This window comes from Tasmannia lanceolata, unplaced genomic scaffold (genome assembly GCF_043159265.1).
Source record: "Tasmannia lanceolata isolate RefF3 unplaced genomic scaffold, GAP_Taslan_0.1 ptg000023l, whole genome shotgun sequence".
Taxonomy (NCBI): domain Eukaryota; kingdom Viridiplantae; phylum Streptophyta; class Magnoliopsida; order Canellales; family Winteraceae; genus Tasmannia; species Tasmannia lanceolata.
Genome location: NW_027518700.1, coordinates 12794517 through 12866605, shown reverse-complemented (window position 1 = coordinate 12866605; position 72089 = coordinate 12794517). Strand labels below are relative to the sequence as shown.

The window sequence follows — 72089 nt, the reverse complement described above, 5'->3', positions numbered from 1 at the left end:
ATCTTATCGGCCTTACATTGGATCTCCAACAACAAATCATGCCAATGGGCCTTCTTTTGTATTAAATAATATGTATTTTTTGGTCATTAAATGTAGACCTCATCCTATGTACAAGCTCTTCAAAATGCCCTTTAGAACACCTTGATGAGATGATACAAGGTCCTTGATTGATTCATTCAAGCACGTGTGTATGGATTGCCGGAATTAGGCATTAGAAATGGGATATGATTCCAATTCCACCTTATTATGGTGTTTGGATCACATAAAAAAATAACGGAATTAAGGGGAGCATAATGGACCCCGGGGTGAAAGGAGAAAATGTCGGAATCTGTTTTCCATACCAAGAGTTTTTTTTTGTTTTTTGTTTTATTTTTTATGGGTAAGCTGAGGTTAGGTAGACCCCTACCAATATTAAATAAAGAAAGATGATACAAGAGCAAGAACAAGACAATCTGCCCAATATTTAGAACAATGTCTAGGGAAAAGGCTGAACAACTAGCAGGGTCATAGTACCCTTGAAGACAAACTCAAAACAAGCAAAACAAGCAAGAGAAAGGAAATACACAAGCCAGGTTTGCAGTTGATGGGTCTTTGTAACGACATGGATTTTGAAGTCCCAAAGCCCGGCATGTTAATTGACATATAGAAATTATGTGGAAAAAAAATCAATCATTAAATCAAACTCAACCATTAAATAAATAACTAATGTCTCAACATCTCGTCAGGAACACATAAAATAAGATAATCTCCAAGTCTTAACTAATACATAACTAAAAGGGCTAAAACAATTACATAAAGGAAACTAGTCTTAAAATTTCTAAGGCGTTGCTCCTTCTCTAATTCCCATCCTCGGCATGGTCCTCCTGAATGTAAATCGTGTCCACATCTTAAAATATTATTGGTGTGAGCTTCAACCATAAAAATTCTGAAGGAAAAAGAAACTTTTATACCATCTAAAAGCATAAAAAAATTATTAATATTCCATCTAACATTTGCTACCACCATTCAAATGTAGAACAACACTGGGACCACTACATCTTATAATAGATATTCTTTTATTAGTTTCTCTTAGAACGTGACAATAAAACATATTCCTTTTTTTCTGTAAGAAAATTTATGCAAAATGCATCATATGAATATCCCATCCCAATGTAACAATATGCACATAGCCAGTCGAAAAGGTACAAATGCCAATACCCACCTCTCGTATAACACACGCCTATAGCTCATCCCAATAGTCAGGGGCGGAGACACATATAGCATGAGGGGGGCCATGACCCCCCCCCCCCCCCCCCCCCACACACACACACACACACACACCCACCCAATGACTAGCAAAATCTCTTTTATGGTACATGGCATGCACATGCATGCTTGGATAGTTTAATTGCCATGCCCCCGCCCACCCACCCAATGACCAATGCAAGCCGGTCCAATCCCCCCCCCCCCCGACAATGTCATAACATACCCAGTCCATCCGATTTACCGGTGTGCGAAAGGAGTGCCTAGTCCAACCAATTTACCGGAAGTGACTTAGGTAAACTCTACACAAACCCTAATCCTTAGTTTGCGGGTTAAACCCACCCTTTTCATAGATAGATGTACGGCGTGCTATGCAATGCATGAGTCCTTAAATCATTTCATTCTTGTTTTGCAAAGAGATGCAAATAGATTAAACACTTAGGATCTTGGTTTGCAAAACTATGCATGGAGATTCTTGAAGGCCCATGATGCATAACCCCCCCATTTCATAGCCGTCTTATCATTCTTTTAATTACAAGTTTCAACATGCTAAAAGACAAACAAATGTGGGTACATTATTTAGTATGGCCGTATGAGTGTACATTTCGTAAGATATCAAGAAAAGCAAGAATAATTGTATAAACATGTACTTCCTCTATTTCATACATTAGGAAAAATAAAGAATTCATGTAGCTCATATTATCAGATTTAATCTATCAATTCGGAGAATGATTTTCTAGTATAAACACACATAAAGAAGAGTCTACTTGAAGTCTAATGTGAAAATTGCGCATTTCCACCATAATGCAGCGGGCCGTTTTTAAACAATATTTCTGGACCTCTATATGGTAGAATCTTGAAAAATAGTAAACTAGAAAGTTGTAGATCTTTTCGAGGTCTTTCCAACAAGTATAAGTAAGTAATCACCGATCAGACAAGTGGTTGAAAAGTTATGTCTGTTTTAGCAGACTATTTTTGTTAGTCCTAACTACTTATGTTTGTGACACGTTTCACCATATTCTTTATGATATAACCACTGTTGTTTCTCTAAAAAAAAAAATTAAATGATAAAAGAAAGAAAACGAATAGCTCTCATGTCCAGGATAATGCTAGCACTTGAGTCGAGTAAGGCATTACTTCTGTGGTTTCTTGTTGAATTGCTTAGGAGAACTATAGTGGGTTGATAACCACGAATCTGACTCGGTCAATTGACCAAATCATATACAAAGAGTGTATGAAAGAATTTTAGAAGTGGGACTAGACAGTAAGAACTGAAAATTGGTGCTCATTGTGGTAGTGTAGAGTTCACCACAGACACAATCATGTGAGTAGCTAGCCCTTGTCCGTTAATGAGGATATGTTTCCAAACTGTAGTATTAGGTCTTTTGCAGCCACCTAATCCCCAACATGTGATTCTTAGTATGTATTTTAGTCAATCATTCTTAGACAACTTATAGAATGTCAATATATATATATATATATATATATATATATATATATATATATATATATATATATATATATATTCTAAACATGATATGCGCATGAAATCTTAAAACATATTATACTTTATCAAATGCACTGTACTGATCAAAGATTAGGCCTAGCACTGAGTAGCTTTAGTTAGGCTTAATTGGGCCTATAGTTCCATGAGTATGGTCTCACATTCCATATATGTTTCAAGTGTATGGCAGTATAGAATTTCAAAGGAGGGTGGTACTGCCTTAAACATAAGTCTTATGGACATAGAAAAAACAAGTTCAAATATCAGGAAGCTTTTTTCTTTCACATAAACTTAAATATGAGAGATTAGTATTAGTAATAGCATACATGCATTTAAATGACACAAAAGCATAATTTTCACCTACATATTGTGTTTCTTCTTCCCGTCTCTCCCTCTTCTCTCTTTTCTACTAAATCTTCAAACAAACCACAGCACACAAATAATGGATCTTTGCACCCTCCATAGTATTTATAAAGAAAAACATAGGGCAAAGTCCCTTTGCAATTCTCTTTCTAAATCAATTAAAAGGAATATCCTATAGACAACCATCGAACTACTCTCATAAAAGATAGCTTATCTAAAGTCTTGATAGTTAGACTTTGCCAGGGATGGTTGAAGAGATAAGCCTGATCACTAAAATAATTTGTTGTTGCCCATTTCTTAATGAATTGTTGCTGAAAATAATGCCGAAGTGGATGATAAATGGGACCTCTAAAACCAACATAAGTCTGTTGCATCTTCAATACAAAGGCATTAAACCATTTTGATACATTTCAAAATATAATGAAACCGATATATGCACCTCTATCTTTATTGCAAACTTCTCTTAGTAGCTTTTATAATTCCAAACAAGCTATCAACATTCAATCAGAGAGTTAAAATTAAAGAGGGGCGCAATATCAAAACAAGGGTATGGGAAATTAGTTTCCAAGAAAAGAACATGCTCTTTTTTCCACCTACGAATTGGTGCCCAGTTAAGATTAATGTGATTGAGAATACAATATAGGAACTTAATTTTATCAGCTGGTGGGTCGTAAAGACCTTCATGCAAAATCTCAGCAAAAACTTGGGGATAGAATTAACTAACCCTACAGAATGTCATGGTTAACCATAGGGTTTTAGTTGGCTGACATCTATGAGTAATTGGGATTTAGCAAACCCTCAACAAAAATTATCTCATCTAACACAAAATGGGAGCCCCACTTGGACATACACATCTATAAATCTCTCTCTCTCTCTCTCTCTCTCTCTCTCTCTCTCTCTCTCTATATATATATATATATATATATATATATATATATATATATATATATATATATATATATATATATATATACACGATACAAAAATGTAGGCCGATAATAAATTGATATATCATTTGATATAAATGAGTTAAGTTACTTGGAATCTCAATACAAAAGATAAAGCAAACAACACTGCTTTATAATCTAGATAACAAAATGCCCTTTCCTCCAAAAGGGGTCCTCATGCGAGTTGGTTGTATTACAATGGGCAAGCCACCACGATTAATTCCTGAAGAAATGAAGCACTAACCCTAACTCAGGAGATTGGCATGATGATCCTAGTTGAAATAGTTGCTGGAGTCTAATTTAGGAGGAATCATGAAAGAGGCATTGATAAAATAAGCAAAAGAAATTGAGGAACATTTATGGGGTGGAAGAGTAAATTTTCTTGCCAAGAAGCTAGTGACTCAGAGTACTTCATATTCACAATTTATAGTCCAAAATCATGATCTAACTATACAAAGAGCCATAAGAAGAATAACGTTGACCCAACTTAAAGAACTCCCATATGTAGAGTGTGAAGAAGAGACGGTACGATGCACAGGGGCGAAGAAAATGAAAAAATATATGAGAGATTGAGAGAGCAAGGGAGAGGCGAAACAACTTAAATAAACAGTGAGAAAGATACACTTGATTGATGTTAAATTTCATTTAAAATGATAACAACAGTTTATAGAATAGAGAGAGTACATAGAAAATCTTGAAAATCGCATCATCAGTTGAAAGAGTTGCATCGATGGCCATCTGAAATGGTGCCGGGACTTGCCAGTAAGATTTTCAGATCGAGAATCAGCATAACTTCGACTCATATATTGGACAACGAGAACTTATATGATGAAATGTTGTACAAACACGTAAAGGTGGTATGATGCATGTACCACCCTTGATATATTATCCCACAACCGCTTCTCAAAAAGTGAGCTGTTGTTGGATCAAATATCAAGGACGGATGATGAGTACATGTTTGTACGCCATTTCATCATATAAATTCTCTTGGACAAGATATCATGTATTTTGAAATGGGTTCTCAGCTTCACCCACTAATCGACCTTTAGCTTCTTGTGAATGCTATAGAATGAAACAACCTGTCTACATAATGAGGTGCCCGAAATCATGCTTATGCCATGGTTGTTGCGGACAGTCGAAACCCAACATCTATCCCGATTCACTTTGATTCAAACCTCAAAAAATGATAACAATAAAAATAAAAATAGCATATTTCTACAATTGATGAATCAAAATAATAATTTCATATTGATCCAGGGTCAAGGATTATCCTGTTATAGCACCATTTACTTAGAGAACCCTTCAATTTATGATAGGGAAATGATAACTTCATGGGACAGTGAGCTCCAGTGTACGTGGCACAATCTGGCCTGCTGAATCCTTCTCAGATCAAGTTAATCAGCCCCCTGCGGACATATATACATTGGAGCTGGTTGTCCCAAGTAAAAACGGCACCGATATATCACTTCCCTATGATAATATTATCTCAACCAAAAAGGAAATTAGGGTTGAGTTTAGGCTACAATCCACGCCAAGGAAGGAAATTTCCATTCCGGTAAGGGAGGAAATTTCTAATCCGAAGGAAAGAATCTAAATTTTAGTTTTTTTCCTAAAATTTTAGTTTTTTTCCCGTTTAGGGTGCCACTTCCTAAAATTTTAGTTTTTCCCCGTTTAGGGTGCCACGTAGACCTCACGCTGGATGGAGGGGCTATATATATATAGGTTAACGCCCCTAAAGTCTAGTACTTTTCAAAAATTGTTGTACGGCTTGCACCATATGATGATCCAACCGTCCAATTGATGGGCCAATTTGAAAATAGGTTGTGCCTAATAAACATTTCCATAGGATAATCCTAGAACAAGGGTTGCTAATAAGGCTCACTAGATCCCTGGGGTAGATTTGATCCCAAAACTGATTATTGGCTAAAAAATAAGGATCTAATTCGTTTTTTTTTTTTTTTTTTGAGAATTTATGTTGTATCCGAAACTGATTATTAGATTAAAAAATTAAGCCTACAAAATAGAATTGTAGCCTGTTATGTTAAAGGCACCCTATTGGAAAAAAGAAAATTACTCATACTTTAGTTTTGGTAATGACACCCCATCTCTACCAATAAATAAATAAATAAATAAATAAATAAATCCTAATATGTGTGCGCGGGGCCAGGTGTTACAGTCTTGGGAAACACATGAATCCTAGAGCAGGATCCCATATTCAGGTGAAGCCTTGTTTCCTGTGATCCAAGAGACCTATCATTTTTTGGCCGTACTTATTATCTGGCTTTTCCTCAACTTCTAAACCAATGGGGGTTGATTCGTTAATTTCATTGGGATGGTGTTGGTGAAGATAGGAATAAGATGGAAGTAAGTTTTCCTTCCAACTTTTTCCCGAGCCGTCTCCGGGATTGGATTCCAATTGGAAGGATGTTCCTTCCATATTCTTGTTTCCTTCAGAAGAGGTTGATTAGCTTTAAATTGGATGCACGTCTTGCGCCCTAGCTGGAATGGAATGTTTATTAGATGTTTTTAATTAAAATTTTAATTTGAAGAAATCAAGTCCTTCCAAATGCCCTTGAAAATACCCTGATCAGATATGATCAAAGGTCCTCGATTGAATCATTCGAGCATGTTGCTAGAATCAGGCGTTGATTCTGGAATCAGGATATGATTCGAATTCTGCCCTATTCCAACATCTGGTTCGAAAAAAAGAACATATTTAAGAGAGCAGGGACACCGGGGCGGAGGGGAACAATGTCAGAATCTGTTTCCCATACCAAGCAATGGTATTCTGATTACGCCTTGGTCAGAATGGAATTTTTATTAGATTTTTTGAATTAAATTTTTAATTTTTTCTCATCCTAAGAATTGGAATAGAAATTGTAATCATGTCTGATTCCTGATTCCTGATTCCTGATTCCTGATTCTGGAAATCCAAATGCAATCTTACGCATGGACCGGGAATCGAGGATCATATGAATCGCCTCGGGATGCTATACAAGAATCAATAGTATTGATTTCACCCGCACATTCGACCCGAGAATTGAGAGTAGTGACATATTCGTCCCCTTTTAGTGTATTTATGACCACCCTTTTACACTACAAGGGAGTGGTCCAAGGAAGAAAAGGGGCCAAATATACCATTTCCCTAAAATTGATCATCAGGATTGCAAGAATGGTGATGATAAATTCACACCCCGTTTAGGATGATTCGCACCCTTGTCATGTGAATTGGCGTCAAAAAGCGTTGAGTCTGATGCTTTTTGGTTTTTTTTCACGCTTTTTGACGTCAGTTCAACGTGAAGAGGGTGCGGATCATCCTAGAGGGTGTGCGTATTTATCATCTCCCTTGCAAGAAATTATATGATGAAGAGCTAAACCCGAATTTTTTAAAAAGTAAGGTATGGCCCACTCATAGGATGATCCAAACGTCCATTTGTTGGGCCAAACTGTAAAATGGTCGTGCTCCAAAAAAATTATTTCGATAGGGCGATCCTAGCCCTCTGATCTATAGAAGTTTCCATAATGTACATTACCTCTATAGATCAGAAGGCTAAGATCATCCTATGGAAATGATTTTTTGGGCACAACTTATTTATATTGTGGCTCATCAAATGGACGGTTTGGATCATCCAGTCATATGGCCCGTATAGTCAAGTATTTCTCAAAAAGTACTGTACGGCTTACACCATAGGATGATCGAAACCGTCGCTGTAGGTTGTGTTCAAAAAATCATTTGCATAGAATAATCCTAGCCCTACGATCTATTGAGGAACTGACCTCTATAGTTCTAAGGGTCGGGATCATCATATGGAAATTATTTTTTGGGCGCAAAATGGACGGTTTGGATCATCCCGGGGTAACCCATACAATACTTTTTAAAAAGGAAAAATTGCCAACGGGGGATATCAAAATACGAGAATTGCCAATTGGGGACATACTTTTGAAAAATTGTTAAAGAGGGTTGATAACCCCTTTTGAGAGTTTGATAGCCCCATTTAGAGGGTTGATAATGTTAATGATTTTGCATTTTCAAAATCATGTATATTACATGTTTTAGTGTTTTGGAAAATGTTTTATCAAAAGCGTTTGGGAAAAAGAAAAAGTTTTCTTGGAAATATTTGCTTTTACAAAAGGATGTAGAAGTGTAGTTGAAAAAGATAGTTCCACATCGGATGAGAGAAAAGAAAGAGAAGGGCTTATAAAGTACTACCTTTTCTAACTCTTGTTGATTGCACATTGGGTTGAACCCATGGTTGGACCCGCGGGACGGTGCAACGCACCGTTCGCACACGCGCACGCGCACGCGCGCGCGCGGCGTGGGCAATGGGCTATAGGGCGCATAGTGGCGCTTTATTGGCGCTTTTTTAGGCGCACTTTGCACTTCGCACGTACGCAACGTCGCGAGGAGCGATTGGAGCCTTTAATTTTTCCAGATTTGATCTGCACCGTTGGATCAAGATGAAGGTGGACCGGTCGGATGGGTGGGTCAAATGGTTCGCAGGCCCATCAAGCCGAATGGTTCAGTTGGGTTGGGCTTCGGTTCGGGCCTAACGGTGGGCCCGTTTCGGTTCGGGCCTAACGGTCGGCCCAACGGGCCCATGACTCCAACGGTCAAAGGGTGTGATCAAATGGGTTGTGTCCCTTTCCCCAACGGTCATGTGCCAAGGGGGTGCGATCCACACCATAGATGATTGATCTAACGATGACTGGGTTGGAAAGAGGATTTTACTCAAGCCAACAGTCACATCTAGGATCGATCAGGACCGTTCAATATCAATTGGTGCGATCTAACGGTCAGATTTCAAACATTCTGGAAAGGTGCCCTGTAGAGGTGTTTTTCACACTGAAAAGACACCAGATGGTCTATAAAAATGTGCAAACTTCAGTCATTTCATATAGAAATCGAATTGACAATTCTGACTGATTTTACACTCTCTTCTACACTCCTACTAAAATCCCCAAGTATTTCTACATACTGTTTTTCTTTTGTTTACTGTTCTAGATACTGTTTTTCTGCAGAAACAGAATCTAGAGATTTCTCTAAGGCTTGAAATTTCGGAAGGGCATTTCGGGTTTGATTCCGCTAGTGCTACGCGTCATCAAACATTAGTAGGGCTTCCCTACTAGGCTTCATTGTATCTTGGAGGCAATTCGCGGATCCCCTTTGCACACTACTAGTGGGGGCGAATCTTGTCTTAAGGAAAGTGATATCACGCCTTGAAGCAACAAGTTTCTGTTTTCTATCATCAACAGTACCCTCAACAAATTTTTCAACAATCTTAAGACAAGATTTTCTACTGTTGTTTCAATGGCACTTTATTCAGTTCGTCAAATGACCCAAGACTTTGTCAAACTCGAACGTTTCGACAAAGGAAATTTCAAGCGCTGGCAGAAGAAGCTGCACTTCATTTTGACATCACTCAAAGTGGTCCATGTTCTCACCACTCTAAAGCCGTCAGCAAATGAAAATGAAACTTTGGCGGAGGCTCGTGCAAGGATGAAGTGGGAACAGGATGACTACATTTGCAAAGGGCACATCCTAAATGCTATGTCAGATACACTATTTGACATATATCAAGGCATGGGATCAGCAAGTGAAATCTGGAATGCACTTGAAGCCAAATACTTGGCGGAAGACGCCAGTAGCAAGAAATTCACTGTGAGTCAATTTTTAAATTTTAAAATGGTAGATGATAAGTCTGTTATTGATCAATTACATGAAATACAACATGTAATTAATCAAATTCATTTGCAAGGCATCCTTCTTGATGATTCCTTCATTGTCCCGTCAATTATTGACAAACTTCCACCAAATTGGAAAGACTTTAGAAAAAGTCTAAAACACAAGAAAGAGGAAATGTCTATTGAAGACTTGGCTCATGTAGACACCCCATTTTGACCGTGCCCTAAACCCTTCCAATTTTATGCAAAACCCCATCAAACCAATGCTTTAGGACTCCAAATTTCTCCCCAAGGTAAGTTAGGGTCCCAGCTAGGTCCCCGCAAAATTTCGTCAAAATCCGAGTACGTTTGCCTAGCGAACGAGCAGAGAAAGGACCGTAGTGTAAACCAGAAAAGGGGGGTGAATTATCCTGGAACGGTGCAGAGCAGATTTTGAATAAGACACGATTGGATGGTGCGCCCATCAATTTTTCCGCCAATAGTGCGCCCATCAATATTGGTAGTGCCAATATCACCACCCTGTTTTTATAAAATAAAAAAATAATAATAAAAAAATAAAAATCGATTTTACAGAGAGAGAGAGGAGAATCGTCGGTTTCTTTTACATATATAAATATATATATAATATAAAATAAAAACCCATCATGATTGTCCCCCTTTTTTTTCTTTTCTTGAGCCCGCACCTCCCATTTGACGAAAAAAAAAAAAAAAAAAAAAACCATCATCACTGTCCCCCCTCCCTTTCCTTTTTTTCTTCATTTCCCCCTCGTTTTCTTCACCTACCACCCCTCTTTCGTCAAACCAGAATAATATAAAAAAAAAAAAAACCATTGGAGGAGTTCTTCTGGTCGCCAACCCTCTGCAGACAAAAAAAAAGAAAAGAAAAGAAGAAACGACAGTAGAAGAAAAACCAGAGGGGAGAGAGAGAGAGAGATCTGCAGAGGGGAGGGGGAGAGAGAGAGAGATCACCAGAGGGGAGAGAGAGAGAGAGAGAGAGGAGAGATCTGTAGAGAGAGAGAGAGGGAGAGAAAGAGAGAGAGAGAGAGTCTTCTCCTCCGGCAACCCAGCCGGAATCCGGCGAGGCCAAACCCATTTCCGACCGACCATCCACCGATCACCACCACCATCATCCGACCCTCCATCCACCACAGACCACCACCTCTTCTCCTCCGGCAACCCAACCGGATTCCGGCCACCTTCTCCGGCATCCTCCCAACCAACCACCGGAGCTCCACCGGCATCCACATCTCCTCCACCCCACCTCCAGCGGGCCCCACCTCCAGCGGGTCCCACATCAGCGGGTCCTACATCAGCGGGTCCCACATCAGCGGGCCCCACACAAGCACGACTCTGTCAATACCTTCCTGGATCTCTTGTTCCTCCTATAGCTGGCGTAAGTTCAATTTTTTTATTTTATAATTATTCATTCTTTGCACTACACGGGTCCCACATCAGCGGGTCCCACAGCGGGTCCCACATCAGTAGGTCCCACAGCGGGTCCCACATCAGCGGGTCCCACATCAGCGGGTCCCACAGCGGGTCCCACATCAGTGGGTCCCACAACGGGTCCCACAGCGGGTCCCACATCAGTAGGTCCCACAGCAGGTCCCACATCCGTGGGTCCCACAGCGGGTCCCACAAGCGGGTCCCACAGCGGGTCCCACATCAGCGGGTCCCACAGCGGGTCCCACAACAGCGGGTCCCACAGCGGGTCCCACATCAGCGGGTCCCACAGCGGGTCCCACATCAATGGGTCCCACATCGGCGGGTCCTACTATGAATAGTAGTTTTGAATAGTACTTATAAATAGTAATTATGAATAGTAGTTTTGAATAGTACTTATAAATAGTAATTATGAATAGTAGTTTTGAATAGTACCTATAAATAGTAATTATGAATAGTATTTTTGAATAGTAATCTTGTATAGTAATTATAAATAGTAATTATAACAGTCTTCAGCACAGGAGTCAGTCCTTCAGTCAGTCCAGGAATTTTTCCTGTCATCATAGGGGTTAGGATTCTGTCCATCCTCCCATCAAGTTGTGATCTTTACCCGCTCCTGCAAGGTATAGGATGCTGTCCAACCCTTGCCGAGTTATTTTCCTGTTCGTTCCCCCGCAAAGTATAGGATGATGTCCAACCTTTGCGGGATTCCAGAAGTCTCCCTACCCTTATGATGATAGGATTTTATTCTCTGGTGTCAAAAAACAATAAAAACATTTCAAAAATACTTGAAAACAACAAAAACATTCCAAAAAACACTTGAAAATTCAAAAACATCTCAAAAACAATTCAAAATCCAAAAACATTTTAAAAATCAAAATTTCAAAAAAAAATCTTGAGTCATGTGCAGAGTAGTTAGGAATTCTGGTCCGAACTACGTTGGCTTGATCCCTTTCAACAGGGTACGTAGTGCAGCTTGGGGTCCACATCCCAGGTCCAGCCAAACCTTTAAAAATAAACATTTCAAATATTCCAAAAAAATACAAAAAAACTTCAAAACCTTTTCAAAAAAGATCTTCCCCTAGAGTTAGGAGTCTGTCCTAGATATTTAGGGTGTTTTAGAGTTAGGAGTCGGTCCTGATTTGTATTGATATGGTGTGTCCTGTCGTGTGAGTGTCCCTAGAGTTAGGAGGCCTCAAGTCGATCGGTTAGACATTTAGTCGAACCGATGGCTAGACTAGGAAGCATATAGTCAACCCATGGTTTTCCTTAGAATGCACAGCCTAGATACACATAGGATATAGGGCCCACCTGCATTAGCTTAAGGCTAATCAACTTGCATTAGTTAGGGCATATAGAGTCCTAAAAATTACAATCCACTTGAATTTAAGCAATCGCACAAAAAACTTTAAACATCAGTCGAGTCTAGTGGATCGAGTCTAGGATAGCGGTCCTAGAGTTTTAGGCATCGTAGTTTAGAATAGGGCACCGAACTACGTTGGCTCTGATTCTTCCCGAGGCCGGGATACGTAGTGCAGCTAGGATGGATGGCCATCCTGGTCCGAGTCAAGTATTGCATTAGAGTCTAGGGTTTGTCGTGTCGGGTCGTGTGTCGAGTCGTGTTGTGTTGTGTGTTTTGCTGTGTTTTCTTATTTTTATGTACAGATCCTATACCTTTAGCTGTAGCATGCATGTGCTTGTCCACCAGAACTTAGACACCAATTAGGCATGGCACTCATAACCTAGCTATTCTTAGGCGACATATCTTTCATTTCTTTTGTGTGTGCTTCTTATTCATCTCCGAGACATGCATGATTAACTAGACGTTATCTCGGAGATATTCGTTCTCATTTCGCATGATTTTCGCCCAAAACTCTTCAAAATTAATAATAAATGGAATAAGAGACCAGGTGCTAGCACTTGGGCGAATTGGGGGCGCCTAATCCCTTCCCCATTCGTCATCAGGCACGAACCCTATTTTATATCTCTGGTTATCCGTTGCAACAGAGCACAGCATGGGATCCAGGGCCCACTTCCTTGGATGGCGACTCTTCTTTGTTTAAGGTACGCCTCGAATCTGGGCTAGTCCCCGAATCGAGAGGTATCTCACTTTACATCGCCGCTCATGCTGTGAGGGGCACTCTTTCGAGAGTTCCTTGGTGGGGCTCTCCTTCACGTGGACGATCTCCTGAGACTCGCGCGGGGGCCATCGCCGCTCATGCTGTGAGGGGCACTCTTTCGAGAGTTCCTTGGTGGGGCTCTCCTTCACGTGGACGATCTCCTGAGACTCGCGCGGGAGCCCGTCCCTCCACGCCCGTCCCGGATCGGGGTCCACAGGCTGGCGACTCTGCTGGGGATTTCTTGGAACATTGCCTAACTCTGTAAAAATGCCATTTTTATTAATTTTGAAGAAATTTGGGTCAAAACCAAGTTAAATGGGAACTTTATCGTTAGAAATCCAGGGGCACCAATTAGGTGCGTAAATAAAACAAGGGATTCACACACTGCACATCATGCATTGTCATATTCTTTATTTCTTTCATTATTTTCATTATTGGCCTCAGGGAATAGATATGACGCGTACCAGATGGGAACCGTTGTATCTATTTCCGAGCTATGCGCCGGAGCTGCAGCCGTAGACACTGGGTGTGCTGGTGTTCTACAGCAGCCGATGAGCAATGAACATACTTTGTATAATGCTGGGTGTGCTGGCGTTATACATCAAGGGTATGGTCATAAGCATAGTACCCTGCAGAAATGCCCGGGCCCTACTTTTATTTCATTATATTATGTATATATATTAGTTGCTCCCTTTAGAACCAAAATTAGGGAACCCTTGCTAGGACACTATATATATGTACTCATATAGGACGAACATATGTTGCTTACACATGTGAAGCCTAGAGTTAGGAGCCTTGTCCAATTTGTAGACTAGGGTAGCTCACCTTGCGTGGCTACAGCGCGGTCCTAGTACACTCATCAGTCTGTCACGAGTCGAGACCTCCTTGGCTCCGCTAGATTAGACTAGGGTTGGTGCCCCTGGTTAGGATGTATATATATATATATACATATTTGTTATTAGATTAGGGTTTACTTCCTAGTTAAGTTTTCCTTCATAATCATATCAATTATTCTTCTCTATCCATTCTGTGGATTATCATCAGATGCTTGGCTCTCTTAGCCATGATCTATCTCCCATGAGTCTGATCCTTTGATTGATCCTGATCAGACCGTGTTCCACATGTCGATTGTGAGTCTATCTTGCCATTATCATTATCGGAGTGTGTGTTCTTGCTGAGAACCCTGCTTTATCTTGACCATGACGGCATACTCTTCATGTTTAGTTGCTGAGACCCTCCTAGTATAGCCGTCATGCTGCTGATTCTTTTCAGAACCCTTGAACGTAATCATTATCCTTTTGGGTTCATTGACAAACTATGTGCTTACCTTACCACATCTCCTACTATAGCCGTTATGCTGTCGAATTTTCTCCAAATACCTTGAGTGTGATCATCATCCTTTTTGGCTTGTTGACAAACCATGTACTTGCCGTACCACATCTTTATGTACAGTTGTTATGCTGTCGGATTTTACCCAACGGAAGGATGTATTGGTGCTACCTTTTGTCTCAACTTGCGCATTGCATTGCCATGTGATTAATTCTCATTGAGCTTAGTGTTTGTGGTGTCCATGAAAGGAGTCTTAGTCACTCGTCTGCCATCAACCCCAAAAGAGCTTTCATTTCTAAACTCGCTTGGTCTAGCCAGTCTGCTGTACCTTTTTCCTCTCACATTGCCCAGATGGCCGAGTACACTGAAAATCTCATCTTGACAGAAATGAGAGAGACGATGATGACATTCAAGACCTGATAGACAGGGATCCCCTCATTCTTCTTGAACTCAAGTGCTTCCAAGAACCCTACACCTAACCGTGTTGCACCTCCTACACCCACCATGGGAACCATTTCACCCATTCAACCCTTCATATATCTTACCACCTTTACCTGTACCACCTCTGGGCTGGAAAATGATTGGGAAGAGAAAAGAAAAATATCATACCAGAGAAAGCCTTGCCATTGTCAGGTGCCAAAGAACAATTTGAGCTGGGTCAACAGAAACCGAAGAGACCCTCCCTTCTGAGATTCTAACTCTAGGATTACTCTTTCCGATCATTATCGCCATTAATGAAGGCACGTTGTCCTTGAACTTTCAGCGCCAATCCGTTGCCTCCGATAAAGTGTCTCATCTTTGAAATTTGTTTTGAAGTGTGTATACCAACCCTCCTGTCAAAGTTGGTAAGTCTAACCATGTCAGTATCAATTCTAAGTATGTTGTGTTTACCGGTCTCTCTCATTGTGAGCCAATGTCCAATCTTTTGCTGAATTTGATGGAGAGCCTATCGTGGCGCATCAAAAATCATTGTATGTACTTCAAACATTCAATGAAAAGAACATTTGATTCCAGTGTCGTCAATATTCTTGTATATGTTCACTCTTGGATCTAATGTTAATAAACAAATTAAGACACCCTCCTCGAATGAGGATGCCGATGAAATTCTCCTCGAGATTTGAAAGATAATCAAACGAGAGGAAGAGCGTCGAGCAAAGCCACTTGAAGATGAAATTGATACCGTGGATAGTGGTATCGAAATCCGAAACTCGGGAAATAAGGATTGGCAAAATCTCCCGAAGAGTGCAAAGAGTCGATAAACCTATTTAGAGGGTTCAAGGAAGTGTTGCTTGGTCCTATGAGGATAAATCAGAAGCGTGCCTTGGCACTGTTCAACGTGAGTCACCCTCAGCTTCAGACATCAGGTCGAAAGAAAAAAAAATTCAAATGAAGAATATCAGACATCAAATGCAATGAATGAAAAATTGAGAGAAGACTTTCAGACAACAAAGTCATGAGCATAAAACATGAACCCCAAGAAGAATGCTTGGGCTATAAATTGTGATGGAATTTCCAGTTAAAACATTCCAGGTGTAGGGGCATTCCCCACATCCAAGCAAAAAAATAAAAATCAGAATGAACAAAGAAAAATAAGATAGAATCCAGAGAAGAAAGGAGAAGGGAGCATGCCCCACGTCAACTCCTCAAGAACGTCAGAATCGCAGGAAGCAGAGTCGATAAATGGATTGAAAATTTCAAAATCATCTTCAGCATTCATAGAAGACCCAGAGCCGTAGAATCCCGAATATCAGTGCGAGATCCCAAAGAAAAAGTGGGAATTCAATCAGTCTAGCTTGCACAGTGCAGATGAAGTCTTGCCAGGAAATGCCGCCAGACTCCTCAAAAAAAAAGAGAAAGGAAAAAAGTTCAAAGCCATTGAACCTTAGCCATTCAAGAAGCTTGTATGCCAAAACATCAGAAGGCCATCCTTGGACGCCTGAGCCTTAAACGCCAAAAATCCCAAGTTCAAAAAAAAAAAATCCTTTTGCGAACACCTTCGAGCCTCAACAAAATCAAACATTCTTTTCAAACACCCGCAAATTAGGGGCATTTCGGCCCGAACTACGTCTGACCTGATCCCCAACTCTTCGGGGGTACGTAGGCAACCTGATCAATTCAGGTTCGGTCAACCTTTGGGATAAAAATCAAATTATTCCCTTTCAACCTTTGGGATAAAAGTCAAATTATTCCCTTTCAACCTTTGGGATAAAAGTCAAATTATTCCCTTTCAACCTTTGGGATAAAAGTCAAATTATTCCCTTTCAACCTTTGAGCTTAAAAGCCAAATCATTCTGTTCCAAACCTCAGCGAACCACTCGAACCTGATCCTCCATTGTTGGGGTACTTAGGCAACCTGGCCAATCCAAGTCTAGTCGAAACTTTGAAATCCAAAAGAAATATCCAACCGTTTTGAACCCCGGCCCACTTAGAAAGTCCTTCTGGTGAACAAGCAGAGGTTCAAAGTCAAGAACAAAAAACGATGGAATCTGAAGACCCGCTAGGCTGAAAACCCGGGAGGGCGGTCTAGGCAAAATTTAGGGTCATTCACCCGCTAAGTTGACAACTGAAAAGTCAGCTTAGGCAAAAGTTAGGGTATCGAGCCCGCTGGATTGAAAACCCGAAAGGGCGAACCAGGCAAAAGTTAGGGCAAGCGGTCCGTCAGATTGAAAACCTGAAAAGGCAATCTGGTCAATGGCAATGACTTCCAGCAAAAAGTGAATCATTGAGGTGGAGAAACAGTCTTCAACCAGGGTAAAATCTCGGAGTCCAAGTAGTGCCAGCAAGCTTACTTTAACATTCCTCTAAACTGAGGGCATCGAAACCGAGCAATCCAAAAGGGATAATAACCATGACATAAACACCGAAAAAGGAGAGTTGTGCATCTTGACACGGTCTTCGAAATACTCTAAGAGTGGCTAAGCCATACCCTTAAAAAATGACACATCAGATCCAAGAGTGAGTCAAAAGCGAGTCGAGTCCTTGGAACAATGAGAATCTTCTTTGATTGAGTCCTTGGAAATCTGTTCCTCCTTCATATTTGTGTTCCCTCTCCTTGCGAAGTCCAAACTGTCAGATGCTGGAAGAATGGGAGCGTGTCATCCAAAATGCGAAGAAAATTCAGAGTAAATCCTGGTTTAGGTATCAGAAGGGGCGGGAGACATCTTGTTCAAACCTACCAGAGACCTTAAGCCTCCAAAAGTGAGCAATGCGAAAGAAGGGATTTTCAGACTCAGCCATCATGGTTATTGTCCTATTCTCTCCATACAAAAGAACTTTGCATCCTTGAGCCTTCATGAAATGAAGCATCTTTTCTTCAACCATCATTGTCCTGCCTCCTTAAAACTCCTGTCATGGAAACACAATATACTAGGGGCATCTTTTATGACTTGCGTCATAAAAGATATCAAGCACAAAAAGCAATCAGTGCCAATGTCTTCGGTAAGTTGAGATAAGAGATGTACGAGTATATCTCGAGCCAAACTTCAAACTTCTCAGACGAGTGCACTCTCTGAAAGGTCAACTTCCCCAGAAAATCAGTTTCCCAAGCAGAGTCTAGAATTTGCTCGCGCAGCCTTCAATCCCCGGCAAAATCAGAAAAATGGTCAATACTCAAAACCTCAGCAAGTTACCTGTGTCTGGTTCTCAGCAGAGATCACACACTCCTAACGTTCTCGGCAAGAGACAATCAATCATGTAATGGAATCGATCGAAATCTCGATTTCTTGAATCAAAATTGTTCCTCCTTGAGTTTCGTGTTCTTGATTCTTAGAGTGGTTTGATCATGATAGCTGTCTAATCATTCCGCCATGTTGATCTGTCAAGATGCTATCTTCCCAGATCCCAATTTAGGTTTGATCATGATAGCTGTCTAATCATTCCACCATGTTGATCTGTCAAGATGCTATCTTCCCAGATCTCAATTTAGGCTTGATCATGATAGCTGTCTAATCATTCCGCCATGTTGATCTGTCAAGATGCTATCTTCCCAGATCCCAATTTAGGTTTGATCATGATAGCTGTCTAATCATTCCACCATGTTGATCTGTCAAGATGCTATCTTCCCAGATCTCAATTTAGGCTTGATCATGATAGCTGTCTAATCATTCCACCATGTTGATCTGTCAAGATGCTATCTTCCCAGATCTCAATTTAGACTTGATCATGATAGCTGTCTAATCATTCCACCATGTTGATCTGTCAAGATGCTATCTTCCCAGATCCCAATTTAGGTTTGATCATGATAGCTGTCTAATCATTCCACCATGTTGATCTGTCAAGATGCTATCTTCCCAGATCCCAATTTAGGTTTGATCATGATAGCTGTCTAATTATTCCACCATGTTGATCTGTCAAGATGCTATCTTCCCAGATCTCAATTTAGGCTTGATCATGATAGCTGTCTAATCATTCCACCATGTTGATCTGTCAAGATGCTATCTTCCCAGATCTCAATTTAGACTTGATCATGATAGCTGTCTAATCATTCCACCATGTTGATCTGTCAAGATGCTATCTTCCCAGATCCCAATTTAGGTTTGATCATGATAGCTGTCTAATCATTCCACCGTGTTGATCTGTCAAGATGCTATCTTCCCAGATCCCAATTTAGGTTTGATCATGATAGCTGTCTAATCATTCCGCCATGTTGATCTGTCAAGATGCTATCTTCCTAGATCTCGATTTAGGCTTGATCATGATAGCTGTCTAATCATTCCACCATGTTGATCTGTCAAGATGCTATCTTCCCAGATCCCAATTTAGGTTTGATCATGATAGCTGTCTAATCATTCCGCCATGTTGATCTGTCAAGATGCTATCTTCCCAGATCCCAATTTAGGTTTGATCATGATAGCTGTCTAATCATTCCGCCATGTTGATCTGTCAAGATGCTATCTTCCCAGATCTCAATTTAGGCTTGATCATGATAGCTGTCTAATCATTCCACCATGTTGATCTGTCAAGATGCTATCTTCCCAGATCCCAATTTAGGTTTGATCATGATAGCTGTCTAATCATTCCGCCCTGTTGATCTGTCAAGATGCTATCTTCCCAGATCCCAATTTAGGTTTGATCATGATAACTGTCTAATCATTCCGCCCTGATCATCTGCCAAGATGCTATCTTCTCAGATCCAAATTCAGGTTTGCACATCTTCGACCTTTCGGTTCATTCGCAACCAGGTCAATCCTTTGAGTTTTGACTCATTCGCAGTCTCGCTCATATCCTCGGCCTTTCGGTTCATTCGCAACCAGGTCATAGGTTTGATCATGATAACTGTCTAATCATTCCGCCCTGATCATCTGCCAAGATGCTATCTTCTCAGATCCAAATTCAGGTTTGCATATCTTCGACCTTTCGGTTCATTCGCAACCAGGTCAATCCTTTGAGTTTTGACTCATTCGCAGTCTCGCTCATATCCTCGGCCTTTCGGTTCATTCGCAACCAGGTCATAGGTTTGATCATGATAACTGTCTAATCATTCCGCCCTGATCATCTGCCAAGATGCTATCTTCTCAGATCCAAATTCAGGTTTGCATATCTTCAACCTTTCGGTTCATTCGCAACCAGGTCAATCCTTGAGTTTTGACTCATTCGCAGTCTCGCTCATATCCTCGACCTTTCGGTTCATTCGCAACCAGGTCATAGGTTTGATCATGATAACTGTCTAATCATTCCGCCCTGATCATCTGCCAAGATGCTATCTTCTCAGATCCAAATTCAGGTTTGCATATCTTCGACCTTTCGGTTCATTCGCAACCAGGTCAATCCTTGAGTTTTGACTCATTCGCAGTCTCGCTCATAACCTCCACCTTTCGGTTCATTCGCAACCAGGTTATAGGTTTGATCATGATAACTGTCTAATCATTCCGCCCTGATCATCTGCCAAGATGCTATCTTCTCAGATCCAAATTCAGGTTTGCATATCTTCAACCTTTCGGTTCATTCGCAACCAGGTCAATCCTTTGAGTTTTGACTCATTCGCAGTCTAGCTCGTATTTTCGACCTTTTGGTTCATTCGCAACCAAGTCAAAATCTTAGGCTTCCAACTCATTCGCAGTCAGGTCTATTTTCTAAACTCTTGACTCATTCGCAGTCAAATTAATCTCTTTGACTTCAGTTCGTTCGCAACCAAGTCATCATTCCGGCCTTTTTGGTTCATTCGCAACCGGGTCAAAATCTCGGACTCTTCGGCACATTCGCTGCCAAGTTCTCGCTGATTTCTTGATTCATTCGCAATCAAGATAATCTCCCTGACTTCGACTCCTTCGCAGTCGAGTCAATCTTTCAATTCTTAACTCATTCACAGCTAAAACCAAATTCCAGCCTTTTGGTTCATTCGCAACCAAGCTAAAATCTTAGACTCTTCGGCTCATTCGCTGCCGAGTTTCTTGCTGATTTCTTGATTCATTCGCAATCAAGCTAATCTCCCTGACTCTGACTCATTCGCAGTCGAGTCAATCCCTCACTTTATAGTTCATTCGCAACTAGGCCAGTATCCCTGATTTTGGCTCCTTTGCAGTCAAGTCAACCCTTCGCTTTTCGGTTCGCTCGCAACCAAGCAAATTTTGACCTTCCGACTCATTCGCAGTCAAGTCAATTCTCGGCTTCTGGTTCAATCGCTACCAAACCAATATCTTTCCCGGCTCTCTCGCAGCCAAATCAATCCTTTAAAGTTTTGCAAGAGAGGCTATCTCATCCATATATCCACTATTGAGTTACGAGTTCAAGAGAGGCTATCTCACCAGCGTTTATGGAGTCAGAGTCCGGTGAAAGGCTATTTCACCATGTTATCTTTGTGAGTATCATTTTCAAAAATCCAAAAAAAAAAAAAAAAAAAAAACAAAAAATCCAAAATTAAAAAAAAAAAAAAAAAAAAAAACCCTCTGATTTTGGGCCAGTCAAAATGTGTTGTCTGTTCAGCTTTGACATTCGCGCGACAAGCACGCTCTGCCAAAGAGGGGCATCTGTAGACACCCCATTTTGACCGTGCCCTAAACCCTTCCAATTTTATGCAAAACCCCATCAAACCAATGCTTTAGGACTCCAAATTTCTCCCCAAGGTAAGTTAGGGTCCCAGCTAGGTCCCCGCAAAATTTCGTCAAAATCCGAGTACGTTTGCCTAGCGAACGAGCAGAGAAAGGACCGTAGTGTAAACCAGAAAAGGGGGGTGAATTATCCTGGAACGGTGCAGAGCAGATTTTGAATAAGACACGATTGGATGGTGCGCCCATCAATTTTTCCGCCAATAGTGCGCCCATCAATATTGGTAGTGCCAATATCACCACCCTGTTTTTATAAAATAAAAAAATAATAATAATAAAATAAAAATCGATTTTACAGAGAGAGAGAGGAGAATCGTCGGTTTCTTTTACATATATAAATATATATATATAATATAAAATAAAAACCCATCATGATTGTCCCCCTTTTTTTTCTTTTCTTGAGCCCGCACCTCCCATTTGACGAAAAAAAAAAAAAAAACAAAAAACCATCATCACTGTCCCCCCTCCCTTTCCTTTTTTTCTTCATTTCCCCCTCATTTTCTTCACCTACCACCCCTCTTTCGTCAAACCAGAATAATATAAAAAAAAAAAAAACCATTGGAGGAGTTCTTCTGGTCGCCAACCCTCTGCAGACAAAAAAAAAGAAAAGAAAAGAAGAAACGACAGTAGAAGAAAAACCAGAGGGGAGAGAGAGAGAGAGATCTGCAGAGGGGAGGGGGAGAGAGAGAGAGATCACCAGAGGGGAGAGAGAGAGAGAGAGAGAGGAGAGATCTGTAGAGAGAGAGAGAGGGAGAGAAAGAGAGAGAGAGAGAGTCTTCTCCTCCGGCAACCCAGCCGGAATCCGGCGAGGCCAAACCCATTTCCGACCGACCATCCACCGATCACCACCACCATCATCCGACCCTCCATCCACCACAGACCACCACCTCTTCTCCTCCGGCAACCCAACCGGATTCCGGCCACCTTCTCCGGCATCCTCCCAACCAACCACCGGAGCTCCACCGGCATCCACATCTCCTCCACCCCACCTCCAGCGGGCCCCACCTCCAGCGGGTCCCACATCAGCGGGTCCTACATCAGCGGGTCCCACATCAGCGGGCCCCACACAAGCACGACTCTGTCAATACCTTCCTGGATCTCTTGTTCCTCCTATAGCTGGCGTAAGTTCAATTTTTTTATTTTATAATTATTCATTCTTTGCACTACACGGGTCCCACATCAGCGGGTCCCACAGCGGGTCCCACATCAGTAGGTCCCACAGCGGGTCCCACATCAGCGGGTCCCACATCAGCGGGTCCCACAGCGGGTCCCACATCAGTGGGTCCCACAACGGGTCCCACAGCGGGTCCCACATCAGTAGGTCCCACAGCAGGTCCCACATCCGTGGGTCCCACAGCGGGTCCCACAAGCGGGTCCCACAGCGGGTCCCACATCAGCGGGTCCCACAGCGGGTCCCACAACAGCGGGTCCCACAGCGGGTCCCACATCAGCGGGTCCCACAGCGGGTCCCACATCAATGGGTCCCACATCGGCGGGTCCTACTATGAATAGTAGTTTTGAATAGTACTTATAAATAGTAATTATGAATAGTAGTTTTGAATAGTACTTATAAATAGTAATTATGAATAGTAGTTTTGAATAGTACCTATAAATAGTAATTATGAATAGTATTTTTGAATAGTAATCTTGTATAGTAATTATAAATAGTAATTATAACAGTCTTCAGCACAGGAGTCAGTCCTTCAGTCAGTCCAGGAATTTTTCCTGTCATCATAGGGGTTAGGATTCTGTCCATCCTCCCATCAAGTTGTGATCTTTACCCGCTCCTGCAAGGTATAGGATGCTGTCCAACCCTTGCCGAGTTATTTTCCTGTTCGTTCCCCCGCAAAGTATAGGATGATGTCCAACCTTTGCGGGATTCCAGAAGTCTCCCTACCCTTATGATGATAGGATTTTATTCTCTGGTGTCAAAAAACAATAAAAACATTTCAAAAATACTTGAAAACAACAAAAACATTCCAAAAAACACTTGAAAATTCAAAAACATCTCAAAAACAATTCAAAATCCAAAAACATTTTAAAAATCAAAATTTCAAAAAAAAATCTTGAGTCATGTGCAGAGTAGTTAGGAATTCTGGTCCGAACTACGTTGGCTTGATCCCTTTCAACAGGGTACGTAGTGCAGCTTGGGGTCCACATCCCAGGTCCAGCCAAACCTTTAAAAATAAACATTTCAAATATTCCAAAAAAATACAAAAAAACTTCAAAACCTTTTCAAAAAAGATCTTCCCCTAGAGTTAGGAGTCTGTCCTAGATATTTAGGGTGTTTTAGAGTTAGGAGTCGGTCCTGATTTGTATTGATATGGTGTGTCCTGTCGTGTGAGTGTCCCTAGAGTTAGGAGGCCTCAAGTCGATCGGTTAGACATTTAGTCGAACCGATGGCTAGACTAGGAAGCATATAGTCAACCCATGGTTTTCCTTAGAATGCACAGCCTAGATACACATAGGATATAGGGCCCACCTGCATTAGCTTAAGGCTAATCAACTTGCATTAGTTAGGGCATATAGAGTCCTAAAAATTACAATCCACTTGAATTTAAGCAATCGCACAAAAAACTTTAAACATCAGTCGAGTCTAGTGGATCGAGTCTAGGATAGCGGTCCTAGAGTTTTAGGCATCGTAGTTTAGAATAGGGCACCGAACTACGTTGGCTCTGATTCTTCCCGAGGCCGGGATACGTAGTGCAGCTAGGATGGATGGCCATCCTGGTCCGAGTCAAGTATTGCATTAGAGTCTAGGGTTTGTCGTGTCGGGTCGTGTGTCGAGTCGTGTTGTGTTGTGTGTTTTGCTGTGTTTTCTTATTTTTATGTACAGATCCTATACCTTTAGCTGTAGCATGCATGTGCTTGTCCACCAGAACTTAGACACCAATTAGGCATGGCACTCATAACCTAGCTATTCTTAGGCGACATATCTTTCATTTCTTTTGTGTGTGCTTCTTATTCATCTCCGAGACATGCATGATTAACTAGACGTTATCTCGGAGATATTCGTTCTCATTTCGCATGATTTTCGCCCAAAACTCTTCAAAATTAATAATAAATGGCATAAGAGACCAGGTGCTAGCACTTGGGCGAATTGGGGGCGCCTAATCCCTTCCCCATTCGTCATCAGGCACGAACCCTATTTTATATCTCTGGTTATCCGTTGCAACAGAGCACAGCATGGGATCCAGGGCCCACTTCCTTGGATGGCGACTCTTCTTTGTTTAAGGTACGCCTCGAATCTGGGCTAGTCCCCGAATCGAGAGGTATCTCACTTTACATCGCCGCTCATGCTGTGAGGGGCACTCTTTCGAGAGTTCCTTGGTGGGGCTCTCCTTCACGTGGACGATCTCCTGAGACTCGCGCGGGGGCCATCGCCGCTCATGCTGTGAGGGGCACTCTTTCGAGAGTTCCTTGGTGGGGCTCTCCTTCACGTGGACGATCTCCTGAGACTCGCGCGGGAGCCCGTCCCTCCACGCCCGTCTCGGATCGGGGTCCACAGCTCAATGCCTCAGGATTGAGGAAGAGTCAAGAATCAGAGACAAGAAAGAAAATGAAACTGTATCCTCTAAGATCCATTTGGTGGAAAATGTCAAGAATTCGAACCAACAAAGAAAAGGCAATTGGAAGAGAAACAAACACCCTGAAAAGAATACTAATAAGAATAAGAAAAGAAAGGGTGCTTGTTTCAACTGTGGCAAACCAGGCCATTACAAGAGTGAGTGCCGACTTCTTAAGGATAAGAAGTCGGGTGCACCAACAGACAAAGAAAAGTTTGTCGCCATGATTTCAGAGGCAAATATGCTTGAAGATGGCAATGATTGGTGGATTGACTCTGGTGCGACGATGCATGTCTGTAAAGACAGGAACCTGTTTTCAACTTATGAAACAGTTGAAGATGGAAGCGTGTTATACATGGGAAATTCGTCGACAGCAGAAGTCAAAGGGAAGGGCAAGGTGGAACTTGAGTTCACATCCGGCAAGCGACTCACTCTAACCGGTGTCTACCATGTACCAGAAGTTAGAAAGAACTTAGTGTCTGGAAGCATTCTCAACAAGAATGGCTTCAAACTTGTATTTGAATCTGACAAGTTCATTCTTTCTAAGGGGGGTACTTTTGTTGGGAAGGGATATATGTATGAAGGGATGTTCAAACTTAATATCAATAAAGTGAATGTCTTTGCTTATGTTTTGGATTCTTCTTTATCTTTATGGCATAATCGTTTAGGACATGTAAATACTAGGAAAATGAATGATATGGTTAAGTTAACCTTAATTCCTAAATATGAAAATGACTTAGTAGATAGATGTAAAACATGCATGCAAACCAAGATAATTACTAAGTCATTTCCTAAAGTAGATAGAACTTCTAACTTGTTAGATTTAATTCATAGTGATGTATGTGACATACATAGTGTTCCCACAAAGGGAGGTAAAAAGTACTTTGTTACATTTATTGATGATTATTCTAAGTACTGTTATGTTTATCTACTTAGTCATAAAGATGAGGTTTTAGAAAAATTTAAGATTTATAAAACTGAAGTAGAAAACCAATGTATAACAAGCATTAAATGTCTCAGATCAGATAGAGGTGGTGAATATCACTTTCCTCATTTCTGTGAATCAGTAGGCATAGTCCATGAAACTTCTGCCCCTTATACACCACAACAAAATGGTGTAGCAGAAAGGAAGAATAGGACACTTACTGAAATGATTAATGCTATGCTTGTTAATTCTGGTTTAAATAAAAGTTTTTGGGGTGAAGCCTTACTTACAGCTTGTCACATTTTGAATAGGGTACCAAGTAAGAAATCTGATATAACCCCTTATGAATTGTGGAAGAAAAGGAAACCAAACTTAAGTTACCTTAAAGTTTGGGGTTGTAGATCTATAGTTAAAGTCCCTAAACCTAAGTTAAGAAAATTAGGTGAAAGGGGTATTGAGTGTATCTTTTTGGGATATGCTAGTCACAGTAAGGCCTATAGGTTCTTAGTTATAGAACCTAATGATTTCATAGTTGTCAATACCATAATTGAATCTAGAGATGCATTTTTCTATGAAAATAGGTTCACTTCAATTCCTAAAGAAATTGAACCTACAACTTCTGTAGATCATCCTTTAGAATCACAAACAGAAGTTGGTGAACCTAGTGTACAACCTAGTAAAATAAGAAGAAGCTCAAGAGATAGAAGGGATAGGAGTTTTGGCCCTGACTTTGTAACCTACCTGGTAGAAGGGACAAGGGAAAAACTCCAAGGTTCTGTCTTGTTAAATTTAAGCATAGAAAGTGACCCTCAAACCTATGGAGAAGCCATAAAGTCACAAGATGCTGCTTTTTGGAAAGAAGCAATTAATGACGAAATGGATTCTATCATGGGTAATAAAACTTGGATTTTGGTTGATCTACCACCTGGGTCTAAACCTATAGGATGTAAATGGATCTTCAAGAAGAAGATCAAAGTAGATGGGACCATAGAAAAGTTTAAGGCAAGGTTAGTTGCCAAAGGGTTTACTCAAAAACCCGGTATTGATTTCTTTGACACTTATGCACCTGTTGCTAGGATTTCTACCATTAGAGTGTTGATTGCCCTTGCTTCCATATACAAACTTCACATTCACCAGATGGATGTTAAAACCGCATTCTTAAATGGTGAACTTGATGAAGAAGTGTATATGGAACAACCTGAGGGATTTATTCTGCCAGGCCAAGAGCATAAAGTATGTAAGCTTATCAAATCTTTGTATGGGCTTAAGCAAGCCCCTAAACAATGGCATGAAAGATTTGATAAAGTCTTAGTGTCAAATGGTTATAAGATACATGAGTCAGATAAATGTATATACAGTAAATTTAAGGGCAGCAAAGGTGTTGTTATTTGTTTATATGTTGATGACATGTTAATTTTTGGTACTGATATTGCAAGCATTCTGTAACGACCCGATTTCCAGAACCAAGCCGTTACACCTATTTGACAAATTCACCTGATGTTCTTTATGAGCAGCGGAAGTATTCTCAATAATGAAATCCATTTAAAATTTTAAACTCACTCTGTTCTAAATTAAGGACCTAGCATCCCAAATAAAATTTATTACAGTCCGAAATTAAATACTTAAACTGAGTCTAAATACGACAGGTGACCCATCTGTCACTCCACCCTCTCTATTTATTTCCCATTCCCGCTTTATTTATATGTCTTCGTTTGCGAAGGCTCCCTCTTCTACTAATCCTGTGGAGGGAAATGTAGCAACGTAAGAGCAAGGAAAAAGGCTCACGACATAAAAGAAACAGTACAATAACCATAAAAATTTCAATGATCAACATTAGAATCCATTTTAAACTATACAGTTTTTCAAATAAATCAAATTTGGAAATAAATCAAGTAATATGAACTCTCATCCTTACTGTGATTCCCAATATGTTCTCTCCCCCAATAGTCATACGGTCATTATGGCCATTATGGCAATTCCCCAATTACCCTGACTCTGGCCGTCAACTATTGACCATCAAGGAACCTCCGCCCCCTAATGAGACGTGCTCCTTTCTAGGATTTCCTTTGGGTCACCTTCCACCCGAGGATTTTCTTTGGGTCACCTTCCACCCGAAAATCTCCCCAATAGTCATACGGTCATTATGGTCATTATGGCAATTCTCAATTACCCTGACTCTGGCCGTCAACTATTCTCTCACCCTTCATTTCAACCTAGAATGGCATGCAGAATTTATGCAAATTTTGCTTTCTGAATGAATATGAAACTTTGCTTTCTGAAATGAAATTCTAAAGAAATATGGTATTGAAGATACTTTTACCTTCTAACACAGTCACATATCAAATAATCATAGGAATTACACTGAATTACCGTTATGAAGCGAGTCCATATTCACTTGCCTGAATGTACGTGGAAAGGATCGTGCAGATGAGAATTTCACGAAAGCAACGTGAGAAGTACCCTTTTCACACGAAAGCAACGTGAGAAGTACCCTTTTCAAATTCTGATGTTTCCTGTGTTCAGTGTTCTTTCTATCAAATTCCTTTCTGATAATATTCCCTGTGTTCTTTCTATCAAATTTAAGATCATGTGGGCCCCGCATGCTACTATTCATGTGGGCCCCGCATGTCACTATTCATGTGGGCCCCGCATGTCACTATTCATGTGAGCCCCATCATGTCACTATTTATGTGGGCCCCGCATGTCACTATTCATGTGGGCCTCATCATGTCACTATTTATGTGGGCCCCGTATGTCACTATTCATTTCACCATAAGTTGATAAAGTTTACTTTACGGTTACTATGCTAGCATTTCACCGTTAAGTATATAGGTGGTAGAACCAACCATTACTTTATCCATATAGGTGGTAAAACCAACCATTACTTCAAATAAAATATAGGTAGGTGGTAGAACCAACCATGAAAGAGATCATTAAATAATTTAGGTGGTAGAACCAACCATTGAAAGAGAGACTATTATAAAAACTTACTTGGTAGTGGATTTCCCTTTTCCTTCTTTTCTCTCTCTCTTCCCTCTCTTTCTCTTCCTCTTTCTCTCTCTCTCTCTCTTTTCCTCTTCCTCTCTCTCTCTCTCTTTCCTTTTCTTCTTATTTTCTTCTTCTTCTTCTTCTTCTTCTCTTCCTCTATTTATAGACATTTTTTTGCATAGTACTTTTGCATAGTACTTTTGCATAGTAAAGACTATTTATTATTTTAATATTATTTCTGTCGGTCAATAGTATTTTTGCATAGTACTTTTGCATAGTAAAGACTATTTACTATTTTAAATTATTATTTTCGTCGGTTAACAGTACTTGCATAGTAAATAATATATTTTTTTATTATTAATTTCGTCGGTCAATAGTATTTTTGCTACTATTTACGATTTGTTTATTATTATTTTCGTCGGTGCGATGATATTTCCGTTTTCCACTAGATGTGGGACCCGTTGATGTGGGACCTACTGATGTGGGACCCGCTGTTGGTGGGACCCGTTTGATGTGGGGCCCGCTGGTCGTGGGACCTACTTATGAATAGTACTTGGTGGGTCCTACTGTGAATAGTAATTATGAATAGTCTTATTCTGAATAGTACTTATGAATAGTAATTTGCATAGTATTTTTAATATATATTTTTACCGGTTATTACATTCTACCCCCCTTAATGAAAATTTCGTCCCCGAAATTTACTATTCTAGAAGAACAAGGAAATGGTGCGTCGCATAGGCTATCAATTATCATAGCTCACAAACAGCTGAATATGGGATGTTCTTGGTCTCTGTGGTTTCACTCTCGGAGTCACTATCTTCTATTATGATGACCTAAAGTTCCTGCCTTTTAGTTCCTGCCTTTTTACCCTGAGTGACTCCTGAACAGATGTCCCAAATATTTGCCTCCTATCACTTAACTAGCTTCTTTCCCCCCTTACAAATCCTACCATCTCATATCTAACTTTTCGCAGGCTTACTTTTCGCAGGCTTACTTTCAGTTATACGAATAATAAAATTGTAAGGAGAATAGTAATTAAAATCCTGACCTTCAGTTATCGCAGTAGATGCCTTAGCACTGTCGTTAACGAGTGCAAAGAAACGATTTCCTGACCCTCCTTGCGCTTTCTCATCTTGACTCAGAGGGCGATATTGGTTTCTCTTCTCTTGATTTTGCGGCTGGTTCTGATTACCCCTCCACTGATTCTGCTGAGGGGCAGACTGTCTCAGAGTTTGAGGCTGATGTTGGGATGGGGTCCCATTTTGCTGTCTGCCCAACCTAGGGCAGTTGTACTGTTTGTGGTTAGGGTCCCCACAGTAATAGCATACATCCCTGCCCCTCAAGCATTGACCCGTATGTCTCTTTCCGCAAGTTGGGCATATTGGAACAGTATAACTCACATTCTCATTCTCATTCTCCGACTTCTGCTTCTTTAGAGGTGGTGGTTGATTTCGGTTCGCAGAGGATTGTGCCCTTGCAGCCGAAACAATTCTTTCGCTTCTCTCTGCGACTTCCGCCTTCGCACAGGCCTCTGCTAAGGTCTGAGGATTAAGGATAATAATGCTGGCCATAAGGGTGGGGCGGAGCCCGTCCACAAATTTCCTTACCCTATCCTCCTCAGTGGCGGCATAACCTGGGGCATAGCGGAATAGAGTCCTGAATCTTGCCCCATACTGGGCCACCGACATCCTTTCTTGCTTCAGTGCTGCGAATTCTTCAGCCAGTGAGTCCTTTACATGTGCAGGAAAGAACTGGGCATTAAATCTCGTCTTAAATTGGCTCCAAGTCTCGGTGGTCGCCGTCGGGTAATTCTGTACAGTGGTTCTCCACCAGACTCCTGCCTCGCTAGTGAAAAGAAATGAGGCCAACCTAATTTTCTGTTCATCATCGCACGCCATGACATCAAAGATGCGTTCCACGCTCAAGATCCAGCTGTCGGCTACCATAGGATCTCCCACCCCAGTGAATTCAGGAGGGTGATAATCCCTGAACTGACGATGGAGTTTGGTAGGATCTTCCCTTGGCTGGTGCACGGCCAAATTTGCCGCAATACTTCGGAGGGCCTCTTGACTCGCTGCTTGGGACTGCACTTGACTCCTAAGTATTTCCGTAAGCATGCGCAGAGGGTCTTGCTCCTCTTCCTGGCCATCCCTCCTAGCTCCTTTTCTCTGGTAAGTATTCATCTTCTGTCAAGACAAGCCTACAATTAATTTACATTTTCAGCAGGGTGTGTTGGTCAGCAGGGTGTGTTGGAAGATGCCATAACTTTTAATTACTAGGTCTTCGTATCCCATCTTAAGACGTACCCAAGACTCGTTCACCAGGTTCCTCACAGCTTAAACCTGGTGCAGCTCTGATACCACAACTGTAACGACCCGATTTCCAGAACCAAGCCGTTACACCTATTTGACAAATTCACCTGATGTTCTTTATGAGCAGCGGAAGTATTCTCAATAATGAAATCCATTTAAAATTTTAAACTCACTCTGTTCTAAATTAAGGACCTAGCATCCCAAATAAAATTTATTACAGTCCGAAATTAAATACTTAAACTGAGTCTAAATACGACAGGTGACCCATCTGTCACTCCACCCTCTCTATTTATTTCCCATTCCCGCTTTATTTATATGTCTTCGTTTGCGAAGGCTCCCTCTTCTACTAATCCTGTGGAGGGAAATGTAGCAACGTAAGAGCAAGGAAAAAGGCTCACGACATAAAAGAAACAGTACAATAACCATAAAAATTTCAATGATCAACATTAGAATCCATTTTAAACTATACAGTTTTTCAAATAAATCAAATTTGGAAATAAATCAAGTAATATGAACTCTCATCCTTACTGTGATTCCCAATATGTTCTCTCCCCCAATAGTCATACGGTCATTATGGCCATTATGGCAATTCCCCAATTACCCTGACTCTGGCCGTCAACTATTGACCATCAAGGAACCTCCGCCCCCTAATGAGACGTGCTCCTTTCTAGGATTTCCTTTGGGTCACCTTCCACCCGAGGATTTTCTTTGGGTCACCTTCCACCCGAAAATCTCCCCAATAGTCATACGGTCATTATGGTCATTATGGCAATTCTCAATTACCCTGACTCTGGCCGTCAACTATTCTCTCACCCTTCATTTCAACCTAGAATGGCATGCAGAATTTATGCAAATTTTGCTTTCTGAATGAATATGAAACTTTGCTTTCTGAAATGAAATTCTAAAGAAATATGGTATTGAAGATACTTTTACCTTCTAACACAGTCACATATCAAATAATCATAGGAATTACACTGAATTACCGTTATGAAGCGAGTCCATATTCACTTGCCTGAATGTACGTGGAAAGGATCGTGCAGATGAGAATTTCACGAAAGCAACGTGAGAAGTACCCTTTTCACACGAAAGCAACGTGAGAAGTACCCTTTTCAAATTCTGATGTTTCCTGTGTTCAGTGTTCTTTCTATCAAATTCCTTTCTGATAATATTCCCTGTGTTCTTTCTATCAAATTTAAGATCATGTGGGCCCCGCATGCTACTATTCATGTGGGCCCCGCATGTCACTATTCATGTGGGCCCCGCATGTCACTATTCATGTGAGCCCCATCATGTCACTATTTATGTGGGCCCCGCATGTCACTATTCATGTGGGCCTCATCATGTCACTATTTATGTGGGCCCCGTATGTCACTATTCATTTCACCATAAGTTGATAAAGTTTACTTTACGGTTACTATGCTAGCATTTCACCGTTAAGTATATAGGTGGTAGAACCAACCATTACTTTATCCATATAGGTGGTAAAACCAACCATTACTTCAAATAAAATATAGGTAGGTGGTAGAACCAACCATGAAAGAGATCATTAAATAATTTAGGTGGTAGAACCAACCATTGAAAGAGAGACTATTATAAAAACTTACTTGGTAGTGGATTTCCCTTTTCCTTCTTTTCTCTCTCTCTTCCCTCTCTTTCTCTTCCTCTTTCTCTCTCTCTCTCTCTTTTCCTCTTCCTCTCTCTCTCTCTCTTTCCTTTTCTTCTTATTTTCTTCTTCTTCTTCTTCTTCTTCTCTTCCTCTATTTATAGACATTTTTTTGCATAGTACTTTTGCATAGTACTTTTGCATAGTAAAGACTATTTATTATTTTAATATTATTTCTGTCGGTCAATAGTATTTTTGCATAGTACTTTTGCATAGTAAAGACTATTTACTATTTTAAATTATTATTTTCGTCGGTTAACAGTACTTGCATAGTAAATAATATATTTTTTTATTATTAATTTCGTCGGTCAATAGTATTTTTGCTACTATTTACGATTTGTTTATTATTATTTTCGTCGGTGCGATGATATTTCCGTTTTCCACTAGATGTGGGACCCGTTGATGTGGGACCTACTGATGTGGGACCCGCTGTTGGTGGGACCCGTTTGATGTGGGGCCCGCTGGTCGTGGGACCTACTTATGAATAGTACTTGGTGGGTCCTACTGTGAATAGTAATTATGAATAGTCTTATTCTGAATAGTACTTATGAATAGTAATTTGCATAGTATTTTTAATATATATTTTTACCGGTTATTACACATTCAAAGTACTAAATCGTATCTTTCTCAAAACTTTGATATGAAAGATATGGGTGAAGCTGATGTGATTTTGGGTATTAGAATCATAAGACAGGATAATGGTCTTATTCTAACACAATCACATTATATTGAGAAAGTTCTTAAAAAGTTTAACCATTTTGAATGTTCACCCATTTCAACACCTTTTGACCCAAATATAAAATTGTATCTTAATACTGGTAGGACTATCTCTCAACTAGGGTATGCTAGTGTAATTGGTAGTCTTATGTATGCTATGACTTGTACTAGGCCAGACATAGCATATGCTGTAGGTAAACTTAGTAGGTTTACCAGTAATCCTAGTTTTTCTCATTGGAATGCAGTCTATAGAGTTTTAAAATATTTAAAGAAAACTATAGACTATGGTTTATGTTATAGTGGGTATCCAACTGTAATAGAAGGATACTCTGATGCTAGTTGGATAACTGAGCGTATAGACCATTTATCGACCAGTGGGTGGATTTTCACCCTTGGTGGGGGAGCAGTCTCCTGGGCCTCTAAGAAACAGACATGCATAACAACTTCAACTATGGAAGCAGAGTTTATAGCTCTGGCAGCATGCTGTAAAGAGGCGGAATGGCTTCGGAATTTGTTATTGGAAATTCCGTTATGGTCTAAACCAATGCCATCGATTTATGTCCATTGTGATAGTCAGGCCACACTATCAAGGGCATATAATCATGTTTATAATGGTAAGTCCAGACATATAGGACTTAGACATAGTGCTATAAGAGAGTTACTTACTAATGGAGTAGTAACTATTGATTTTGTGAGATCGAGCCAAAACTTGGCCGATCCATTCACTAAAGCTCTTGCAAGAGATCTGGTGTGTAAAACATCATTAGGGATGGGGTTAAAGCCATTAACCAATAGTCACCAATGATGGAACATCAACTCAACACTTGAATAAACATCAAGTCTTGAGTTCAATGAGTCCAAGTACATCATATGGAGTGATTGCAAGCACTATAATCTGTATTATTTGCCATCCCAAGGTAAAGTGCTTGGTACCTGTAATGTTTAAAAGGAGAAGGCTGAGTATTTAAACTCTTAATAGGCTTATAACATAGTGTTGGAGTGTTTTAGTTACAGGGGCACTCTTGATAAGCCTACCTATGTGAGTGTGGAAGTGGTGCCGCTTCCTATGAGACCTGGCTAGTCTCTAGAGCGCTCATGAAACCAAGATATAGACACAAGGCCAGTACATGTGTCGGTTTTAGAAATTGCCCAAAGAGGTGAAATCTTGTGTGTGAGACGTATCCGGTTAACCAAATAGAATAGCTAGTTCAAAGATACGTCTACTATGCAATTCTGGTTAACTTTGATATGTCCTCACTAAGTGAAGGTTCAAATCGAGAGATACCTTCATCTATGCATAAGATTTCCAAGCCTGATGAGAAATTTTTCTTTGATTTTGAAAATGGTGGGGGATTGTTAATGATTTTGCATTTTCAAAATCATGTATATTACATGTTTTAGTGTTTTGGAAAATGTTTTATCAAAAGCGTTTGGGAAAAAGAAAAAGTTTTCTTGGAAATATTTGCTTTTACAAAAGGATGTAGAAGTGTAGTTGAAAAAGATAGTTCCACATCGGATGAGAGAAAAGAAAGAGAAGGGCTTATAAAGTACTACCTTTTCTAACTCTTGTTGATTGCACATTGGGTTGAACCCATGGTTGGACCCGCGGGACGGTGCAACGCACCGTTCGCACACGCGCACGCGCACGCGCGCGCGCGGCGTGGGCAATGGGCTATAGGGCGCATAGTGGCGCTTTATTGGCGCTTTTTTAGGCGCACTTTGCACTTCGCACGTACGCAACGTCGCGAGGAGCGATTGGAGCCTTTAATTTTTCCAGATTTGATCTGCACCGTTGGATCAAGATGAAGTGGACCGGTCGGATGGGTGGGTCAAATGGTTCGCAGGCCCATCAAGCCGAATGGTTCAGTTGGGTTGGGCTTCGGTTCGGGCCTAACGGTGGGCCCGTTTCGGTTCGGGCCTAACGGTCGGCCCAACGGGCCCATGACTCCAACGGTCAAAGGGTGTGATCAAATGGGTTGTGTCCCTTTCCCCAACGGTCATGTGCCAAGGGGGTGCGATCCACACCATAGATGATTGATCTAACGATGACTGGGTTGGAAAGAGGATTTTACTCAAGCCAACAGTCACATCTAGGATCGATCAGGACCGTTCAATATCAATTGGTGCGATCTAACGGTCAGATTTCAAACATTCTGGAAAGGTGCCCTGTAGAGGTGTTTTTCACACTGAAAAGACACCAGATGGTCTATAAAAATGTGCAAACTTCAGTCATTTCATATAGAAATCGAATTGACAATTCTGACTGATTTTACACTCTCTTCTACACTCCTACTAAAATCCCCAAGTATTTCTACATACTGTTTTTCTTTTGTTTACTGTTCTAGATACTGTTTTTCTGCAGAAACAGAATCTAGAGATTTCTCTAAGGCTTGAAATTTCGGAAGGGCATTTCGGATTTGATTCCGCTAGTGCTACGCGTCATCAAACATTAGTAGGGCTTCCCTACTAGGCTTCATTGTATCTTGGAGGCAATTCGCGGATCCCCTTTGCACACTACTAGTGGGGGCGAATCTTGTCTTAAGGAAAGTGATATCACGCCTTGAAGCAACAAGTTTCTGTTTTCTATCATCAACAGTACCCTCAACAAATTTTTCAACAGATAACCCCCTATTAGAGACTTGATAACCCCCATTTCGTCCCCCTCGAACAATTTTTCAAAAGTATATGTCCCCATTGCAATTCTCATATTTTGATGTCCCCAATTAGCAATTTTTCCTTTTAAAAAATACTGGCTCTACGAGCTGACACAACATATGAAAACAGAAAACTCAAGGGCAAAGAACGAAACAAAGAAACAAAAGACTAGATCTAGGGTTTGTGGGATTTAGTGATTTTTTTTTCTTGTGTGTCTCTTTCTCTCTGCAGCTTCAATGGCGATGAGGAATTTCTACAACGAGATCAAAGGGCTGAGGGTAAAGGATCTCCCATCGCATCTGAAACCTATGTTCTCGATCGATTACGTGAAGAAATCAATCCAAAGGGGCTTGGATAATTACCACGCCAAATACATCCAGACGAGCTCTGTAGATCCTCTCTTTCATGTCTGTTTTGGCGGCATGATTTTCTCATACCTCGTTGCTCTCCCCGAGGAGCGTCGCCATCTCGAGCACCAGCAGCACGCCAAGGAGCACGGCGACCATTGATTTGTGTTCGCGATTCTATCATTTGGATCGATCTAGGTAAACTTACCTATTTGCAATTTCAATTGGTTATATGTTCTTATTTCTTATGATGATGATGATGATTAGGTTTTAGCTTTTTGTTTTTTGTTTTAATTTTCTGTTACGAATCTGAATCGGTTCTTAACATGATTGATCTTCTTAGAGGGAAGATCAGCTTCTTGACCCATTTCGAGGAAAGGGTCGGTCGTCCTTTGTGCTCAAAACACAATTTTCAGGATAAATTTCTTCATTCCTTACAAAACAAAGCTACTTACATGTTATTTATAAAAAAACCGACTCGATCACTTTCTCTAAAACGCTACCCAAGCCAATCTAGATAACCCTTATCTCTAAGACTCCTATCCATACCAAACAACTAGAGATAAAATACCAAAAAATATAAACTAATTTTTCCACCCAAGTGGGACCCGTATAGGTAAACATTTTTTTGACTGTGGTTGGTGAAATGAGGATTTTGATTTCTATGATATCTTTTCTCTCTGTTTTTTTTTGTTGACATTTATGTGATACGGCTAAGGCCATGTTTGAATTGCAGAAATTTTATGGAAAGGTTTGGGAAGGAAAAATATTTCTAAAAGTTAGTACTTTTTTTAACACACACACACACACATATATATATATATATAACTTGAACCAACCCTATCAACTTTCATGGAGAGGGACCTTCAATTTATGATAATATCCCTCACAATTAACCACAAACATGTCATTTCCCTCATAATTGTGGGAAGAAAAATTTCCCGTTAGAAATGTTTTTCTTGCAATCCAAACAAGGCCAAATGTTACGAACCCAAATATGATCGCAATGTGATTGACCTTATTAGAGGGAAGATCAGCCTCTTGACCCACTTCCAGGGAAGGATCAGTCCTCCTTCCGTGCAAAGATACAATTTTTAGGATAATTTTCTTCTTTATGCAATACCTAATGCTACTAAACCAAATAGGTTCGCAACGTGATTAATCTTCTTAGAGGGATGATCAGCCTCTTGAGCCTAGGATCACATCAGTTCTCCTTCGTGTGCCAACACAAGTTCAGGATAAATTTCTTCTTTATGTGATACGTGATGTTACGAACCCAAATAGGCTCGGAATGTGATTAATCTTCTTAGAGGGACGATAAGCCTTATGAGCCTAGGATCACATCGATCCTCCTTTGTGTTCAAAGACACAATTTTCAGGATAAATTTCTTCTTTATGTGATACCTAATGTTACAATACAAACCCAAATAGGTTCACAACGTGATTAATCTTCTTAGAAGGACGATCGGCCTCTTGAGTCATTCGTGTGCAAAGACACAATTTTCAAGATAAATTTCCTCGTTAAATTGAAAAAAGCGATTTACATGTTATTTATACCAAATAGAAATGTCACTTGCCACTTCCTCTAAAACTCCTACGCAAGCTAATCTAGACACCTTAACCTTTATCTCTAAGACTCCTACACATACCAAACAACTAGAGAGAAATCTCCACAAACTACAAATATGTAAAAGATTTTATTAATTCCACCCTAAGTGGGACCCTCTAGGCATGTAAAACCTAAAGCTGGGAACTGATTTGAGAAAGATTTTGGAAATTGATATCACTGGCATGAAATTACATAGGACTCGAATTAGAACTTGGGATAGTTCATCTTTCTATTTTTTTTTTCCTTTCTTTATGGAGAACATGCGAGAAGTGATTGAGATTCTGTAAATGTTTTCCAATTTCATCAGAAAACAGTTGTTTAATGTCTCTGAACTTCCGTTACTACTCAAGGTGAAGTAAAGGGTCTAAGATTAGAGGTTGCAATTAACTGAACTGATATGATATTTAGCGCTGCTACTTTGTTTCCTGCCTGGTTTTTTTGTTGCATCCATATGATGTCTAAAGTTTACTAATTTATGGATGGAGGAAATGCTCCCAGCAGACTGAGTTATGGACTTCCTTTTGTTCCTCACGTGGGTCGTTGCTTTTTTGTTCAATGTATGTTTTTATAACTCTTCCTATGGGTGGTTGATACAATACCAAAACTGTGTCATGCTGTAGAACACCCCACCACCCCCACATTTTCCCTACATGTTTGGTTTCCTTTTTGAGGAATTACATACATGTGCAAGGCTGTCAAAATCTCATGTGTTCCATCAAAAGAATTACTTAACAAAGCCAAATACATGATGTGTTCCACAGTGTCATGTAACATGACAGATGCAAGATTTCTTCGATGATTGTTGAGCCCCTAGAATCACGATAAAGCACACCAATTAATCGGCGTGTTTCAGTTTGTAATAAAATATCAAAGAAGAATCAAAAGAAACCAACTCATCCAATTTTTCAATCTTGTAATGCCAAAGCAACTAAGACATCAAGTTGGCCTTAGTATCATTTCAAAGCATCATAAAGTTGAGCAAACATAATCAAAGCTGTTGAGATAGAAATGAGGGAAGGAGAGAGTGAGTTAGAGAGTGCTCCCCCTCACTTATGTATTTATATAAAAGAGAGAACATACAAATGCCCACTATGCCCTTAGGAATGTACACAACACACACACACACACACACACACACATCTAACACTCCCCCTCAAGCTCCCCCTCACATAGAGGGAGAGGAGGTGGGGGGTTGGAGGCTGCCGAAATGGCAGGGGGTGGGGCGGGGGCGGGACAGAGGGAGAGGAGGCCCGAGGGGGGTTGTTGGGAGCTGCCCGAAATGGTAGGGTGTGGGCTGAGAGTTGTCGGGGGGCGGGGGTGGGGGGGTAGTGGGTGGGTTGCCGGCGGGTGGGAGAGAATAGGGGAGGGTGGTGGTGGTGGGGTAGGGGTAAGGTTAGGGTTAGGTCTAAGGGAAGGGTGGTGTTGGAGAGAAGTTCTATGGGGTTCCTTAGGTGATCATAACCCCAGGGCTCTGATACCATGTTGAGATAAAAATGAGGGAAGAAGAGAGTGAGTTGGAGAGTGCTCCCCCTCACTTATGTATTTATATAAAAGAGAGAACATGCAAATGACCACTATGCCCTTAGGCACGTACACAATGCACACATACATCTAACAAAAAGCATTCAAAAGGCTTGTGCAGAATGAATCCAAGGCAATTGAAGCACCCACCCAGTAGGTTCAAGACTCAATGTGAAGCAAATCAAAGATTATCAGAAGCCTCATGGGACGAAGTTTTGTCAGAATTCTATTATGTTAAAGAATATCCTAGAATTATCCATACCCACACCCTCTTAACTCCAGCCTGACTTAACCCAAAAATCTCAACCAGTAGTGGGCTGTTTATAGTCGAGGTCGTGGGTACTTTTGGGGGTAAAGTTGGGATATTTGACATGTTAACACTTGCGTAGGTACAAGGGCATTCTAGTCATTGTACTTTCATTAATTTTAGCCCTTAAATGAGATTGAATGGGTGCCCAAGATTTGTTTATCATGAGTGATTCAGAAGGAAAGTTTTAGGCAACTGTGGCTTCGACATGGGTTGAGAGCGGGAGAGTGTGGGAAGGCGAGGGATGTTCAACTTAAGGGAGCATGCCATAATGGAGAGAGATGAGAGAGATATTTATGAGATATGAGATGGTTCTATATGTTTCTGAGGCTAGAGTTGATATGAAGTGGCCTTCCTAAGGGCACTTTGGGGGGCCTTAAGGATTTTGTGACGGGATGAGCATTTTGACAAAACGTGTTAACACTTGAGTAGGTAAATACAAGGGATTTCTAGTCATTGTACTTGCATGAATTGTAGCCTTTAAATGAGATTAAATGGGTGGCCAAGATTGGTCTCCCAGGAGTGATTGAGAAGGAAAGTCTTAGGCAACTGTGGGTTCAACATGCATTGAGATTGGGAGAGTGTGGGAAGGTGAGGGGTTTTCAACTTCATGGAGCATGCCATAATGAGGAAAGAGATAGAGAGATATTTATGAGATATGAGATGGTTTTATAGGTTTCTGAGAGGCTAGATTTGTTGTGGAGTGGTGTCTCTAAGGGCACTTTGGGGGCATCAAGGATATTTTTGACAGGATGAGCATTTTGACAAAACTTTCAGGGCTTAGGACATTTGACGAGGTTGTAGGGTCAATTTTGACTTTTAAGGCGTCTTTCTTGATCTTCCGATTTTCGATGTGGAATCAGATGATCGATTTTGCGGATTGGGAGACTCATTCATAGGCAATCGAAGGGATAATCCATTTGCAAGGTCCAATTGGAGGGATTTGATGTGCTCCGACGTGGCTTTTTTTTTTTTTTTTCAATATTCATGCACATGTGGGGCCACCGAGACTTTTGCTTAGGAGGTGAAAGGCATATCCTTCGAGAGTCTCTACGTGTCGAGGGAGGCAAAATTCTGCAACAAGACGCACCATAAGGTGGTCCTTCTGCGATCTAGTGTGGATGAGAATGGAACGAAGAAGAAGTGGTGGCCATTGTAAAGCGTTTCCACATATGAAGGAGAACTGGGATTTGATTTCGGAAATGGACTAAAAAAATAGATGCTCAAGTGGAACTTCTTGTTCCTTCTCCTCTTAAAGCCATGGTTTTAAATTTCGGCTGAAAAGTTTCGTTTCGGCCGAAATATTTCAGTTTCGGTCGCGATCTTAGTTATAAATTCCGTTCCGGTCGCCGTTCCGTTTTGGCTACCGGAACGGAACGTTCCGGTGTTCCGGCCGTTTCGTTCGGCGTTCCGGTCGAAACTTTCCGTTCCGGTCGAAAAAAATAGTTAAAATATGAAAAAAATCCTAAAAAAATAGAAATTGTTAGACAAATATAAGAAACACTTAAATGAACTAAAAGACATATTTATTACTTAAAAACTAAAGTTTAATACAACTAAGACATAAAAAAGTAGAACATAGAAGAGCAAAAGCCAAATACATAGTGCCAGCTGCCAGCCACATCTATAAAACGGTCATAAAATGAGGGTAGAAGTGTAAAAAACAGTCCCCAACAGCTATAATGGCATTTCTGTAATTTTTGAGATTTTTTTTTTATTTCGAATTTTTTTGAAAAAGACGAAAAATGCCCTCCTAACAACTATAAAATGGTCACAAAATGAGGGCAAATGTGTAAAATACACTCCCCAACAACCATAAATGAATTTATGTAATTTTTTGGATTTTTTTTTTATTTCGAATTTTTTGGAAAAAGACGAAAAATGCCCTCCCAACAACTATAAAACGGTCATAAAACGAGGGCAAATCTGTAAAAAAACAGTCCCCAACAGCTATAATGGCATTTCTGTAATTTTTTGGATTTTTTTACTATTTTATTTCGAATTTTTTGGAAAAAGACGAAAAATGCCCTCCCAACAACTATAAAACGGTCATAAAACGAGGGCAAATCTGTAAAATACACTCTCCAACGGCCTTAATGGCATTTTTGTAATTTTTTTGAATTTTTTTTGAAATTTTTCGAATTTTTTTGAATTTTTCCGCATTTCCGGCCGGAACAGTGAATTCCGGCCATTCCGGCCGGAATTCCGCCGGAAACCTGAATTCCGGCCGGAACGGACCGGAATTCCGACCGGAACGGAAAATATGCCCATTCCGTTCCGGAATCCGGTCCGGAACCGGAATTCCGGTCCGTTCCGGCCGGAACGGAACGGAATTTATATCTAAGGTCGCGATCGAAACGAAATTTACATGAAGTCGTTTCTTTACAAGATTGCGGCGAAATTTCACCGCAGTTTTGAAATTTCGCCGAAATGTCATCGAAATTTCGGTTGACATTTCGTTTTTAGCCTTTTTTACAAAATTTCCACCGAAATTTTAAATAGATCCACCAAAATTTTAAAAAAGTCTACCGAAATGATATAATTTCCACCGAAATTTATGAAATATTCACTGAAATAGTAAAAAATTCCACTGAAATCGCTGAAATTTAAACCAAAATTTTAGACATTTTTGTCGAAATAAAAATAAAAACGAAATTATAACCATATTTTTACATGATTTAGGCTGAAATTTCGGCCCGATGGTGACCGAAACCGACACCGAAACCGAAATTTAAAACCTTGCTTAAAGCCATGTTGAGGTTCCCCATGAACTAGGGCATTACACTATTACTTGCCAATGAATCACTCCAAGGTTGGAGGGGTAACCCATGGTAAGAGAAGAGGAGAGATGAGTATAATTACTTGGGTGTTACTACATAGCACAAGAGAGGAGAGAGGAGTATAACTACTCGAGTGACCATGCCAAAAGTATAGGAGAGATGGTTATAACGACCCGTGTGTTCTCTTTTAATGAGCAAGGTTTTAAATTTCGCTTTCGGTTTCGGACGACACAAAAACATTAACACTTCATTTTCGGTGAAAATCTTGTAAAATCATGGAAACATATGGAGACATATGCAAATGATGATTTTTTAATCTTAAAAAAAAAACATATGCAAATGATGAAATTTTAAGATGAAACTTTGGGAAATGCTAGATTAAGCATAAATACATACTTAGAAACCATCACATAAGAAACAAACCATCCATAATGACTTAATCACATTGAACACCTAGTGACATGAGTTGTTGTGCATGTTTAGAACTTAGAAGCAGGAACCTTCTCTCGGGGTGCCGCTCCCACGTCGGAACCTCGATTCGGCGCTCCTTAGAAAGGAGCTTCTAGGGAGCGCGACCCCACAGAGATGGGAATCGCTTTCTATTACTCTATAAGTCCCATCACCACCAACTTCCTTACATCAAACTCCTCCAACTCTTCAAAGTACTTCATTGGAGCAAGCACAAAGGCTTGTGCATCTTCAGAAGGCACGAGGAACGCGCACACAAATGAAGATGGTTAGAAATTAGTTTTTAGATGTACTTAAATTTTGAAAGATACAGATGAAAATGGTTAGAAACTATTATTTTTTGATGTACTTGAATTTTGAAAGATATATAAAGAAAATATTATATACACGCTCCTATGGCGATCCCAAACTTAGACACTTCTAGACCTCACGCTTCCCCGCCCCTGCACCTGCACCCGCTTCGTGCTTCTAAGGTTTAGAATAGTAAAGTCAACGAAGAGCACTAGTTTCTTAAGAGTCTTCCCGGGAATTAAATTAAAGGAGAGTCAGCAACTCGCTAGAAGAAAGATTTGATCTTGTCCTGACCGTTTCGTTTTAGGAGATCCCACTAAGGATTCCAACTCTGTGTCAATACCACTTTTGAAACTCAACTTTGATGGATTAAGCTTGGGGAATCCCGGTCCCGCCGAAACCGGCGATGTCCTGAGGGATGAGAATGGAGTTCTATGGGCATTTGCGGGGCCTATTGGGGTGGCAGATTCCTTGGAGGCAGAGGTGAGAGCGGTCCATCAAGGAATCAAGATGCTTGCTAGAGATCGTCTAGTTAATGTGGTAGGTGACTCTTTAAATGTCACCCGATGGCTAAATGGTAGTGACTCTTTAAATGTCATCCGATGGCTAAATGGTTCATCTAATCATCCCTGGAGGTTTGACACTTTGACCGGTTTTCGACGAGATTCTAGATTGGACGAGATCTTCATCGTTGGTGTTCCATCGTGTTCGAAGATCAGCCAATTCAGTCGCCGATGCTCTTGCCAAAGATGGAGTTTTCATGGAAGACCTAGCACGCTTCGATTATCTTCCTCCTTGATTTCTTTTGCTAGTGTTTTTCTGTGATTTTCTTATTGTTATGTGTGCTTTTTCCTTGTATTTTGACCATTTCGGTCATCTCTTTTAATAAAATCGGCTATTATTCAAATAAAAAAGAGAGTTATGAGGTATTATTGGTCCCATGCCGATATGACATCCCATGCATAAGATACGGTTTGTTGTGTAGTTCAATGAGGTTGCCTTCCAAATATCATTCTCTACATTCATGAAATGAAATGAAATGCAAATAATAACATCTTTCCATTTTTTGTCGTTCCATTCATTTCTGTCAAATTTTGGGAATTTCAGTCGAACTTTGGGATTTCGGTCAAATTTTGGGAATTTCGGTTGAATTTCAAGAATTTCGGTCAAAATTTTGGGGAATAATGAAGTGAAAGGAAATTTAGTTTCGGTTGGGATGGAAATGGAAGCAATTTCGGTCATTTCGTGGAAATTTCGAGGAATTTTAAAACCCTGTTATTGAGAGACATATGGTACCCTCTAATTGTTACAACACATTAATACAAGCTTTCAAAGACTTGATTAAAATACCCAAGATAAAACAAAAATAAAACCCCACTTTGAATTAACGGATCTTCTCTTTTTTGTCTTCTTGTTGGGGATGGTCCCCCATCATACTTCCCGACTTGAGGAACCCAACTCGACTTAATGGAGAATTCCGATCCTTCTTCCTTGTATCTCCGAACAATGATTCATTGGTTCCTTAGAGATCTTTCCTGCATTGTTGTCCCAATTTAGCTCAGAGTTAAAAATCCTAACTAGAAGAGCATCTCACTAATCTAGATAGGTGCTCAATGGGATCTCTCCATCAAGCTAGAAAAGAGTCACTCTAGAAACGAAAGCTCAGAGTTATCGTCGAAACAAAAACAAAGTGTCATTATTTTGAACGGTTATTATCCTCCCCTTAATAGCTAGGAACATAGCAGAGAGCATGACCTTGGATATGATAGAATGGAAGAAAACGATCCACAAAGAAGAACCCAACTAGAAACAAGATTAGAGCCCGGTAGATTCCTTTTTACCTTCTTAATGAAATTTTTCTATAGGATTCATTTAGCCGACCCAACTAGTTTGGGACAAAGGCTTTGTTGAGTTGAATTGAGTATTATCCTCCCCTTAAAAATCCTATTGCAACATGTTGAACCTAGGTTTTGCTCTGATACCAAACTGATGGAAGACAACCAGAAAGCGGGTGTTGGAGAATCAAAGGGAATGTGACTGATCTAAGGACCAAATATAGGGTTCAAGACTCTTTAGGAATCACTACTAAGGGTGTTGAAACTAAAATGATTGAAATTGATCCAAAATTAGGGTTTTAACCCTACGAATTCAAGGAGGAAGATTGGGATTTGAGAAGTACAAGAAAAAAAAGCAGTTAAAGAATGATAATAAAGAGAGAAATATGATCTTACTTGGGATAGGGATAGAGATTAGGACATCACATAATTAGTTGTCAAGGAATCACTCTAAGGTTGGGTCTAAGGCATCCACTCACGATCAAGAAGGGGAGAAATCACTCCGTTTCACAAGACTTCAATTCTTCTTTTCATTCCATCATTCATTGTGAGAATAATGTACAAAGAACCCTCTTTTAAGAGTAGAGAGATAGGTACAATTATCTGGGCAATGCATGTCAAGAGAATAGGAGTGGTGAGTATACTTATTTGAGTGACACATGACAAGAGAAGGTGAGACTTGAGGGATGAGTATAACTAATTGGGTAAAACATGGTAAGAGAAGAGGAGACATGGGTGAGTGCTTTCCTTTAATGAGAGACAATTGATACACCCTAATTGTTATAAAGATTACAAAGAGTAAATTAAATACAAAAGATAAAATAAAAATAGAAAAATACCACTTTGGATCGACGGATCTTCTCTTGGATGCCTTCTTGTTGTTGATGATCCTCCCATCATGGTGTATGTTGTGGAAGAAATCATCAACCACCTTCCATTATTTTAAGTATGAACCGTCATTTGGAGCTTCTTTCAAGACGTTTGATGCGAATTGGGTAACATTTGTAGCTATTGCCAACTTCCTTGAGACATGTTCTAGTAGTGGGCTCCTCCATAGTCCGTAGGAGAGGTTAACTCTTGTGGAGACTGTGCTTAGATTCTTGTGGAGATTGTGCTTAGTATCGGTTCCGTTGTTATGTTAGAAAGAGTATAATAGCATGATCTATAGGGATAAAGCTGCGTAAGTTTTAAATTTTGATTTTTGTCACGGAAGCAAAAATGTTTATTGGGGAAATTTTGGTGGAAATCGTATAAAATCATGAAAACATATGCAAATGATAGAATTTAAAAATGAAATTTTAGAAAATTCTAGAATAAGCACAAATACACAATTAGAAACCATCTTGTAAGCAAGACAATCATCCATAATAGTTTAAAACATCGAATACCTAGTGACATGGATTGTCGCACATGCCTGATAATTTAATACACACCAAATTTCAAATATAATCTTAGTTTTAAATTTCGTTTCGTTCACCATTTCGTTTTGGCGACTGAAATGGAACGTTTCGGTCATTTCGTCTTCGTTCTGATTTCGTTCCGCTATGACTAGGGACTTTTTTAATAGTTAAAAATACGAAAAAATAAAAAATTGTTAAAAAAATATACGAAAAAATTAAATGAACCAAATATGTAAAAGATCCAACATTTAAGGAAAATACTATCATATGAAATGCCTGTGTTGAATAGTGTGTTGACGACTTTTGGGATTTAATAATGTTTGGATATGATAGAATATATGATTTTTTAAAATTGGAAAAACACCCCATCGTTGGAAGTTAAGATTTTGACTCGCCCCCATTTTCCGAATTTTGTACTAGTACTGGAAAGTTGACCTTTTATTATTTTAGATTTGGGTCTTGAAACTATTTTTAATAGATCCAAATGGGGGGTATACCACTATTACACTTGCGATTTTGGTTAGCTTTTTCCGAATTTTGTACTAGTAATGGAAAGTTGACTTTTTAATATTTTAAATTTGGGTCTTGAAACTATTTTTAATAGATCCAAATGGAGGGTATACCACTATTGCACTTGCGATTTTGGTTTATGTATTTCGATCATTTCATCTTCGGTTTTGGTGGGGATGGAAATGGGAATCATTTTGGTCGTTATGGTCAGTTTCGGTGGAAATTTAAATCCATGGCTTTATCACACGATGTTAAAGGCAGTAGTGTTGAAAAAGAACATTTGATAGCATAAGGGATGATAGAACCAAGGGTGCCCTTGCATAAAGATACGGAGAAGGGCGCCCCATTGGAATCACCTCATTTTTAGAAACCAGTTTTACAATCTCAACCGCTTGCTTTTATCGATTTTTATTCGCTTTTTTATGGGTTGAAAAAAAAAAACCTTCTGAAACCGTAAGTAACATTCCAAACCGTCAAGCTTGGTTATTTGATCCTGATTTTTTGGACCTAAAATCTGGATGATTAAGATGGAAACTTCAAGCAGTGTTATCTTCACAAAGAAAAGAAAAAACGAAGGGCGCAAAAGGAATAAGATGGCATCCAACTCAAATTTTCAAACTTTAATCACAAAAAACGAACAGTATGTTATAGTAACTTTCTTAGAGATATTTGGTATATGTTGGGTGTTCCCCTTCTCTATCCTGGATGTGATTCTGTGTTGGGAGTTGTTGCCTATGAAGAAAAAGGGTAAGATGCTTTGGAAAATTTGCCTTCTTGCTACATGGTGGGTGTTATGGAAGCAGAGAAATTCAAGGGTATTTGAGGGATCCAGTAGATCACCTTATCAACTATACATTAAGACCATAGCTCTTACCATCTCTTGGGCGAAGTGCTTACCTACCTTTCGCTTTGTCTCTGCTTTTGATTTGTGGGAGGGATGGAGGGAGGTATGTTTCACTGGAGAGATTTGATCACAGATTGTACAAAAGTGGGAAGCTCCTCCTTCTGGTTTGATGAAGATCAATTTTGATGGTTCGAGTTTGGGAAATCTGGGGCCACTGGGTATTGTGGCCTTTGCCGCGATCATAGAGGGGAGACAGTTTGGGCCTAGTCGGGGCCGATTGGGGTGTGTGATTCAAATGTGACGGAAGTTAGAGCGGCATGCCAGGGAATTAAACGGATTGATAGAGAGCTTCTTGACTCTACTATTGTGGAGGGGGATTCACAAAATGTGATCAGATGGCTGCGTGGATCAGTGGTACCACCATGGAGATTTTGGTCGTTATTTGATGAAATTTTTGATTTAGTTGCATGGTTTTAAATTTCTGCCGAAATCCGAAATTTCGGCCGAAACGTGTCGGTTTCGGTAGTCACCGACACCAAAAGAACAATGAGTCGGCAAATCACATTGTGATTTCGGCCGAAATTTCGGCGAAATTGCCGACATTTTACAGATATCCAAATTAGCCCCTAAAATTGGAATTTCTAAGAAATTTGAACGAAATTTGCACCCAAATTTGACTTTCCACGAAATTTGCTTGAATTTGGAATTTCACCGAATTTTGGGGGAATTTCGTGCAAATTCCGTGCATTCACATGGGTTCTCTGAAAAAGTAAAAAAAAAGAGGTCAAAGAACTGTTTTTCAGCAGAGAGAGAATGGGGCCATGTGCAAAGCCATGTTCAAAGCCAAAAAAACAAAAGAAAGGAGAGAGAATCTTAGAGGATTGCTTTGCTTCTTGCCTATAAGAAGCAAGGTATTCATCTTATTTTTCATCGAAAGTGCAGCTCTCCTCTTCCTATTTGAACTTTGAAGGTAAGTGTTTAGGGTTTTCTTTCATTGCAAGTTTTAAAAAAACCTAGATTCTCTGTTTTGAGGAGGATCGAAGCAACTGAAATATTGGCCTGATTTCTGAGACTCATTTGTACATGGGACAGCCCCCTAACCTGTATTTATGACTACTCTTTTACACTAGAGGGGGCTGTGCCAAGTAAAAAAGGGGACTCTTTTATTAGCACTACTGTATTTTGATGAGGGCACCATACGATGATCCAAACCGTCCATTAGATGGGCCACTGCCTAAAATAGGTTGTGCCCTAAAATTTATTTCCATAGGTTGATCCTAACCCTCCGATCTACAGAGGGTTAGGATCAACCCTCTAACATTCAGATCAGATGGTTAGGATTAACCGATGGAAATGATTTTTGGGGCACTCCTCCTATTTAGGCTATGGCCCATCTAATGGACGGTTGCGATCATCCCATTGTACGGTCAATACCGTACTTTGAATAAAGTCAGGAGTGGCCTCAACAAAATATAGTAGTGCGACAAACATTTCCTTTATTTACGCTTTTAATAAAGTCAGGAGTGGCCATCTAATGGACGGTTGGGATCATCCTATTGTTTTTTTTTAAGAAGGCAGAATTATATAAATAAACAGAACCGAGATGGTCATGAAGAGATACAAAGAGGAAAAAAGAAGAAATTACAATAACTCAAGGTGGGAGATAATCAAACCACTCTAAACCAGATCTAAGAACACCTCCCCTAGCTAGAGAATCTGCTTCAGCATTGGCAGTTCTCCTTACATGCTCAAACACAATAGAAGACTCCTGAACCAGGTCCTCAATCTCCTTGAATGAAGGCAGGAATCTCCAAGGAGGGATCGCCACCCCCGAAAGCCAACGAATTACATTTAAGGAGTCCCCTTCCACTATGATTTTATCAAACATCGAGCTATCCAAATACTTGATCCCACTATGAATAGCTCTTACCTCTGCTTCATTTGAGTCCGTTACTCCGATAGGCCCCGAGTAAGCCCAAAGAACTTCCCCGATGTCATTTCTACATAAACCCCCAATTCCTGCATCACCAGGATTACCAAGAGACGAACCATCGAAGTTAAGCTTTAGTAGCCCATCTGAAGGAGGATGTCAAGATTGAATGATTTTCTCTTTACTGACCCCTTCCTTACAAATGGTCGCCCATCCTTCCCAAAGGTTAAAAGCTGAAACAAAACGAAACAAAGGAAGGCTCCTTGCCCAGGATATAACAACAACTATCATCTTTACATAAATTCAATAAGGTGACCTTGCCTCTCCTTCAAAAACTTGCGCGTTCCTCTCTTTCCATAAGAACCACTAGGTAGCCACAAGGCACGTCTTCCAGAGAGTTGTGCCTTTCTTTCTCCAAGGATTCCACTCCCAACTCCTAATGAAGTCTGCAATGGTTTTGGAGGGAACCCAACAGACCCCAAAACGAGCGAAAATGAGGCCCCAAATATCTCTTGCTACCTTGCAATGAATGAAAAGGTGATCTATTGTTTCGCCATCAGATAAGCAGAGAGGGCAGTGATCCATCAGCCACATTCCACGCTTCCTCAAAAAATTCATTGTCTGAATACGTCCACTGCAAATAGTTCACCCGAAGAAAGAAACTCTCGGTGGACAAAAGAACTTTCATATTGAGGAAGAAAGAGGCTCCGCTTCACTAAAAATCATGTGATGGTAAAAGGTTTTAACTGAAAAGAAGCCAGAAGGGCACCAAGTCCATACTCGGCAATCAGCTCCCCTTTTCTTGATATAGCAATCTTCTATCAAAGACAGAAAGCCTTGAAGAGAATTTAATTCTCTATCAAAAAAGGCCCTTCTAAACTTGGGAGTCCAGACCACTTTCACGTTCACTCTTTCGAAGCAATCCTTAACCCATGCCCCTTTCTGAGAAGACACCAAGAATAACTCTGGAAAAAGATCCTTGAGAGGAACAACCGAGCACCAAGGATCCAACCAAAAGCGAATCCTATCCCCCACATAGACCTTGAAACGAATGCCTTTCATAAAAAGAACTTCCACCTTCAAAATATCCCTCCAAACCGATACACCTTTGAATTTATAATTGTCAGCAGAGCACCATTTTCCTTCCTTAAACCCATACTTGCTTCCAATAACTCTAACCCCCACAGAAGATTGTTCTTCACCAAACCGCCAGAGCCACTTTCCCAACAGAGCATTGTTAAAACCTTTTAACCTCCTGAGTCCCAATCCTCAATTTTTTATAGGGAGACACACCGCACTCCATTTAACCAAAGGAAGCCATTTTGAAGAACTCGTTCCTTCCCACAAAAATCTTCTCTGGATTTGCTCAATTCTCTGAGCTACACTCTCTGGACATTTAAATAGAGAAAGAAAGTATATCGGAATATTTGATAAAACTGCCTTTATGAGAACCAGTCTACCACCTTTGGATACCAAATTGCGCTTCCAGGTGTCCAATCTCCGCTCTATTATGTGAATAATGGGGTTCCATAACTTTTTGTTCGGTCTTCCCACTCCCAGCGGAAGGCCAAGATAAGAGGCAGGAAGAAAATCTAAGGTACAACCCAAAATACCCGCAAAAGAGGTGCTTCACACTTGGGAACGTTGATCGCATGCAACCTGGATTTCGCAAAATTAGATCTTTCGCCCGATACCATCTCATAACACCTTAAAATTGCTTTAAGATTTAAAATATGAGAATCAACTGGAGAGCAAAACAAGAGAGTATCGCCCGCAAATTGAAGAATCGATACTTCTACTCTATTGTTGCCTATTAGAAACCCTTCAAAGAGGCCCAACTCACTTCCATTCTTCATCAGTCTGCAAAGGGATTTAGCTACAATCAAAAAAAGAAAAGGAGAAAATGGGTCCCCCTGCCTCGAACCTCAAGACGATTTGAAAAATCCTTTAGCAGAGCCGTTTATCAGAACAGAGAACCAAGCGGACGCCAAACAATTTCTGATCCACCATCTCCACCGATCACCAAAGCCCATTCTTCCCATCAGGTAATCTAAAGCTCCCCAGTCCACCCTATCATAGGCCTTCTCCATATCGAGCTTACATAGAACCCCTCCTTCCCCATTCCTTCTGTAATAATCGATAGCTTCATTAACAATCAATGAACAATCAAGAATTTGTCTATTACTTACAAAAGCACTTTGACTATCCGAAATAACCGATGGTAATACCACTTTGAGACGATCCACCAAAACCTTAGCAAGAACTTTGTACAGGACCCCTTCCACCACTAAAGATTTAGTTCTATTTCTTCTCCTTCGGGCGGTAGCCATTGCATGGAAGTAAGCTTGTGTTTTTGTCGCCCTCAGTCAACCACTTGACTCTGGATTTTTGACGCCAAGAAATTTCTTCATGCAGCAGAAGCCCTTTATGTTCTTGGCTTAACCTCCCTAGTTTCTCATAATCTTCTTCCGACGACAATCCACACTCTTCTAGGGCATTTAGCTCCAGCATTCTATCCTCCAGGATCCGCTTCCTGCATGGTCGAGCTCTTTCTTCTCCTTAGCCCACTCTTTTAATTTCGACTTGATGAATCTTAATTTTTTGCCAATGATTACATCATCTGGTCCTTCAAAAACACACTCGGACCACCACCTTGCTAATCTTTCCTCCATAAGGGTATCTTCCAACCATTCCAAGTCAAATCTAAAAGGAACCGGTCCCCCCGACTCCATTTTAGGATCTAAGAGGATAGGGCAATGATAAGAAACTGAATGAGCTAGAGCTTTCTGATAGACCTCCAGAATTGTCTCCAACCAGTCTCCCGAAAGTAAGAATCTGTCGAGCCTGCTCCTGTTCGATCCTCTGTCCCAAGTGAAAGATGCACCGCCCAATGGTAGATCCACCAACTCATTGATCACAATGAAGTCTGAAAAGTCCCTCATACGTTGATTGACTCGCTGGCACCCCAACCTATCCCCTATTTCTAAAATTTCATTGAAATCTCCCCCAATGCACCAAGAGTGGGAGCAAAGATCTCTCATCTTTACCAGTTCCTCCCAGAAAAGACTCTTTTCAGCTGATAGGATAGGACCGTAGACTCCAGAGAATAACCAATCGGAATTGTCATTCGCCTTTCGGAGAGCTACAGAGAGAGAAAAACTCCAGGCCATACATCTTTAATGACCCATTTAACCTTGTCCCAAGCCACCATAATGCCCCCCGAAGCTCCATTAGAAGCTAAGAAAGTAAAATCCCACTCATTTTTTAACCCCATGCTTCTCATGTCTATTCTGCTAATGTGCGCCAACTTGGTTTCCTGAAGGCAAACAACTTCAGGCCTCCAAACTTTAAGCAATTCTTTAATTTGGATTCTTTTCTCCTGGGAACCCAAACTGTTAATATTCCAAGATAAGATCTTCATTAAAAACTTAAACAGGGTAATCTTCCCCGCTCTAACGCCATAGGTCTCCCTTTTTTCTTTGTACTAGGGCCCTTGCCGTGCGACCCTGAATCATAATTGATATTAGATTTTAATCTTAGCAGCTCTCTTTCCTTCCTTTTCAAATTTGCTTCAGAATGGGTATTTGAACAGATAACACCCCCGGCTTCCCTTAGCTCAACCTCCTTGATACTAGATCTGTACTCCTCTTCAGGTCCCGTAAAAATAAGCCCAGTTTATTACTAATTTGCAAGGTGTGATCAACCATCAGTTCAACACCATCCTTATGAGAACTAGACCCAAAATCGCTCCTGGAAAAAATAGGAGAAAGCTCCGAAACGAAAGGCAATAGAAAGGACACCACCTTGCTACACATACTCATAGAAAAGAGGTGAGAGAAACTTCCTTGCGAAATCCTTACGAGAAATCGAAGAGGATGCTCCCTATCACAGCCAGAGAAACAATTCACCAGCCCTCCAAGACCGCTGTAATCGATCAGCACCTCGTTGTAACCCATAAAACAAAGAAGGTATGAACCTCCTGCAGGAAGAATAAAATTCGAAATCCAGTTCTCGCAGCTTTCCTCCACCAGGCGACTCCCCATCTCTCCTTCCCCCTCGAGCACCTCTTCTATATCAAAGTTCAATCTGGTTCAAAAACCACCCGCTAGAATTTTGTCATGAAAACACCTCTGAGCCATGGACCCCTTCAAAGAGGAAGAAGGAAAACCATCTGAAAAATCCTCCCCAAATACCGCAAGCTGCAAATTATCTGCTGGAGATCTATAGATTCGATCCTAGACTCTATCGTGAATAAAAGACTGGGAAGGGCTCGAACCTTTTTCTAAGGCAAAAGGGGTGAGGATTTCTAGCCCACTAGCACACTCCGGATTTGACCAAGCCCATGGCCCATCAAGAGAGTCTGGAGAAAAAGAGGCCCTAGTCGCCTCTGGGCCTAAATCTACGCTTCCAGAAATATCTAGAGGGCCCACTGATGACACCTCATAACCCATAACTCGAGATGAATCCCTTCTAGTCCTTGGGGATAAGGCAGAGATGATATCGTAAAAGCTGTTGACGAGAAGCGTGGGCCCCTCCTCTGAAGAGACATCACTGACAGAGCCACACACACTCCGCCATCTGTAGCCTTCTGGGAATCGGATATTTGAATTTCAAAACGTCCGCTAGCTGTAGCACCAATATCCCGCGCCCCATGCAACGCACGATAGTCTTGATTCCTAATGTGCGCCGGTTCCACCACCCCTACCACCCTATCGGGGATTTCCTCCTCTGCCCCCGAGGGAAGTGCTTCTTGAATGGCATTGAAAACTTCCACTTCCACATTAAATGTATTTTCACCTTCTTCATCTGCATAAACCTCTTCAATATCAGATAAAAAGGAGACCAACCTCTCATCATCCCTATCCAATCTTTCAGCCCCAGAAATTTCAGAATCTTTTACAGAGATCACTTCTTCATCTTGAAGCTAGAATCAACCTGAGAGCCCCATCGATAGAACTTTGAATAGATAGTTCGTTACCAGGAATACCAGCAGATAAAATCAACAATCTCCCCACCTCATATCCAGTCCCCGTGTAGCAAAACGAGTCTACCTCCATCACCTTACCGATTTCTTCCCCTATTCGACGGAAGTTGTCTGCGCACCAAGCTTCGGGTGGAACTCCTTCTATCTTCTACCAGCAAGGATTCCCTTAGGAAATTTTGCGTCCCACAACAAAAGTTCTTCAAAAGGAGAGTTAACAGCAAGGTTCCAGTCCCTAATTAATTGAAATATGTTAATGCCTGTGGGAATGGAAATTTGAATTTCCAACCTTGCAATTTTGTAAACCACTACCTCTACCCCAAAACTACTCTTTCGAGAAAGCCAGGCCTCTATCGCCTCCAAATCTCCGGACCATCCGTCCCTTATCTTCCCCCATAAGCCTAAATCTGCGTTGCTAATAAACTTCAAAGGAACCACTTCGATACTGAATGCTATACCTTCCGAAGTAGCAGGAAGGATTTTCTCCACTCTAGATCTCCCTACATCATCCTCCAATGGAATAGAACTAGGCGCCATTCTCTCCATCCCTCCTGTTTGGACTGGGAAATTGAAATCCAAACTCGACCAAAACTTATTGGACTGGGAACATCCTATTGTACGGTTCCTAAATGTAATATTTTTTTTTAAAAAAGGGAATGTTACAAAATTTTGGCCGAAATTTTGGAATTGATTTAAATAATCTTTTCCTAATTTTATCAAATTTCGGATTTCGGTGGGGTCCGAAATCAGTACCGAAACCGAAATTTAAAACCTTGTTTAGTTGAGGGATCCTCCATTGTATTCAATCATGTTCGCCGAATTGCTAATAGTGAGGCAGATTCGTTGGCTAGATTTGGGGTTGAGAGGTTGGGTTCGGAGTGGTTTGATTTTTTGCCTCCTTGAGGTTCTTGTAATGTTTTATCCTTATTTGTATTTTTCCTTTCTTGTAATTTGTAGGGGGACTTTCTCGGTCTTCCCTTTCTTTTAATTCTATTGGCTTTCCTTTTCAAAAAAAAAAAAAAACTTAGAGACTTCGATCTCAACTAGCCTTTGTCCCAAACTAGTTGGGATCGGCTAATGAATCATTTAGAAAATTTTAATGAAAAAGGCGAAAGAATCTACCCGGCCTATATGAAAAAATAAATGTAAACTTGGGCCTGTTTGGATTGGATTTTGGGAACTGTTTGTGTGACCTTGGGCGATTTCGGTCTAGAACCATGGGCGCTGTTTCGATTTCGATCTAGAACCAAGTGCCGCACCCTTGCACACGACCCTATTTGGATTGGATTTTTGAAACTGAATGTGTCCAACAACTAATTATTGAGTCAAAATCACATTTAATCCCAAAAATCATTTTTAGACTCACATTTGGATCTCAAAATCGCTTAGTCCCTGTTTATTTTGGATTTAGTGAGTTAAAATCAATTTAGAACTCACATTCGGTTCTTAAATCACCTAGTCCCTGTGTGTTATTGATTTTGTGAGAGTCAAAATCACTTATTTTTTTAGCCCCCTTTAGAGCCCAAGTCATTTTCACTCTCCCATTAAATGTGAATTCGATCTATTGTTCAACTTTCATACTGTGACTTGAAAATTTTCCAATAACAGAGTCCTAATTCGTTGTTTCGACTAGAGTAGATTTAGGCACGCCTTTTTTTTGAAATGGTAAATTAGACACCCCAATTCTGAGCTATATGTGAGTAATTTACAATCTCAACAGTGTTATTTAGCATGTGTCTGCTGGAGTTATAATTTTTTTCCAGTTGAAACTTATGCCTTATTTGTTTTGGTTTTTAGGATCCGATTATGAGTCCAACAATTGAGCTTTGATTATCAAATTTAACTTTGACCCCAAAACAGTTTGACTCACAATCTGTTCATATAAATCCAAAATAAGTAGAGCATACCCATTCTAAGTGTTGCATATTGCTTACTTTCATACGTTTTGTTAGATTCATCGTACTCCACCACGAGCTTTGATTTCACACTCAACTTATGTTACTGGTATAATCCAAATTTATGTTTAACATTGATAATCTGGAGAATACACAATAAATTGTATTTTTGTGCGGGTTTATATGATTACCTTTTGGGTCAGTGTTTCTAATCTAATTCTTTCTTCTTTTCTTATTTTGTCCAATAATTCAATTTAATTTTAAGCTTAACTTATCTTCATGAGCTTAAGCTTAACTTATATGCATCAGTATATTTCTAAACATTAATTTGTATCATTTGAGGCATCACTACATTTGAATATATTTTGATTCAATCATAGATTACTTCTCTATGTGAAATGGATAAATCATTATATGAAAATGAAAAGAATTCATTGATATGATATAATGAGATAGAGGTAGAAATATACAAAAGTCGAGATGAATTGGAAGTGAGTTCTCCATAGGGCTTCAACTCGGATCGGGTTGGGTCCAACCCTAGCCCAACCCAAGATAGCGTTCCCTCAACCCTAAACCCGACCCAACCCGAGCCTCGGGTTGAAGATGGTCAACCCTAACCCAACCCACATCTAAATCTCTCAACCCTAAGCCAACCTGTCTTTTTCCAAGTCGGGTCGGGTTAGCCAAGGGAAAACCAGAAAAATGCAAAAGCAAATGTAACAAGAAGAAATCACAATAAAAGAAGGGTATGGACGTTGGGTTCAAGTTGGGTCGGGTTGCCCAAGGTCTTCAACCCTAACCCAACCCAAAATTAAATCGGGTTGGCTTTTCCCAACCCTAACCCAACCCAACCGAAGGAAATGTCAACCCAACTCGAGCATAAATTAGGTTGAAACCGTCTGGTTCGATTTGAGCTCAGCCCAAGTTGCACCCATAGTTCTCCACCAAGTGTCAGCTCAGTATGAAGGAGACACGATTATTGAGCCTCATGTTGGCATCGAGTTTGCTTTTAGGGATGAAGCAGTCAATTTCTATAATAATTATGCTAGGTGCATGGGCTTTATAATTAGTACCAGATGCAATGATCAATCTAAGAAAAATGCAGAATTAATTGTCGTAGAATTGGCATGTTCAAGGTACAATTTAGATTGGTCAATGATAAAGTTGAGAAACCACCGGCCACAACAAAAATAGAATGTCCATCAAATACGAAAGTGAAGAAAAGGGTTCGTAACTGGATTGTAGATAAACTTATCCAGGAACATAACCAAGAGCTAGAGTGTAGATAAACTTATCCTGGAACATAACAATGAGATGGATCTTTAGGGTGTGCATTTTTTTTCAATTTCATAAAAAAGATAACTATACCAGAAAAGCTTACAAATTTTGTTATTCACAATTTCGGAATTCCATTGAGTAAGATTTAATCATACCAATCAAGAAGATACAGAGGAGTAAAAAATTTACTATATACAAATCGAGATCGCTGAAACCAAATCGTGAAAGAACGTCAAAGGTGCATTGAGAAAGGAGAGATGTAAAGGCTCTACATAAAATTGTTACGAATATGCAAAAAAATAGAATCGACGGATTATTATGCAATGCAAGTGAATGCGGAAAGTCGTCAAAAAGAGTGTATTAGAGTGTATTATGGGTTTATGCAAAGTCTATGGTAGATTATATTCATTTTGGTGATATAGTCACGTTTGATACTACATATTTGATAAACACTTACTTTTGCCCTATTTGTAGGAGTGAATCATCATGAGCAATTTGTATTAGCTGGATGCACTTTAATTGCTCATGAAATGATACCGTCATTTATATGGGTTCTTGATGCATGGCTTTCTACAATGCTTTATTGCCATCTCACGGCAATATTCATTGATCAAGGCATGGTCATAAAAGTTGAAATATCACATATGTTTCCAAAAACACGTCATCATTTTTGCTTGTAGCATATTGTGTAAAAAGTTCCAATAAATTAGGTCATCTCTGTCGAGATGATGAATGAATGTGTTTATAGTTGCATGACAGTTACAAAATTTGAAGAAAAATGAGAAGCTATGGTAGAGATTATAATCTTGGAGAGAATGAATTGGTTCAAATATTCTTTGAAGAATGGCAACTTGGGTTTCAACATAGTTGAAAGATACATTTTTCGCAGGGATATCTATTTCACAACTAAGCGAAAGTATAAACTCATTTTTTGATAGATACTTTAATAAAATGATCGCTTTGCAAGAGTTTATATGAAAGTACCAGTTAGCTTTATAGAGTAGATATTAAAAGGCAGAAGAAGATTTTATGTCATTTAATGGAGTACCCATTATAAAGACAATGAATCCTTTTGAGAAGCAATTATCAAGTATATTCACGAAGAGGTATTTTTAAGAAATTTGGAATTGAAGTGATAGGACTTGCCTCGTGTGTTATAAATAATGTCCAATCCTATGACGATATTATAATATATATACAATGAAGGATTTTGATGAAAATGTTGAGTACAAAATTATCTGGAACAAAAGTGGAGATAGAGATTCTTATGTTTTATGCTCTTTTTAATTCAAAAGTTATCATTCTAGGCATGTAATGCTGGCCTTTCTACCATTAGGTATAGTTAAGATATCATCTCACTATATTTTGAAACGGTGGTAAAAAGATATGAAGAATAAGCAAGCCTAAGGTCTAGAGTCAATGGAAGTTCAAGATAATCCTATTAATCCTAAGGTGCAACGCTTCAACGACCTAATTTATAAATAAATGAAGATTGTCAAGGGTTATTATCTATAATAAGGCAAATTGTGGAATGCAAGAAATATTACAGAAGAATATGGGGACCTAGCCTTCATGGAAGACTAAATAAGTGTGTAGTAGTGGCTGATAATAACGAAGACAGTGGATCAAATAAAATGTTGAACATATCAAGAGTAATAAACCTAAAAGCCTCAAAAACAAAATGTGCATCTAAGAGAATTCCTAGTGGGATTGAGATGAGCATTTCGGGAGTCATTGTAAGGAGATTGATCACAACATTGCTACATGCAAAAATGTCTGTAATGTAATTCTGTAATGTAATTACTAATTTGGCATATCGCAATTTTCTTCATGTTATATTTGAATATCTTTTAGTGCTCATTCAATTAGAATGAACTCATTTATCACAAGCAAGATTAGACTTGGGTGTACGTACTCAAGGCATTCAAAGTGTCAATTGTAGACGCTTGCAAAATAATATGGTTTGTGTTATCCATGTCATTTGTATAAAGAAATATAATTTCATATGTTTTCAAAAGTCATCGAAAATTGTTGTAGGAGCATATAGATGATGGAATATTTGATCACATCGGTAAAGGTAGTACTTAAGAGAGCAACAATAACATGTAAATCTCTTTGAATTTGGTTGCATGCTATAAACTTTATTTAGCCGTCATGTTATGTTCATTAATATTGTAATATTTTTCCTTTATGTCAAATGCTATAGGCAAGCATTAGATGGAATGCATGAAGTGGGTGAATATATTGAGGAACGACATAGGAATAGTAGAGGCAAGGGTGCCCTTGCATAAAGATCCTGAAAAGGATTTGATGGAAGTCAAGGATTAGATGGAAAATATGGAATAGGTGAATATATAGGGGGACGGCATTGGGATAATAGAAGCAAGGGCGCCCTTACAGGAAGTGTTAGTTAAATCCGGTTTGATTAAGGGACCCAGGTGTAGCAGAATGCCTTGATCTCAATATATAACAAAAAAATTTCTTCCCTCGATCGAAATCCACGATCCCAAGTTACTAGATTATTCTTGGTGATCAAAAGTAAATACAATAACAGGGTAAGTAATTTTACCAAATTGATTACTCATTTGGTAATCTATGCTTGATCTACTCCCCGCTTGGCTTCAAATCTTCTCAAGAAACGAACGCTTTGGAAGTCGGAGTGATGGCTCCTCTTTGATTGCTTGGGCTACGGAGGAATCTTGAAGAACACTTCTTCAAGTGTTGGAAGATTAGAGAACACTTCTTCTCAAAGTGAAATAGGAGATGAAAAAAACAACTTTAAGTCTTCTTTTGAGAAAGGGGAGAGAGAAGGGGGAATGTTGAGGAGGGGGTGTAAAAATGTTTAAGCTAGTTAACCCTTCCTATCCTCTCAATATATATAGGAAAATTCTAGTTTTGGGTTTTCCTTACCTTTTAACGAAGTATCACCCACATAAATTGAATGAGCTATATCCGAGTGAATCGTTTCCTTACCTTTCAATATATAGAGGAAAACCCTATGGTTGGGTACGTGGAACCCTGTCTGACGTGTGACCCGTGTTTGCAGACTGACGTGACTAGCATTACCTTTAAGGGCTAGAGTGGAAGGGCAGGGGATTTGTTGGAAATGATTCGCACTAATGGTGTGGACCTTGTTTTTCATCCTTAGAGAGGTGGATTCGTCTACTTTATGGTTTTCACGAATTATTCTGGGTACAGGTACCCATACCCTAATCCAATTATGTTTGAGACAAAAGGTTAAGGAGTTCGGAACGAAGTAAAGAACCAGATTGGTAAGTTAAGGCTCTACGTCGGTCAGAGGAGAGAACCTCTCGGATGAATTTGGGGAGCAAGTGGAATCGTCTCTCAGTGGGCTCCTTCGTGTGGAGAGGGGAAATCGAACCTTGTTGGACATGCTCGATGACCAAGGTTTTAAATTTTGGTTTCGGTACCGATTTCGGACCCCACCGAAATCCGAAATTTCAGGCCGAAATTTTGTAAAAATTAAAAAAAGATTATTTAATTCATTTCGAAATTTCGGATCGAAATTTTGTAACATTTCTTTTTAAAAAAAAATATATATATTTTCTCGAAATTTCGGACCGAAATTCTGAAATTTGTAATAGTCTGAAATTCCGGATTTCGCCAAATTTCGGTTTCGGTCTCCACAGAAATCCGAAAATTCAAATTTTGGCCGAAATTTAAGACCATGTCGATGACGAGCTTCCCTTATGTACTAACGTTTCTTTGGGGCTACGACTTAGAAACAGCGTTCTACCTTCTCGACGAAGTCTCAACTAAGTCAGTGCCAAGGGCCTCATATGAGATATGGAGGGCGGGAAAATCTGTTGAGGATATGGGGTGTTCTAGCCCATGTGAAAAGAATGGTGCTAGCAAGTTGGAGAGAAGGTGTGTTTTTATTGGACAATGGGTTATTGGGTTTATAACCCTTGCGATCAAAATTGTTTTGCAAGCAAGAATGCAGCAAAAGGAATGAGGTTTGCCTTGGAAAAAGCAGCAACCTGAAAGTCCAATTGAGGGGACACATGAGAACTGTGAGCGGGAACACACTATGCATAATGAAATACTCCGACTAGTTCTATGTAGACCAGACTGCCTTATAGATTCGTCTATCTGGGTGATGCTTCGTTAGAGGCAAAGAAAACCCAACCCTAGGTATGTATATCTTTAAAGGTAAGGGTTAAATAACTTGAACGTTATTACACTGCCCCTCTCCCAAATTTCCTCCTCTCCTTAAAAGAAGACTTTAAGTTGCTTGGTTCTTCCTTTTCACTTTGACAAGAAGTGTTCTTCTCTAATCTTCCATCACTTGAAGAGGTGTTCTTCAAGATTCCTCCGTAGCCCAAGCAATCGAAGTGAGGCCATCACTTCGGCTTCCGATGCGTTCGTTTCTTGAGGAGATTTGAAGCCAATCGAGGAGTGGATCAAGCAGATATTACCAATCGGATAATGAATTCGGTATAGGTTACTCATCCTTTATTGTATTTACTTTTGAACACCAAGGAAAATCTAGTAACCAAGGATCCTGAATTTTGATCAAGGTCGGATTTTTTTATATATATTGAGACCTAGTCATTCCGCTGTGCCTGGGTCCCTTGATCGAACTTGATTTAACTAACATTTTATGCAAGGGTGCCCTTGCTTCTATTATTCCTCTGTCGTTCCTCTATATATTCATCCACTCCATGCCTTGCCTCTAATCCTTTTTAGGATCTTTATGCAGGACCGCGCTTGCTTCTATTATTCTTCTTTCGATCCTCTATATGTTCATGCACTCTGTGCCTTCTATTTAATCATTGCCTATAGCATTTGACATGAAGGCAAAATATTAGAATATTAATGAATATATCATAATGACTAAATAAAGTCTCTAGCATGCATCCAATTTCAAAGAGATTTACATGTTATTGATGCTCTCTTGAGTACCACCTTGACCGATGTGATCGAATATTCTATCATCTATGTTTTCTATAACAATTTTAGATGGCTTTATTTGAAAACATATGAATTTATATTCCTTTATAATAAAACCAAAGATCCTTGCTTGAGAATTATATATTTCTAATTCGGCCCTACTAGTGACAATGATAACACAAACCATATTATTTTGCAAGCGTATTCGTTTGATACGTTGTGCCTTGAGTACGTATACTCAGATCTAATCTTGCATATAAATATGACTTCATTCTAATTGAATGAACAATAAAAGAGACTTAAATATAATGTGAAGAAATTAGTGATATACCAAATTAGTAATTACATTGCATACCTTTTTTGCATGTAGCAATGTTGTGACTAATCTCCTTTCAATGACTCCACACGTTTCTTCTGCTTGACTTGCTCATCTCAATCCCACTAGGAATTCCCTTAGTTGCACCTTTTGTCTTTGAGGCTTCTGGGTTTAGAACCTTTAATATGTTCAACATTTGATTTGGTTTACTTCCGTCGTTATAATCAGCCACTACTACACACTTTTCTGGTCTTTCACGAAGGTTAGGTCCCCATATTCTTCTCCAATGCTTCTTGCATTCCACAATTTGCTTCATTAAACCTCTCTATAGATAATGACCCTTTATTGACAATCTTAATTGATTTTATAAATTAAGTCGTTGAAGCGTTGCACCTTAGGATTAATAGGATTATCTTGAATTTGCATTGAACATAGACCTAGAGCTTGCCTATTCTTCATATCTTTTGTCCATCGTTTCAAAATATAGTGAGTTGTTATCTTAACTATATTTAATGATATAATGGCCATAATTGCATGCCTAGAAAGATAACCTTTGAATTAAATGAGCAGCAAATACAAGAAACTTTATCGTCACTCTTGTTCCATATAACTTTGCACTCACCATTTCCACCAAAATTCTTCGCTGTATAGATTATAATATCGTCTACGTGTTGGACATTGTTTATAACACAAGAGGTAATGCCCTATCACTTCAATTTAGAATTTATTAATAATACCTCTCGTGTATATAATTGATAAATGCTTATTAAAAGGATTCGTTGTCTTTATAATGGGCTATTTGCTAAATGTCATAAAATATTCTTATGCCTCATATTTACTATGTAATGATAATTGGTACTTTCGTATAAACTCTTGCAAAATAATCTTTTTATTAAAAGTGTCCATCAAATAATGAGCTTATACTTTTGCTTCATTGGGAAATAGACATGCTCTTGAAAAATGTATCATTCAAGTATGTTAGAACTCAATGTTGGTGATCTTCAAACAACATTTGAATCCATTCATTATCTTAAGATTATAATCTCTGACCATTGCTTCACATTTTTCTTCTAAATCTGTAATTATCATATAATTGTAAACACATTCATTCTATTTGTTTATAAAATAACTGTCATCTCAGCATAGATGACCTAATTTTACTGGAACTTTTTGTGGAATATGCCACAAGCAAAAATGTTTACACAATTTTAGAGACATCTGTGCTATTACAACTTATATGGCCTTGTCTTGATCAATGATTATTGTCTTGAAAGAGGGATTAAATATGGCATAAAGCCTTGTATCAAAGATCACTTATAAATGACAATATTATTTCATCTACAATTAAAGCACATCCAAATAATACGGATTGCCCATGATGATCTACTCTTACAAATGAGGCAAAAATTATAGAGTAATTGTTTGTCAAATATGTAGTATCAAACATGACTACTTCACCAAACTGAGTTTAATCTATCATAGATTTTGCATCTACCCATAATACACTCTTCAGGTGATTTTCCACATCCATTTGCATTGCATAAAAAAATGTGGGTTCCATTTTTTGCATATTCGTAAAATGATTATGTAGAGCCGCATCTCCGTTCTTAATGCACCTTCGACGTTATTTATCATTTTGGCTTCAACAAATCTCGTTCTGTAGATGGTATATTTTTTTACTTCCCCATGTCTTCTTGATTGATATGAGTGAATCTTACTCAATGGAATTCCTACACTGTGCATAATTGAATTTGTAATCCTTTCAGGTGTAGTTATATTTTTATGTGATCGAAAGAAACGCATACCCCCAAGATCCAACTCGTGGTTATGTTCATGGATAAGTTAATCAACAACCCATCGTCGTTCCCTTTTCTTCACATTCTTCTTTGCAGGACTTTTTTTTTTGTTGTGGCTCGTGGTTTCTGAACTTTATCATCGGCCATTGTAAACTGTGCTTTGAACATGCTGATTCTACGACGATTAATTCTGTATTTTCCTTAGATCAATCATTGTATCTAGTACTAATTTTGAAGCCCATGAACTTAGTTTCATCTCCTTCAATTTGAGCTTACGCTCTTACTAGAGAACTCACTTCCAGGTCCACTGAATCTCGACTCTTGTATATTTCTACCCTTTTCATTTTCATATGACGATTTATCCATTTCATATAGGAAAGTATTCTATAATTGCACCAAAATATATTCAAATACAGTAATGTTTAGAAACATATTGGCGCATATAAATTAAGCTTGAGATCATAAAGACAAGTTAAGTTTAAAATTGAATTGAACTAGTGGACAAAATTAGAAAAGCAGAAAAAATTAGCTTAGAGAAACAATGATCCAAAAGAAAATCAAACAAACCTCACCAAAATATAATTCACCGTGTATTCGCCATAGTATCAATGTTAAACAGAAATTTGGATTATACGGGTTGCATAAGTTGACTATGAAATCAAAGCTCTTGGTGAGATTTGATGAATCTAACGACAAAAAGTATGAAAGTAACCAATATGCCTTGTTTAGAATGGGTAAAGGTAAGCAACATGCCCTATTTAGGATGACTAAAAGAAAGGAATATGCTCTATTTATTTTGGATTCACATGAACAAATTGTGACTCTGAAACTGTTTTGGGGTGAAAGTTAAATGTGATAATCAAAGCTTAGTCGTTGGACTCATAATTGGATCTGAAAAACTAAAGCAAATAGGGCTAGAAACCAATTATAACTCCAGCAGACGCATGCTAAACAGCATCATTGAGATTGTAAATTAGTCACATATAGCTCGGAACAGTTGTGTCTAAATCTACTTAGTCAAAACAACGAATTAAGACTATGTTCTTGAGAAATTCTCTAGTCACAATATGAATGTTGAACACTTGATCGAATTCACGTTGATTGGGAGAGTGAAATGACGAGTCAAAATAAATGTGATTTTGACTCACAAAATCCAAAATGAACTAGTACTAAGTGATTCTGAGAACCGATGTGAGTCCTGAATTGATTTTGACTCACAAAATCCAAAACAAATAGAGAATTAAGTGATTTTAAGAACCGAATGTGAGTCCGAAATTGATTTTTGGGCTCAAAATTAAATGTGATTTTGACTCAATAATCAGTTGTTGGACACATTCAGTTCCCAAAATCCAATCCAAATAGGGTCGTATGCAAGGGCGCCCTTGGTTCTAGATCGAAATCGAAATTGTTCAATGGCAAATATTCAGTTCCCAAAATCCAATCCAAACAGGCCCAAGTCTTCATTTATTTTTTCATATACATTTAAATCTCTAAAAAGGTTAATGTAACATATCCTTTTTTTTTGTGAATAAAGTTTTAACATTGGAGTTGGATGTCGTCTTCTTCCGTCTGCTCCCTTCTTTTTTTTCGTTTGTGAAGATAGCTATGCTTTAAGTTTCCATCTTAATCATCTAGGTTTTAGGTCCAAAAAAATCAGGAACAGATAGGCAAGCTTGACGGTTTTGGAATGTCAAGATTTAGGAAGAAAAAGGGGCATTCCTAGCCCTACGTTACCAAGAAATACTCTCTGGGTTCATTTGGATTGAGGGAATCAGAAACCAGAATCGGTATCCTATTCCGATTTAGCCGATTACAGCATTTGGTTCATTTTACAAAATGGATTGGAACGAGGGTTTGGACTTCGAGCGGAAATACCTCGGAATATAGGGCGTCTTTTGTTTCCCAACTAATGAGGTGGTATTCTCATTCCTAGAATGGAAAAAACAAATTCTGATCCCTTGAATGTTTGCCCATGTGGCATTCATGTCCCCTTAGTTTCAAACCGATTTCTACAAATTTTGGTTGACACCCCTAATTATTCCCTTACTCTCCGAGTCTATGCCATGCAAGCAAACACTGCTGATAGTCTATTCTACTATTCTATGAGAGGTAATTCTAGACAAATCCAATGCTTGTCTCCTCCCTTTTGACTTCCCTGTGCCGTGCATGATGACCCTATGAGGATTGGATTTCAAATCCAAGATTTTTAAATTTCTTGTTTGGTTGCTCTTTGGATTTGGATTTGAGATCTCATAGAATCCAAACTTCCCCATCTAATATAAAATGACTAAAATAGCCCTATATCTAGGACTGTCAATTGGGATGGGCAAGCCCGAAACCCGCCCGTTCGGCCCGTTAAAAGCCGGGCTTGGTCGATGTTTAAGGCCCGAAGTCTAAATCGGGCTGAGCTTGGGCACACCATTGTCCAACCCGTTATAAGCCCGGCCCGTCCTAAGTTATAGATTATATTATTATTTTACAGTCCGTATTGTGTTATGCAATGTTATATATATATATATATATATATATATATATATATATATATATATACGCGTCAAGATCATGGCATAAAATATCTATACTTCAAGATATATGGTTGTCCACCGTAAAAAAAAAAGAAGATGTATGGTTGTCCAAGCGCCAGTGAACACCTAGGTGGTGCACGAACAAGTCCATCCCATAATTCCCAATTGATGTCCTCTGTCCAAACTCCATAATCATTAACCCATCCTTACAACAAAGAATGCATTTCCACGTATGATAGCAACGAACAGTAGTACCACTATTTTGGAAGAGGACAGTACTAGTGTAGTACCACTATTTTTGGAATATGATTTCAAGAAATCTTGTGAGTAGCATTGATTATAGATGTATCAACTTTTTTTAGTACCATAATTCCTTGTAGTTATTTTTTGTGGGTAAAACTCATCTATATTTACCTAATAGTTTAAATTAGATATTTAATTTTTTTTTAAATGGTTAAGCCCGAACTTGGCCCAAAGCCCGATGTAAAATTTGGGACGAGTTTGGGTAAATGATATTTTCTATTTCCTTAGGCCCGAACTCGGCCCGAAGCCCGCCTCAAAACAAATGAGCCGAGCTTGGGAACCCTAGGCCCGCCGAAGCTCGGCCCGATTGACAGTCCTCTATATCATAGAAAATCATTAAAATATCCCTTATGAAAAATGCCCAAATGCCTCTATGAAATTTAAAAAATATCCATATCTCATAAACAATGACATAAATACTCATTAAATGGAAAATAACCCAAATACCCACATTAAAAATGAGAAAATTCCTATATCTCTCATTGGAAATTACAAAAATATACATATCGCATGAGAAATGCATGGGATCTTTAGTTTTGTGCCCTCGTGGTAGCTTGTCCTTTATTTTTCCCTTCAATCTCTTGTCCTTCTTCCTAAGATTGTCATCCTTCTACTCCAGTCAAGTAAGGGATCCATCATGGTAGCTTGTTTTTTTATTTTTCCCTTCAATCTCTTGTCTTTCTTCCTAAGACTGTCATCCTTCAACTCCAATCAAGTAATTGATCCATCGACATAGTTAAAATGCATCAATATAAGCAAAAAGTGACCCTCGAGTCTAATAAGGAGCATGCGAATGACTATAAATCGGGCTTAAACATTCATTGAACACCAAGACCAAGAATGCTTGATCAAACTGCATTCCCTTGAAAAGATACTTTAGGAACAAATCATGAGATTTGAGACTTTAAACAAGCAACATGCCATTGTTAGAACTAAGACACCAACTTTAGTTCAAGCCCTACACAAACACAACCAGATACATCTGCAAACTGTTGGGTATGCAAGTTTGTATATTTGCCTTTGTATTGATTAGGAATGTTATGATTGTAAGCAATTGTCATGCAAGTCATCCAACACGTAGCAAAAATCATTCATATTTTTGCAACAAACACTTTAGAAGACAAATTTTATATGATGATCACATAATCAGAATTGCATATAACATGACAGCAAGTTTGCAAACAAAAGGGGCACCCAACACACACTTCGGGTTTTCTATTTAGTGTTTGAACCATGTAAAGACAAAACCAAACTAGACGAGTCTGTTCTGTACATGACGATACCATCTTCAGCAGTTGTCTGTTAAACACAGACACAAAATACTAGAAGAACAACTCCAAAGCTATATACGTCGCTCCTAGCAGTTAGATGACCTTCAAAATTAACATATTACTGTTTAATAGAACAGAGAAACTTCCATTCAAAAAAAAAAAAAAAAAAAGAATTGAGAAACTTCCATGAACATAATTAAAATGCATCGATTTCAAACCGTTACCAATAAACACATGGTTCAAGCTCCAATAGCAACAAAAAATTCACCAATCCAGCTATTCAAATTTCACTACAACTTGAGATGATCAATTCAAGTAAACGACGTGTTGTAACCCCAAAATTTGACCTTACCGGCGAGTACCTGGGGCAGAAACACTATGAAAGGGGCTCTCGGCTTTAATTTGAGTGCCCCGGCAATTCCCCATTGAAAAGCCACAGCAGAAACTGTTTTTTTTTTCTTCGCTACAACATCCGTCCACATAAAGAACACAATAATACAAGGTATCGGATATAGAGAACTTGGGAAACAGACCAGATCTGTCCCATCTAAAAAGATCTTCTGATTTTTAACACTACAGACATATTTATCATTTAGAAGAAGGCAAGAATATCAGTTTTATGTGATGTGGTAAATCTGAATGTAATATATTTTGATTGGTTATCTGTATTTGAAAGGACAACCCAATAATAATAAACTGCTGCATCTTTTTCATGATATATGGTAATACCAAAGGTTTAATGTCACAGCAGCCTTAAACTAGAATGATATATTTGTTTTAGCTTTAGCAATGGCATCACTCGGTGTGGAGTGCCTGAAACCTTATGCCATTTGCATTTTGAATGTTTTGCAGGGCTGAATGGCTTTTCTGAGGTTGATTTGGGTAAGGACTATCATCTTTTTGTTGATTTATTTTCTCCCAACTTTTGCAGTAACGCAGATACAATAGACCTGTTAACTGTTTTACAGCATTGACTGATGAAATAAATCCAGTTTTCTATGAACAATCATGCTTTTCTTGGTGATATCATGTTATTTCTCCCTAGATGTCTTTGTATGAGATTCTAACACTGTTAACAATGAATAATATGATATAAATACAATTTCAAAAAATAGAAACATACCTGTCTGGTATTTGCACGTCACTAGTGCGCCAGTGTCATCTGATGTTGGAAGACTGCTTCCTACGGCAAGCTACCGATATGACAACACCAAAAAGGTATGCTTCTTTTTTCCTATACTCTTCATCAATTGTATTTATACTGGAATTTATAAATTTCTAAGTCTTTTTAGAAACATAATTCTTTCTCCTAACCCACTTGTATAGCCAAATTGAATTTGTTATGCAGAGCTTAGGTACCATGCTAAGCTAGTTTTATTATTTTTAGTGGCTCAGAGGCCTAATTGCTCTTTGAGATGGGACGATTTTGCACTGCTCTTCTACTGACCTTGTTATAAGGATGCAATTACAAAGCTCTGCTATGATAACTGTTGATTAGACGATGTCTTTGTTCGGAGCGGTGGCTAAAGGAGAGGGGCAATGGTTGGCACAAGATAGCACACATCCCTTGAGTCTTCCTTCCAGTATCTGCCAATATTCATACAGATGAACAGAGGTGTAAACTATGGGTGTGCCACAAGAGTCGATGGAAATTCTGGATTCATCGCATGCAAGATGTGTGGAAGAAAGTGGGTTGAGTCCCTATAAAGTCAATCAAAACTTATTTGACTTTCCTGAGTTATAACCGCATCAACTGAGTTATCAGCTGTGTCAACCGAGTACTCGATCGCCTTGCTCTGAGTCGACTAGGTGTTACTTTGGCCACATTCCGGCCTACAAAATGTGGGATATGCGCTATCATGTGCCAATCCTCGCCTCTCTTCAAGAGTCCTCTCTACAGATAAAGCCTTCCTCTACTCACAGTTATTAGATCATGGCAAGGAGTTGCAATCCTGCTTGGCTAAAATGATTTTAGTTCTACCAAGATCATCAGATCTCAAAGGGCAGCAAGGTTTATGAGCTGTGAACTACTTCAAAGTAATGTTTTAAGCATTCTGGGTGAATTTCTGTGCACCTAATTTCCTGCACTTCTTGGATGTTGGTGAGCAGGGTAAGAGGGCCATTTTGGCTACCACCAAAAATCATTTACATATAATCATATATCCATGTAGTTTTTTCATATAATTTTATATGTACCCTATTTAATGTGTTCCAGAGTGGCTCTAATATACCATTTGCAAATAAGATAACAATTTTAAAAAGAAAATTGTAAATCCATTTTTAATTGGAAAATGGTAAGAAGAAAGTTACTCTTATGCTCACACTTATTGGGCCCACTTTTGCCCGTTTGCATGAATGGACAGGATAAACGATTGCAAAAGTCAACAGTTTATCCTTTTTCTAGGTAGAGCCCTAAAATAAATTCGAAAGATCAAGGGGTTAGGATCATCTGATCAAGGCGATATGGTC

The 72089-nt window shown here is 39.5% G+C and overlaps 1 protein-coding gene and 2 long non-coding RNA genes across 4 annotated transcripts; 1 reads left to right on the top strand and 2 right to left on the bottom strand.

Annotated features, from left to right (window-relative positions):
- Positions 1 to 27684: 27684 nt before the first annotated feature.
- Positions 27685 to 29610, bottom strand: LOC143856436 (uncharacterized). The gene is made up of 2 exons (XR_013238199.1): positions 29156 to 29610; positions 27685 to 28677 (listed from the first exon to the last, which is right to left on the bottom strand). It is a non-coding gene; the product is annotated as an uncharacterized LOC143856436 (long non-coding RNA).
- A 1987-nt stretch (positions 29611 to 31597) lies between these two features.
- Positions 31598 to 33523, bottom strand: LOC143856399 (uncharacterized). The gene is made up of 2 exons (XR_013238186.1): positions 33069 to 33523; positions 31598 to 32590 (listed from the first exon to the last, which is right to left on the bottom strand). It is a non-coding gene; the product is annotated as an uncharacterized LOC143856399 (long non-coding RNA).
- Positions 33524 to 36608: 3085 nt separating this feature from the next.
- On the top strand, positions 36609 to 70764 carry LOC143856516 (ATP-dependent RNA helicase). Of its 2 annotated transcripts, XR_013238257.1 has the most exons (3): positions 36609 to 37044; positions 65492 to 65550; positions 70473 to 70764. XR_013238257.1 is itself a non-coding variant. In XM_077366757.1 (2 exons), the coding sequence occupies exon 1, from the start codon at positions 36736 to 36738 to the stop codon at positions 37006 to 37008; it is 273 nt and encodes a 90-aa protein (XP_077222872.1). In that variant the 5' UTR covers positions 36610 to 36735; the 3' UTR covers positions 37009 to 37044; positions 70473 to 70764. The 2 variants fall into 2 exon arrangements, 1 of the variants encoding a protein (XP_077222872.1); XM_077366757.1 differs by lacking the exon at positions 65492 to 65550 and having other exon boundaries at positions 36610 to 37044.
- Positions 70765 to 72089: the final 1325 nt, after the last annotated feature.

Excerpts from the sequence above, each read along its gene's own strand:
- LOC143856516 (XM_077366757.1), top strand. The coding sequence starts at position 36,736 with ATGGCGATGAGGAATTTCTACAACGAGATCAAAGGGCTGAGGGTAAAG.